Source organism: Mustelus asterias, chromosome 4 (genome assembly GCF_964213995.1).
Source record: "Mustelus asterias chromosome 4, sMusAst1.hap1.1, whole genome shotgun sequence".
NCBI lineage: Eukaryota > Metazoa > Chordata > Chondrichthyes > Carcharhiniformes > Triakidae > Mustelus > Mustelus asterias.
The window spans coordinates 101,633,347-101,701,487 of record NC_135804.1 but is presented as its reverse complement, the minus strand read 5'-3'; the positions used below and the strand labels follow the sequence as shown (position 1 = coordinate 101,701,487).

Sequence of the window (68,141 nt, the reverse complement as noted above, 5' to 3'; positions counted from 1 at the left end):
TAACTATAGTATCGGCATGGGGGGACCAGGACAGGTTGTTGGTGATCTGGACACCTAAAAACTTGGAAGCTTTCAATCCTTTCTACTTCATCCCCGTTGATGTAGACAGGGGCATGTTCTCCATTACGCTTCCTGAAGTCGATGACAATCTCCTTTGTTTTGTTGACATAGAGGGAGAGATTATTGTTGCCGCACCAGTAGGAACTTTTAAAAAGTTTATTAGTCACGAGTAAGGCCTACATAACACTGCAATGAAGTTACTGTGAAATTCCCCTAGTTGCTATTTGAAAAGGTGGTAGAGGCTGAACCACATATCACCTTAAAAAATGGATATACACTTGAGATGCTGTAATATACAGCGATCAAGAGCTGTAAAGTGGGCTTAGATTGGATAGATCTTCACATAGACGTAATGAACTGAATTGCCTCTTATTGCACTGACGAAGGGTCCTCCAGAATTGAAATATTGGCTCCATTCTCTCTCCATAGATGCTGTCAGACCTGCTGAGATTTTCCAGCATTTTCTGCTTTTGTTGCCTCTTATTTTTATGTTTTAATCTAATACCTTGGTCAGTTTTCTAAGACATGGACCTATAAAAATGCAAGAGTGTGGCCCCAAGCAATGTCCGTAATTTCTTTTAGGTACAATTTTGTTTTGTGCAAAAATATACTTTATTCATAAAACATCTGCAAGAACATTACAAACATTCCAAAATGGCCACCACACAAAGTGTGGCAATATTCAGTTTTTTTATGCACATCAAGTAACACAAAGAAAGTTACAGACATTTTAAATGGTCCTTACAAATGCTCCCGCTCTCACCTCCCTTCATTCCCTGCAAGACCAAAATATTTGTCTATCCTACCCTTCAATGTATTCAATGATGTAGCATCTACAACCCTCTGGGGTAGAGAATTCTGAAAATTCATAATCATTTGAGTGAAGAAATTTCTCCTAAATGATTGTCCCCTTACCAGGAGCCTCCCCATCCGGTGGAAATAACCTCTCAGCATCTATTCTATCAAATCCATTCCTTGCTTGCTTGCTCCAAAAAATAAATGCAAATTCCGGTTGAATCCAATTCATGGTCCCCACAAGAGAGACAAACAAGATCCAAGCTGACAAGATAAGGCACTGCACCCCATCTTGGGCTTGATCTTTTGGGTATGATATCCCAAGTAGACAAGAAAACCCGAGAAGATGGTGCTCCGGCGAAGAGAAAGCAATTGAGAAAGTTCTACGTTAAACGCGTTTAAGTTAAGCTGTGTATGTCTGTGCAGTCGTTTCAAAAAGTTCTTCGGGGAAACAAAGATCAACAAGTGAGTTTTCGGGAGGAGCAGTGAAAAAAGAAGTCCTGCAATAATTATTCTAAGAGGGCAATATGAAAGAATACTGCAAGGTGTCTGGACGAATGAACAAAGGTCGGTCAACGCCCAGTCTCTGTATCTCGCGATCTCGCTGTTCAATCCAATCAGAGTTATAGCCGGTCCGTCACTCCACACAAGAGCCCAATCAACATTGGAATGAATGAAGTTCCCTTTCATCAGAATGGCGCTGCTACAATGTGAAGATGGATGTGTGGATTAATATGACTGCTGGGAGAATCGAAAATAATTATTGTGTCAACTTCTGTCAACGATACTAGAAAAACGTCCGCTAAGAGATTTATAAAACTGGTGAAATTCCAGATAAGGTACTGTTCTAAACGTATGTACTGTTCTAAACATGTGTGTAACTGCTCTAAACGTGTGTTTTTATCTTTGAAAAGCTGAGTTTGGGGAAAGCTGTATTCAGTGGGGGTATCATGCTTCATTGCTGTTTGTCGCAAACATTGAAATGATTGCACACGGAATGGAAGAATTCCTTTGTCTCCTTACAGGTTGCATCCGATTGAGATTGCCGGGTACCCGGGCTCAGTCTCGTTGCTCTGATCAAGTGGCCATCGGCTTTCTAAAACACACAGCGGATTATATTTCTCTTTATGCTCTACTATCGATCGTTAGTATTTTCTCGGCAATCGGTGAGGTGTAATGACATAAGAGTACCATTTATGTAAAATACATAAAACACTCAGCATCTATTCTCTTTCTAACGGCTGTGAAAGCATATCGACAAAACTCGAATTGTCCCTTTTCCCTCTCGCTGGCCGCTAACTCAATCTGAAACATACAGTTCTGTAACCATGGTGTTTTATTTGCAGATTTGAGTTTCACATCCTATATCCTCCCCGCCACAGACAGCTACCTCCTACAACATCGCCCATCATTGCTTCATTAAAACCATTACATCATCCACTTTCAAATGTAATGGCTTCCAACCCTGTCTACATTTCCTCACCACGACCCTAATTCACGGAAAATGCATGTGGCAGAACAATTTCTGTCACTCGTTGGCTCCTTTTCCTCAAAATAAATTCCTTTCTTTGAACACCTACAGCGTTCCTGTAGCTTGATGAAGATTGGGTAACATGCTCACTTCTGCTTCTTGTTGTTGATGGTGCAAACTGCCACCTGGTTCCAGCATTGCAGAAGACATTCTGCAATATCTTCCACATGAACATTCCACAAGGTGCATTCATAGAAATATAGAAAATAGGTGCAGGAGTAGGCCATTCAGTCCTTCAAACCATTCAATATGAACATGGTTGATCATGCACTTTCAGTATCCCACTCCTGCTTTCTCTCCATTCCCCTTGATCCCTTTAGCCACAAGGGCCATGCCAGCTCCCTCTTGAACATATCTAACAAACTGGCCCCAACAGCTTTCTGTGGTACAGAATTCCATAGGTTCACAACTCTCTGAGTGAAGAAGTTCTTCCTCATCTCAGCCCTGAATGGCTTACCCCGGTGACCCCTAATTCTGCATTTCCTCCATCGGGAACATTCTTCACGCATCTAGCCTATCGAGTCTCATCAGGGTTTTGTATGTTTCAATGAGATCCCCTCTCATTCTTCTAAATTCCAGTCAGTACAAGCCCGGTCGATCCAGTCTGTCCTCATATGTCAATCCTGTCATTCCAGGAATCAGTCTGGTGAACCTTTGCTGGATTCCCTCAATAGAAAGAATGTCCTTCCTCAGACTAGGAGACCAAAACTGCACACAATACTCAAGGTGTGGCCTCACCAAGGCCCTGTAAAACTGCAGCAAGACATCCTTACTCCTATACTCAAATCCTCTTGCCTATGAAGGCCAGCATGCCATTAGCTTTCCTCATCATCTGCTGTATGCATTCCAATCGTCAGCAATTTCCAACATGACACCCAGGTCACATTGCACTTCCCCTCCTTCCTAAACTGCCTCCATTCAGATAATAATCTTCTTTCCTGTTTTTGCCACCAAAGTGGGATAACTTCACATTTATCCACATTATATTGCATTTGCCAAGCATTTGCCTGCTCAGCCAGCCTGTCCAAGTCACCCTGCAGCCTCTTAGCATCCTCCTCACAGCACACACTGCCACCCAGCTTAGTGTCATCTGCAAATTTAGAGATATTCCTTCGTCCAAATCATTAATATATATTGTGAATAGCTGGGGTCCCAGCACTGAACCCTGCGTTACCCTACTAGTCACTGCCTGCCACTCTGAAAAGGACCCATTTATTCCCACTCTCTGCTTCCTGTCTGCCAACCAGTTGTCTATCCACATCAATACATTACCCCCAATACCATGAGCTTTAATTTTGCTCACTAATCTCTTGTGACCTTATCAAAAGCCTTTTGAAAGTCCAGATACACAACATCCACTGGTTCAACCTTGTCCACTCTTCTGGTCACATCCTCAAAAAATTCCAGAAGATTTGTCAAGCACGACTCTGGCCTTTTGTAAACCCTGCTATTTGTCCATTAACAGCTTTAGACACACAAGTCCACAAAAAATGTGCAATTTTGGCTATACACAACTAAAGGTTAGCCAGCCAACCTCTATCAACCACCAAACCATTCTGCAGTTTGCCAGTTACCACCAGTCATTAGAAGTCAGCTACTAAAGAATCCTGCTCTGGAAACAATGAAATAGGCTATATTAACAACAACTTAACTATATTAACAACTCTTAACTATATACATATTTACAGTAGAGTGTACAGCTATGGAGCTGACTCCAGTCTAGATCTTTACCTATCTCTATCCAGACCCTAGTTCTGGGTCATGTGCCTTCTTACATCACTGTGTGGACCATACAGTCCTCAGTCCCACATTAACCCTGTGTGTACCAGGCCCTTCTACTACACTCCCCACCACCACACCCAAGTTTTTATCCTATGGATATAGAGTTACTTTAGTTTACTTTATATTGTTATAAGTCTTGTGCATTAACCCTATTGTTACAACCTTAATGCTACTTCAACATTATTGCTATTACAGTATTAACATTAACAACATTCTCACTGCCCCATCAATCCCCTTCAAGTCTTTGAAGTTCGAGGTTCAGGCAGTCTAGAAGCCTTTTAACCCCTCCACATCTCGTTCTCCATTCTGTCAAGAGAGTGGTTTGCTCAGGCGTTGCTTGTTCTTATTGGCTTAGAGGTCGGACTGGTGTTTAGGTTTAGGTTCATCACTTTCCTCCATTGCTTGATGTTAAACCGTGCCTGGTTGTTCTGGATGATTTGGTGGTGTACGGCTGTTGTTACTGTTGATAGTTTCTTGCAGGTTGATGAAAATAGGCGATTCATCTGACGAAGGGGCAGCGCTCCGAAAGCTCATGCTACCAAATAAACCTATTGGACTTTAACCTGATGTTGTGAGACTTCTTACGATGAAAATAGTATTCATGTACTTAGTGATGTTTTGTCTTTCTTTTCCACTTAGACCATCTGGGAGCTCTCTGTGACTGAGGGAGAGCATTCCTGTAGCTAGAAGAAGATTAAGTAACATGCTCACTTCTGCTTTTTGTTGTTGATGGTGCAAACTGCCACTTGGTTCCAGCATCCGTTGTGGTTGTGGCACTCAACTGGATCTTGCTGTAAGTACACTGGCTGATGTATCGACTAATTGTACCATCTTTTTAGTTGGAGGTAGCGATTCCTCAGACTGTCGGTCCTTCTCTGGAACCATTTCCACCTGAGGTGCTATGGTAATCTCATGTGTGGTAGGTTGGTCTGACCATTGGGGACTTTCCAGGACCTGGAATGATAATGGACAAACCTGATCCACAAAAGAGAAGAGAGATCACAAGTGAAATCAGAGTTTGAATACTCTTTAGTGTTTGAGAACTCAATAATATTCTGTTCTGGCCTGCTAACAAGTCCAGTAGTTCTTGACTGGAGAAGACTGAGTGCTACATGTGAATCTCTGCTCAGAGGAGAAAAGCTGATCATAGATCACATACATAAGCTCAAAGATTTGTTCTGGCAGTGGTTCAAGGATCATGCTGAGGACCGGAATCAGATTCTTACCTGCTCCTACCTGCCATTCAAATCTAAAGGTCTTGGAGCCAGGTTCCTCATCTGACAGGACTGACATGCTGGAACATGAATCTAATTTCACAGTAACTTCATTGCAGTGTTAATGTAAGCCTTACTTGTGAGTAATAAATAAACTTTAATTTTACTTTAATTTCAAATCTGTTATACGACCACTTGCCAAGATATCAGCTTTCCAAAATGAAGAACTGCACTCTCTGATGTCCCCCAAGAAGAATGGCTATGCGTCTCTGGCTCTTCAGTCTCAACCTCATGGAAGACCTTTGGATATCTGTGCAGTGCTGAGTTTTTGACTTGCACAGTTTACCAAAGTGTCCCTGTCTGTTGCAGTGGAAGCATTGGACAGCACTCACAAGACATTGATCTTTACTGTGAGGGTGTTTCACACTGCAGCGCTGGCAAGGTCACTCTGTTGGGCAGTTCAGGGGTTGCTTTCCTTGATTTAGGTGGCCCCTGCCTTTTTGTGACTTGATATGGTGGATTGAATGCTGATTTCTGCCCCATGAAGTGTTCTCTTCCCTTGGATGGTCCTATGTTGTTCACGTAGCCTAGACAGTCTAGATAGCCTTGTTGAGGGTAGGATCATCTTTAGTTTGTGGAAAGTCAGGTAGTGAATCCTCTGCAACACCCATCATGATTCTGTCTCAAATGAGCTTAGACTTTAAATCACCTGTCACCCTACAGAGGTCATTAGTGAAGGAATCGCCGGGAAGCTGTACTCTTTGCCCAATACTTTATTGGATCCCAAGTTGAAATAGAGATTGAAAGATTTCAAAACATAATCAAATTTGACAGATGATTCATCAAAGCTTGTTGTGTAAAGACATTGTCTGCTATTGGCCCAATTGAGTAAAGAAGTGTACTAACTTGTTCTGCCTCTCAGTTTCTATTTAGATCTGCAGCAATGCTGTATCTTAAAAATACTCTCTTCCAGAAACTGAATTCCCGTGACTGATCTGGGCCATTGGTGAATCCCAGGGGAGCTGAAAGTGTGGAATTGCTGTCCATTTTTGATGAGTTCAGAAAGTATGGACACAGCTTTGAGATTACAGACTTCCAAGATGGTGTCGCCAGTTACTGCTTGAACAAGGGATCTCCCTGGGCTTGACAGTTTGTGGCGGGTATTTCAAAATGGCAACAGAGCACTACTGCCCAAAGAGGAAGAGGCTGCAATGGCGATGTATGTCAGCTAGTTGCTGACTTAATTCATTCAGCGGTATCGCATTACAGGTCAGAACTCTTTGAACCGCGGACTGGCTGTTTCTGACTCAAAGAGTGAGGGGTACCTGGAATGGGCAAAATCAGTTATTATTGATTTTTTTTTTGCTGGACTCAGGAGCAATTTGTTAAGACTTCGAGTCTGGGATCAGGATGATCAACAATTACATTCAAATGGCACTTCTGAATCATTTAAAAAGGGGTTTCCTGGAAGTTAAATGTTTTATTACACTCCTGCATCCTGCATATGGGTGGCACGGTAGCACAGTGGTTAGCACTGCTGCTTCACAGCTCCAGGGACCTGGTTCGATTCCCGGCTTGGGTCACTGTCTGTGTGGAGTTTGCACATTCTCCTCGTGTCTGCGTGGATTTCCTCCGGGTGCTCCGGTTTCCTCCCACAGTCCAAAAAGATGTGCAGGTTAGGTTGATTGGCCATGCTAAAAATTGCCCTTAGTGTCCTGAGATGTGTAGGTTAGAGGGATTAATGGGTGGATATGGGGGTAGGGCCTGGGTGGGGTTGTGGTCAGTGCAGATTCGATGGGCCAAATGGCCTCTTTCTGCACTGTAGGATTTCTATGATTTCTATGCAGGCTCGAGCTCTGCTTGCTAAAGTTGTTCTTCAAAGGAAGTTGCAATGGAGTCTTTTGCTTGAGTAAAGCTTCTGTCTTGTTTGCTTCCAGGCTCTTCTGTCTCCAGAGTTTTTTCTTTATATTTTACTGGTGAGTTTTCTCAGCATCTGTAGCTGCAGTTGGGAATTAGGTTCAGTTCATAATTCATTGAAGGTGTATTTTATCTTCATTTTTCAGTATTCTTGTGAGGATGGGGGTTTTAATCTGGATGCTGCCACCATGAAGAATCCTACTTCAGACACCATGATGTAGGCTTAATAAGTACAAAGAAAATTACAGCACAGGAACAGGCCCTTCAGCCCTCCAAGCCTGCACCAACCATGTTGCCCGACTGAACTAAAGCCCCCTACCCTTCCGGGGACCATATCTTTTTACTCCCATCCAATTCATCTATTTGTCAAGACACCCCTTAGAAGTCACTATCGTATCTGCTTCCACTACCTCCCCCGGCAATGAGTTCCAGGCACCCACCACTCTCTGTGTAAAAAACCTGCCTCAAATGTCTCCTTTAAACTTTGCTGCTCACACTTTAAACTTATGCCCCCTAGTAATTGACTCTTCCACTCTGGGGAAAAAGCTTCTGACTATCCACTCTGCCCATGTCCCTCATAATCTTGTAGACTTCTATCAGGTTGCCCCTCAACCTCCGTCGTTCCAGTGAGAGCAACCCAAGTTTCTCCAACCTTTCCTCATAACTAATGCCCTCCATATCAGGCAACATCCTGGTGAATCTTTTCTGCATCCTCTCCAAAGCCTCCACATCCTTCTGGTAGTGTGGCGACCAGAATTGAACACTATATTCCAAGTGCAACCTAACGAAGATTCTATAAAGCTGCAACATGACTTGCCAATTTTTAAACTCAATGCCCCGGCCGATGAAGGCAAGCATGCATTATGCCTTCTTGACTACCTTCTCCACCTGTGTTGCCACTTTCAGTGACCTGTGTACCTGTACACTCAGATCCCTCTGCCTTTCAATACTCTTAAGGGTTCTGCCATTTACTGTATATTTCTTATCTGTATTACATCTTCCAAAATGCATTACCTCACATTTGTCCAGATTAAACTCTATCTTCCATCTTTCCGCCCAAGTCTCCAACCGATACTAGAGTATGTTAACAGCAAATCTTTATTAACAACTCATGATTATCTACATAGTCACAGTCAAGGTTCCAAGTACAGCACTGACTCCAACCTAGGTCTTTACCCAATTCTATCCACGTCTAGACTGACCCTGGCTGTGGGTCATGTGCCTTCCTACAGCACTGCGTTGGTGGTACTGTAATCAGTCCCACATTGGCTCTTTATGTAGCAGACCCTACTACAACAGTTACCAATGCAACAAGTCACAAAGTGGCAGCCAGCCACAGGATAAGTTACCTATCTAAGAGCAGTGACCACCCAAACCTCAGCCAAGTCACTATCCAACAGCCAGCCGCCAGAATAGAGCTGGAGGTCTGAGAGTGGGAAAAGGGAGCTTGAGATTTGTGGAAGAAACAGCAGTCACTGTGGAAGCCTGGGTGTGTGCATATGGGAAAAAAGCAATAGCCAGAGGTTGGATGTTGAGATTAGAAGTTGAAAAGATTAGATGAAGTTATAACTCTCCTGCCGATCGCAACCCTGACCGGTCATACCCACCAACTGCAGTCCCAGCCGATTGCCCCGTTGGTGATCCTCGCCGATGGGGATCTCGACCGGTGAGGGGGCTAAGGTAAGTGAGCCTGGACAGTTGTATCCCAGGCTCATTAACAACAAGCAAATCTTATTAATATTTAAATCAGCCTCGTGCCCTTCCTGGGAAAGGGAAAGATCGCGAGAGGCAAGAAACTGGGTGTGAACCCGCTTTCTCGCCTCTCACCCTATCTTCTCGGCTCTCCACGCCGATCAACTGGCATGACGAGCTGGTAAGATCCCACCCGTGAATATATTTTACTATTGATCTTTTGGGGATAGGAACCTGAGTCACACTCATTTGTTAAAATTGACCCATTTAAAGTTTATGATGGTGGCTGTGTGCTCAATCTTGGTCAGTTCCAATGGTGGGCTATTGTGCCCTGAGTTGGTGTTTTGGAGAGAGAGAGAGACGTGGGATTTTAATGTTTACAGGTACACTGAAGGTGAAAATGAAGTAGGGACAAGAGTTCAAGAGGGAGCCTCCTCCTGCCACAATGGGAAACTGGGATCTCGGATGCAGGAGGTGAAAAGCCATTAAAGAGCTTAGCTTCTAACAACAAATAGGAAGAGGCAGTGTACTGTACAGGAGGTAGGTTACCGGGGATCGGTGGCCGTTGGACCTCTAAGGCTGCTTTAAGGAACAAGAAAGAAGCAGATGTCATAGCTTTAAAGAAGTTGGAGAATGTGATCAATTAGGATGTTTGTGTAAGAAATAAAAACCAAGGAATGTGGCTCCAGAGGCAGCTTGTTTGTACTATAAACTTACAGATCTTAGTTTACCAAACCTATAAAATTTCATGTTGATTCCTGCTGTGTTCAAAGCAGAAAGAAGATAGAAATTGATTTCATTTGCACATGAATTGCAATAAATTTGGTTATGTCTTGGATAGATTTGGAGAGCACAGGCCTGGAGGGCCGAAAGGCCTGTTCTGTGCTGTACTTTTCTTTGTTCTTTGATTATGTTTGTGACAGTCGGGAAAGAAGCAATTGACCATTATATATTATCATTTTCTTTCCTTGTTGAGTGCAAACTGTATGTGAAGAAGACAGCTATATGGTAAATATTGATGCTCACCAGGAATTGTTTTTATATATTATACAGCAGGATTGAAAATGCAGCAGAACTCTAGAGACTCACTCAACAATCAAGTGGTCGCCTCATTGAAAAACTGCGGAATCGGAGCTGTATCTAGTTGCCTTGCTACATTTCTGACCTTTCCAATCCACAAAACAATTTTCCGACAGCAAATCCATGGTTTCATTATCCGAAAAGCTGTTGCCCAACTCTATCAAGAAGGTCTCATCAAGTTTTACAGAGGAATTCTCCCTCCACTCCTAGCTAAAACCATCCAAGGCACCTTGCTGTTTGGTGTTTATGATGGCCTCATTGGGAATATCTCGACAGAGGGTACACATTTGCACCATCGCTGCATTTCAGGATCCTTATCTGGAATCATTGAAGCACTAGTGTTGACTCCATTTGAACGTGTCCAAAATGTCCTTCAGGACCACAGGAAAGATGTCAAGTTTCCCAATATCCAGAATATCCTGAAGGAATTCAATTCTTATAGATTTATGGATAAGTTACACCTTGGATATTACCGAGGCTTCCTCCCCATTGTAGTGAGGAATGGAATGGGCAGTGCCCTTTATTTTTCTTTCAAAGACCCAATCAAGAATTCACTCTTGGATCAAGGTGTTCCCAGTGGTATTTCTGCTTTTGCCTCTGGGAGCTTCAATGGAATGATGATATGTTTTATCCTATATCCACTTAGTGCAGTGATTGCAAATATGCAATCTCACATCGGAGGAGAGAAAGTGAGTCTTTGGAATTTCATTGCAAAATTCTGGGAATCCCGCGCCCAAAGCCTCTTGTACATTTACAGAGGTGGTTCCCTTGTTATACTGAGGTCCTGCATAACCTGGGGGATAACAACTACTATTTATGAATTTTTAAAAGCTGCACACCTTCCTGAAAGTTAATGTTATTTAAAACAACCTAGCCGTAATTTATTTCTGAAAGGACTGGGTAACCCACATATTTTTCAGTATACATATGAATAAATAAAGAATTATTTATATCAAATTACTTATATCAAAGTTTGCAAATGACAAAGTTAGGAGTTTGGTAAGGTGTGCCAATGAGAGCAAGAGGGGCATATAGGCGGCACGGTAGCGCAGTGATTAGCACTGCTGCTTCACAGCTCCAGGGTCCCAGGTTCAATTCCCGGCTCGGGTCACTGTCTGTGTGGAGTTTGCACATTCTCCTCGTGTCTGCGTGGGTTTCCTCCGGGTGCTCCGGTTTCTTCCCACAGTCCAAAGATGTGCGGGTTAGGTTGATTGGCCAGGTTAAAAATTGCCCCTTAGAATCCTAAAATGCGTAGGTTAGAGGGATTAGCGGGTAAATATGTGGGGGTAGGGCCTGGGTGGGATTGTGGTCGGTGCAGACTCGATGGGCCGAATGGCCTCCTTCTGCACTGTAGGGTTTCTATGATTCTATGATATAGACAAAGGCCGGAATTTTGCCACCTTGCCCGGGGCGAGGTCATAAAATAGCACCAAAAGTGTGTGGACAAAGCTATGGTAAATGGATTTCAAATAGGAAGTCTGATGTCATCCACCTTTGATCTGAGAGCGATAAATTGGACTATTTTCTTAATAGTGAGAGACTAGGAATTGTTGAAGTGCTAAGCGATTTAGATATCCCACTGCACAAATCATTCATTGCATGTTAGGGCACAGGTGCAAAAAGTAATCAAAAATGTTTAGGGAATATCCTCCTTTATTTCAAGGTGCATGGAATTAAAAAGCAAGGAAGTTTCAGTTGTACAGACTTTTGCCAGAACCCGACTTGAGTATTGTTTACAGTTACTTCAAGAAAGCCTTAGAAAGGTGTGCACAGATTCACTAGAATGATACCAGTGTTTAAGTGTTAAATTATGAGGACAAGTTGCAGAAAATTACATTGTTTTCCCTGGAGATTAGAAGGTGGCAAGGGATTTGATACATTAAATACAGAAACCATTTCCTCTGGTGGGGGCAGGATCCAGGAATAAGTTTAAACCTAGGCAAAAAAAAGTGAAATTGGAAAGCTTTTATTCACGTAAAGTGAACAAAGCTTTCCTTGTCAAATTACTCCTTCCAAAATGTATCACCTCACACTTTTCAGGGGTAAATTCCATCTGCCACTTATCTACCCATTTGACCATCTATATCTTCTTGTAGTCTAAGACATTCTACCTCATTGTTTACCACCCGGCCAACCTTTGTGTCACCTGCAAATTTACTAATCCCAACCCCAGCATAGTCATCAATGTCGTTTATGTAAATGATGAATAATAGGGGACCCAGCGCAGATCCCTGTGGTGTGCCACTGGACACTGGCATCCAGTCACTAAAGCAGCCGTCTGTCATCATCTGTCTCTGTTAAGGTAGAACTCAGCATGATCTAATTAAATGGCAGAGCAGGCATGAGGGATGGAAAAACTTCTCCTGTTCCTAAGTTACCCATGCTGTATGGTAGGCTAGCAGGACTAGGTTTGCCTCAATGTATTGCAGCTTTCTCCTGGCAGGGAGCCATACTGGTTGCAAGTTTTTGAAGATTGCGCCTGAGCTGCCTAGTCTAATTTCCCACATTTCGCCTCCATGGTTTACAAAGGAAAGGCTGGAGATTGCTGTCCTGAGAGATAAAGCAGATGTACTCCAGTCATCACCATTACATCGGGTCCTGAACCTGTGGCCTCACTGATCAATGACGTGGCTAGTCCAAAGGCATGCACCAGATCCTGAAAGCCCTGAGACACAGCCGTCAGTTCTTAAAGCCAAGGTTCATGTAGCACTCCATTCCACACCTGATTGCTTCCAGAACTCCAGTCTGCACTTCCTAATCAGTGCTCTGTTACAGGCTCCTCTGAATCTGCCTCTCACCCCATTCAAACCTCCAATGAAAGCAAACATCCTGTGATTTTGCCGTAAAGAACAGTTGTAAATTAGAGTATCCCACCTGTCAATACCCCTCAGAGACTAATCTCTGACCCAGCAGATCACCATAGTTTTACTCAGCTATCCTTTCTTTCAAGTGAGTACTCATCAGTTTTGGATCCCACGACTCTGAATCCAGTGGTAGCCTTCTGCTCAGCTTCTTCTGAGATGGCACATCCTCGTCTGCTACTGAATTATCTGTGCTTTGTAAATCACTGGGTATCAAATCTCACTGCTCAATTTTCTGAGTGAAAATACCTGAGTGCTGGAGTAGCAAGTGTGTCACAGGTGGTGAGTTGGCAGACATTGGGGCAAAGAAAGACAGGGCAAAAATCACGCAGCTTCATAGAAATGATGTCCTGGCTCTCATAGTCCTCTTCCTCATCATACTCAAAAATAATTATCTCCCTAACCTATTCTTCCTCATTGTCATCTTCTCCAATGCCCCTGTAATTGTGGGTTGATCTACCGGAAAGAAGGATGGAAACTAACAATGGTTGAACTTTACATTTTAGGATTTAAGAGACAGGGATAAGCTGTGGTTGTGTGAAACTTCACAATAATGCTAAGGCAACAATGTAGCTGCTCACTCAATAAACCTGGTTGCCAGCCTCACCATCTCCAACAGCAGGTCTGTCCAACAGTTCCATGGCCGCAAAATTTAAAGATGGTGAAAGCCATCTGCTGACTTGTTTTTAGTAGATATTGGGCAGAATTTTATGAGAATGATTCTAAGTGTCCAGCTGGCATGAAAATGGGAGAGTTCCTGATCCATTTTTGGGCGAGTTTTCACTCCCAATCTTACGGAATTTGATATTGAAAATATGGCCTAAATCGTTTCTAGCTGCTGAAGGCAGTGGGCTGGGCTTAATTCACCAGTTAGAGGGAGATATTGCGCATGTGCAGATGTCTGATTCTACACATGCACAATAGCAACTGCAGAGGGAGCTATTGCATATGCGCAGACCTCTGATTCTTCTGCACATGTGCAATTCCAACAGCAGGGGTCTGACAGACAGAGAATGTAAACATGGGGGGGCCACGGCCAATCATGAGCCCCACACCACCTGGAAATGCAGCCCCCCACCTCCCAGACCGATCACACCCCCCGATCCAATCGCCTGCAGAGCGGCAGCAGACCCCCCCCACCCACTGATCTGATCACCTCTAGAGCAGCAGTGACCCCCCCCCCACCCAGTGGGCCACCCCTTCAGGCCCTACCCCTATAAGCCTGTCCCCATATAGACCCCTCCTCCTCTAGGCCACTCCCATAGGCCCTACCTCGTGGCACTGCCCAGTAGTCGTTGGCAAGGTGCCAGGGTGGCATGCCTAAGGGGCACCCCCCTTGCCCTAAGCCTCTCAAGGGGACCTCAATGGCCTCCAATTCTACCAGGAAGGGCAATGCGACCATAAGACCATAAGGCAAGCGAGCTCAGACGATTGAGCGCCGGGCTTGCTAATTACATGGAAATAAAGGTTAGAATACATTCATATAATTTATTCAGCCTCTCGCCCTTTTCCGGACCTTGCCGCAAATCCAGCTCTTGTAAGATAGCAAGAGCCGAGAAATCGGGCGCGATCCTGATGTCTCGGTCTCGCGCGATTTTGCCAGTTCACTCCACCCATCAGTGGGTGGAGCAAACCTTTAAAATTCCGCCCATTGTGTCTGTTTGTCCTTTAAAACAAGTAAACAAGGGTAAGTCTAATAGTTGAAAGCAGAAGGAAGAGATAAGGGGTGGGATTTTATAGCCTCGCTCATCGCGAAGCCATACAATCCCGCCCAAGGTCAATGGACCTTTCCATGCAGCACCTCTTGCCTGCTCAGATTCCCGGGGTGGGCAGAGCGATCAAATTCCAGCCAAGTGGGTTTGACGCCAGTAACACGGAGGATCGAATTTGTGCCTAGTTATTAGTGCTATGGAGTTAAGTAGCTACAGTACAGATGCCAAGCTAGAGTTGGCCTTAGCCATAAGGCATTGTGGTTTATTAGTTGCGCAAGTATTGGTTCAGGATTTTGAAGCGTATGCTAATATCCAAAGAAAAGCAGAGAACACCTTGTGCTACCTTGCCAGCCGTGGTGAACCAATGACATGAGGCTGTAGTTGTGAAGGGTGAAAGTTTCCACTGAATGCAGTACCACCTCCCTGACGGCAGATGGCAGACTAAGTGGCACCCAATTGCAGAAATGTGTGCCTCCAGCCTTCACACTGCTGGAAGAAAGCTTGTATGTCTACGTGAGTGGTTTTGTGTTATTCTCACAAATGGGACCCTGCTTTCCGGAGGACATAGATGGTGCTTGAATAGTAATTATTATATACAAATATAATGAAACAAATTGTTAAAGTATACAGTGGAGTTATTTGAGAATGAAATGAAAGAGTCAAATACTGGCTTTCTCTGACTTGGAATTAAACAGTGAGTGTGACTGCCCTTGACATCAAAGCAGCATTTAAACTGGACTGGTTATATAAATACTGTGGCTACAAGAGCAGGTCAAAGCTTAGGAATCCTTCAGCAATTCCTAGCTTCCTGACTCCCCAATGCCAGTCCACAAGTCAGGAACGTGATGGAATACTCTCCACTTGCCTGCGTGTGTGCAGCTACAACAACACACAAGAACCTTGACGCCATCTAGGACAAAGCAGCCTGTTTGATTCGTACCCCTTCCACAAACATTCAATCCTTCCACCACTGACGAACAGTGGCAGCAGTTTGTACCATCTACAAGATGCACTGCAGGAACTCACCAATGTTCCTTAGGATGTAAAGATTATTTTACTCCACACAGACTGGTCTCGGATGCCACTGATATCTGTGGGTGTCTCTCTCCTGCAGGTGTTGAAACCACAACCCGGAAGTGTCCCGCTAGGACAGCTTCGCAAGAGAGAGAAAGACTCACTGTTTATTCCTGATCAGTGAGCTCACCCTTATGTCACACAAGTTACCCTGGCTGCCACCTACAATCGTGTGTGTCTTGATGCACCTCAATGAGCACCCGGAAACAAGGCTTTAGTACTGAAGGCTTTAATACATTAACAATGAAACTACTAACACAAATTCACCCGTTCAGACTGAAGGGGTCCTGCCGGAGCAGGGGGTCTTATACCCTGCCACCGGAGGCGGGACCCCACTGGAGTGTGCCATGATAACACTTAGGACAGGTAAACACCCTATCCCAACAACCTAGTACAACCCCCATAACAACAACACCCTAGCCCAACAGTAACACAATAACAACCCCAGTGGTGAACCAACGATGGTTCACCACATTCACCCCTCCTTTAGGAACCAAAGGTGGCGGGGTGGATGAAAACAGACAATGACAAAAAAAATAACAGGATTCACAAGTCCAGACGGTCTGGAGGACCACACCGACGCTGCGATCTTCTCAACACCGGTTGCGAAACCGGAGCAGGTGCTTGCGGTGGCTCTCTCAAAGCAACATCTGGCTGTCCCCTCAAAGACTCCCGGGCCGGCCGGCCCTGATGAGGCGATGGTGCAGGGGATCCTGGAACGTTTGGTGGTGGTGGTGGTGGTGATGATGGTGGCGCCGATCTCCGAGTCTCAGGCAAGCTGTACATGGGAGTAAAAGTGTTATGCACTGGTCCCGGTGCTGACCGCGCCACGTCTGGGGAAGTAATGAGGAGTAGTGGATCTGTGACTGGGGGAATAGGAGCGACAGGAGTTGCTACGTCCCCTGCGGGCGCCAGGTCTCTAATGGAGACAGTGTCCTCTCGCCCGTCAGGATATGCCACATAGGCATACTGAGGGTTGGCGTGGAGGAGTTGGACCGGTTCGACCAAGGGGTCGGACTTGCGAGCCCTCACATGGCGCCGCAGAAGGACGGGTCCTGGGTACGTCAACCAGGCTGGCAATGAGGTCCCCGAGGACGACTTCCGAGGGAATGAGAACATCCTCTCGTGGGGAGTAGCATTGGTTGCCGTACACAGGAGGGAGCGGATAGAATGGAGCGCATTTGGAAGGACCTCCTGCCACCAGGAGACTGGAAGGCCCTTGGATTTCAGTGCCAGTAGGACAGCCTTCCAGACTGTAGCATTCTCCCTTTCCACCTGTCCGTTACCCCTAGGGTTGTAGCTCGTGGTTCTACTAGAGGCAATCCCGAATGAGAGCAGGAATTGCCTCAAGTCGTTGCTCATGAACGACGAGCCCCTGTCGCTATGAATATAGCAGGGGTACCCGAACAGGGTAAAAAGCTCACTGAATGCCTTGATGACGGTGGCAGTCGACGTGTCCGCACAGGGGAAAACAAACGGAAACCGGGAAAATTCGTCTATTATGTTAAGAAAATAGACATTCCGATCCGTTGAGGGAAGGGGGCCCTTAAAATCTACACTCAGCCTCTCAAAAGGGCGAGTGGCCTTGACCAAATGTGCCCGGTCTGGTCGATAAAAGTGTGGTTTGCATTCTGCGCAAATCCGACAACTTCTAGTAACTGACCTGACCTCCTCCACCGAGTAGGGTAGGTTGCGGGCTTTTATGAAGTGGTAGAGTCTGGTGACTCCAGGATGACACAGATCATTGTGGAGAGCCTTCAAGCGGTCCTCCTGCATGATGGCGCATGTTCCGCGCGAGAGGGCATCCGAGGGCTCATTGAGCTTCCCTGGACGATACATAATATCGTAATTATAGGTGGAGAGCTCAATTCTCCACCGCAAGATCTTATCGTTCTTGATCTTGCCCCTCTGCGTGTTACTAAACATAAACGCCACGGATCGTTGATCCGTGATCAGGGTGAACCGCTTACCTGCCAGGTAATGGCGCCAGTGTCTGACTGCCTCCACAATGGCCTGAGCCTCCTTCTCCACCGCTGAGTGCCGAATTTCGGGGCCTTGAAGGGTGCGGGAAAAAAAACGCGACGGGCCTGCCTGCCTGGTTTAGTGTGGCGGCTAGGGCGAAATCAGATGCATCACTCTCCACCTGGAAGGGGATGGATTCATCCACCGCGTGCATCGTGGCTTTCGAAATGTCGCTTTTCAAAACCTTGAAGGCCAATTGGGCCTCCGGCGTAAGTGGGAAGGTCGTGGACTTAATGAGCGGACGAGCTTTGTCCGCATAGTTGGGGACCCACTGTGCATAGTACGAAAAGAACCCGAGGCATCTCCTGAGTGCTTTCGTGCTAGCGGGCAAGGGAAGTTCAGTGAGTGGTCGCATACGGTCTGGATCAGGGCCAATGACCCCGTTTTCCACCACGTATCCGAGGATGGCTAACTTACGCGTACGGAATACGCACTTCTCCCTGTTATAGGTCAGATTCAGGCGAGATGCAGTGCGCAGAAAGTGTTGGAGATTCGTGTCATGGTCCTGCTGGTCATGGCCGCAGATGGTGACGTTATCCAGGTACGGGAAGGTAGCCCGCAACCCGTTCTGGTCCACCATTCGGTCCATAGCACGCTGGAAGACCGAGACCCCATTGGTGACACCAAATGGAACCCTGAGGAATTGGTATAGACGACCATCCGCCTCAAAGGCCGTATATTGTCGGTCCTCTGGGCGGATGGGGAGTTGATGGTAGGCGGACTTAAGGTCTATGGTAGAAAACACTCGGTACTGCGCAATCTGATTGACCATATCAGAAATGCGCGGGAGAGGATACGCATCCAGCTGCGTGTATCTATTAATGGTCTGACTATAGTCGATGACCATCCGAGGTTTGTTCCCGCTTTTGACTACCACGACCTGCGCTCTCCACGGACTAGCACTGGCCTGTATGATCCCTTCCTTGAGGAGCCGCTGAACCTCAGATCTAATAAAGATCCGGTCCTCAGCGCTGTAACGCCTACTTTTAGTAGCGATGGGCTTGCAGCCAGGTACCAGATTTTTAAAAAGGGATGGTGTCGTGATCTTCAGGGTGGATAGATTGCACGCGGGGCGTTTTGGGCAATTTGGAGGCTGCGGCTGGTTCCCTACGGCCAGTGAAGGGAGTGGCCCACCGTACTGTAGGATCACACTCTTCATGTGGACCATAAAATTTAGTCCGAGGAGAATTGGCGCGCAAAGGTGAGGTAACACAAGGAGCCTGTATTGCTCGTAGACTGTGCCCTGTACCTCAAGAGTTACCATACATCGTCCTTGGATCGGTACAGACCGGGACTGTGATGCCATAGAAATGGTCTGCTTGGCAGGGAGAACCCGGAGTCCACACCTTTTAGCAGTTTCAGGGTGTATGAAACTTTCGGTGCTCCCACTGTCAAACAGACAATTTACAGTTCTGCCACTAACCTTTACCTCCATCATAGAATGTTCCAGTCTGAAATGCCTGGTCTGATCCAGAGAGATCGACGCCACCGTTGGCCCCTGGGCGTCACTGCATGCTGCCGATGTGGATGCTGAGGACCCCTGCTGGTCGCTCCTAGTCGTCGTGGACCATGATGGCCGCCCCCATGAATCGCACATGGGCGAGGGCGCCAAGCGCAGCGACTCCTGGTGGTCTTCCTCCTCCTCTGTTTGCCACGATGGTGCCGTCCTGAGGTCGCACGTGGTCGGACCTCGTGGGTACTGCAGCGCCGAAGGAGATGGTCTCCGTTCTGGAGGGTTACAAGCTGCACTGCCGTTTTTAGGTTTGGACCTGCAGACTTTGCTGTAGTGGCCTTTTTTACCGCACTGGCTGCAGATTGCCGTTCTTGCCGGACACTGCTGCCGTGGATGCTTAGCCCCACCGCAAAAATAGCATCGCTGGCCCCCTGGAGCTGCCGCCGTCGTCAAATCGATCTGGGAGCGCGGGTTCGCGGGGCGAGGAGGGAGCAGAGCTTGCTCCAACCACGTTGACTGCACGTGGTCCTCGGGGTACAGCGCCAAGCTCTTCGACGCCGCCTCCAACCTCACGGCCATCCCCATTGCCTGGGTCAAGTTGAGTTTCCCCTTTTCTAGTAATTTAAGTCTGATATACGAGGACCCTACCCCTGCTACGAACGCGTCTCGGGCGAGGTCGTGCATGTACTGCTCGGCGGAGACGTCCTTACAGTCACAAGCCCTGGCAAGCTGCAGGAGTTCATTGGCGTAGTCTTCTATGGTCTCGCCCGACTGCCGACGTCGTGTAGCGAGGAGATAACGAGCGTGAATCTCGTTGGGTGGCGTAATGTACCTATTCTTTAGGAGCTCGACGGCACCCTGGTAAGTGGAAGCTGCACGAATGGCTAGGTAAATCGTGTCGCTTACCCTTGCGTGGAGGACCTGGAGTCTATCACTGTCCGTAGTGATAGCTACCGAGGCTGCCAGGTAGTCCTCGAAGCACTTCCACCAATGTTCGAACGTGTTAGCTGCACCGACCGCACGTGGGTCCAGTGTCAGACGATCCGGTTTTAGGATCTGCTCCATATTCTCAGTTAATGTATTAAATTGATGCACCTCAATGAGCACCCGGAAACAAGGCTTTAGTACTGAAGGCTTTAATACATTAACAATGAAACTACTAACACAAATTCACCCGTTCAGACTGAAGGGGTCCTGCCGGAGCAGGGGGTCTTATACCCTGCCACCGGAGGCGGGACCCCACTGGAGTGTGCCATGATAACACTTAGGACAGGTAAACACCCTATCCCAACAACCTAGTACAACCCCCATAACAACAACACCCTAGCCCAACAGTAACACAATAACAACCCCAGTGGTGAACCAACGATGGTTCACCACATGTCTCTCTCTTGTAAGTAGTGAAATACAACCCGGAAGTGCCACACTGGGACATCTTCACAAGAGAGAGAGGGACCACTGTTTATTCCTGATCAATAGACCCCCTTGAGTGAGCAGTTTGAAGTGCTCGGACCCTTTACGGTTCTGTACCCTGGAATTATATTCTGGCTTTTTAGTGACTCACCAGGACAGATAATGAGAGAGAGACTAGTAAAAGTTAATTTAAAAATAATTTATTCAAGAATAACTTCAACTAAACTCAGTCAACAAAACACAGACACTACAATACTATGCTATGGAAAGAAAACTCCAACGGCACAACATAAATTCTTAGCATTACATGATTTACACAAAAAAACAAGAAGAATCCTAGACCCCTCCTCAACCTTTACCTAATTGAGGGATTCCTGAACGCTGAGAGAATATACTCACCACTCCTCGAACATTTTAAAAACAAAAGTCCTAGCTGCTGCTGAGAAAATAGTTGATCTGTCTTGCTTGTTGATCTGTCTTGCTTGTTGCTGTCTCATAGTTTTGCTGCTGGATCTTCCTTGTTCCTTCCTCTGTCCACATAGTAGTTGTCTGGCTGGACTTCATACACCTCTCCTGCACTGTCCTTTTCAGTGGACTGCCGAAAAATCAACCACATCTTTCTGGCCAGAGTTCGATATTTTCCCTTAATCAAATTGGCTGACTCCTCCCATCAGTCAGTTTCAGAACCATGGGTGCAAAGTGCTTACAGGATGAAACTGATATTGATCAGTTTCAATGACAAAGGGCCCAAACCATTTTAGGAAGTATCAGATGAGCTGCAAAGTGTCCCAAAGTGGATTTCTGGGAATACTAAACATTTTCCCATTAGTGGAGGCATTATTCTACATAGTTGGGGTAAAATTCGTTACCATTTCCATTGTTTCTCCTGTATCGACACCCCTCTGCATAATCTTGTCAGGTAGTTTTGCCATGACTCATGGCCCACTTTGTTCACTCCTTGGATGGTCTGGTGGTGGTGTATATTCCGATGTCTGGTTTGCAGACATTTTGCTTGAAAATAGTACTGTCCTTTAGTACTGACCTTTAAAATAGTACTGTCTTTAAAATGTCTGTTTTTCCACTTGAAATTGGCCATGATGTATCAGATTTAATATAATGTCCGTGTATCCTATGGAGTTCATCCAAATGATGGATTTGCTACATCTTACAGGTAGCACCTTGCAAACCTACAACTACTACCATCTAGAAGGACAAAGGTAGCAGATACCTGAGAACATGATCACCTAGAGATTCTCTCCAAGTCACTCACCATCCTGACTTGGAAATACATTGCCATTCCTTCACTGTCACTGGGTCAAAATCCTGGAATTCCTTCCTTAACAGCACTATGGATATATCTACAGCTCAGAAGACAGGTCACCAACACACTCCCAAGAGCAACTAGGGATGGGCAATAAATGCTGTCCCATAAATTAAGTTCTAAAAAGTGCTGTAAAAACACAGCAGTAATCATAATAGAAATTAGAAGCAAGAGAACATGTAGCCACATCCATATCATTTAAACTAATTACAAGCTAAGCACACAATCTTATTAGCTGTGGTGTCATGCCGCAACACATTACCCAGGGCCCATAGATGAAGAATAGTCAACTGGCGAGGTCTTGGAGTAGACCATTGCTGTTCAGCGATCTCGACTGCAAGGACATGTGAATGAGCAGAATTGGTTCAGTTGAAATCCACCAACAGTTATCCCACTGACAGTCACCAAATCTCACATAAGATCAAACACTAGTTGGGTGAGGAAACAGTCTATGGAACCACACCCAGCAAGGAATCAATACATGCAGAAGAGCAGGGTAGGAGTGAAAATTACATTGACATCAATCATTGCATAATGTCCTTGCAGATACATATGACTGAAATTTACATCACCAATACTGGCACTCCCAACGTCAAGCATGAAGTTGGCACCACATCACAATATTACACTGGGTAATATGCCCAAATATCAGCAGCCTGCCTGACATCAATCAAAAAGTCAACTGAAGGGGAAATGCACTGCAGTTTTGAGAGGCTTGTGCAATTTTATGGTCAGCACAGGGAAAATGGAGAGGCAGGTATCTTACATTTTACACTTTCTACATCCAGGGTGAGATAATAGATTCCGGAGGAATGGAGAAGTGAAGAGGCAGGACTACACATGTTATTTGAAAGTCTGGGCAGGCCTGTTTCATTAGTGAAGCATTCTGCTAACTTAACTAAATTAGGGGGCTTAAATCCTTATACAGGCTTTTACAGTTTGGCCAAATAATTTTTGATTTGATTTATTATTGTCGCATTATTGTCATTGGTATACAATGAAAAGTATTGTTTTTTGCATGCTATACAGATAAAGCATACCATTCATAGAGTACATAGAGAAGAAGGAAAGGATAGTGTGCAGAATGTAGTGTTACAGTCATGGCTAGGGTGTAGAGAAAGATCAACTTAATATAAAGTAGGCTCATTCAAAAGTTTGATGGCAGTACGGAAGAAGTTGTTCTTGAGTAGGTTGGTATGCGATCTCAGACTTTTGTATCTTTTTCTAACGGAAGAAGGTGGAAGAGAGTATGTCTGGGGTGCGAGGGGTCCTTGATTATGCTGGCTGCTTTTCCGAGGCAGCAAGAAGTGTAGATTGAGTCAATGGATGGGAGGCTGGTTTGTGTGATGGACTGGGCTACGTTCACAACCCTTTGTAATTTCTTGCGGTCTTGGTCAGAGCAGGAGAAATACCAAGCTGTGATACATCTGGAAAGGAAACTTTCTCTGGTGCATCTGCAAAAATTGGTGACAGTCATAGCGGACATGCCAAATTTTCTTAGCCTCCTGAGAAAATAGAGGCGTAGGTGGTAGAACCTGTGCAAAGCAGAAAGTGAGAGATGGGCGTTGATTTTTTTCCAATTGGATACACTCCCTCAGATGAGGAGAAGGCAAGAAATGAGAGGAGATCAGCCAGCTCCAGATTCCGTCATAGAATCTGCTCTCAAAACCAAGGAGCACAGTTAGGCTTGCCAGGAAAAAAGGGCAGGAGGAGGTGCCGGTACCCTTACATTCTGCCAGAAAACTACAGCAGGCTTGCGCTAACCATTTCACTTGGCTTGGTTCGCTGAGGCCATTTGGATAATTTTCTCACTCAAGGGGCCAATGGGCAGATTTCAGAAAGATAAGGTCTGGCATATAAATAAACAGAATTGAAAAAAAAAGTTGGGATTTAAGGAAACAAACACTTGCTGATCAAAATTACAACAATGCCATAGCAATAAATTGTTAAAAGTAATAAAAATAACCAGAACGTGAGTGGGTGCATGTGATGGTGAGAGTGAGAAACCTGAGACTGGGTGTAAGGCAGATTAATTCCCACACTGACTCTCACTCACTCCCATACAGTGTTGCTCACTCTGGAAAGCAGTGATATAATCAAAGTCAACATGCATTTACAAAGGGGAAATCATGCTTGACAAATCAATTGGATTTCTTTGAGGATGTAGCCAGTAGAGTTGACCAAAGAGAACCACTGGATATGGTTTGTTTAGGCTCTCAGAAGTCTTTTGACAAGATCTCACATATCTAAAGTTAAAGCACTTGGGATTGCAGGTAATGTCTTGAGATGGATAGAAAGCTGGTTAGCAGATAGGAAGCAAAGAGTTGGCATAAATGGGTCTTTTTCCAATTGGCAGGCAGTGACTAGTGGGGTACCACAGGGAACTGTGCTAGGACCCCAACTGTTCACATTATATATTGATTAGGAAGAGGGAACCAATTGTATTATCTCCAAATTTGCAGATGATACAAAATTGGGTTGGAAGGTGAGCTGTGAGAAGGATGCAGAGATGCTTCAGTGTGGTTGGGACATGCTGAGTGAGTGGGCATATGTATAGCAGATGCAGTACAATGTGGATAAATGTGGTTATCCACTTCAGTAGCAGTAATGGGAAGGCAGATTATTATTTCAATGGGTGTAAGAGAGATAAATGCTCAGCGAGACCTTGGTGTCCTCATCCATCAGTCACTGAAAGTAAGTGCACAAGTACAGCAGGCAATAAAGAAAGCAAATGGTATGTTGGGCTTCGTGGCAAGAGGATTTGAGTATAGTAATAGGGATGTTTTACTGAAATTATATAGGTTCGTGGTGAGGCCACAACTGGAGTATTGTGTCCTTATCTGAGGGAGGATGTCTTTGCTTCAAAGGGAGTGCAGCGAAGATTTACCAGGCGGATTCCTGGAATGGCAGGAATGTCATATGAGGAGGGATTAAGCTGATTAGAACTGTATTCATCAGAATTTAAAAGAGTGACGGGGATCTCATAGAAAGTTGCAACATTCTAACAGGATTAGACAGGGTAGATACAGAAATAATGTTTCCAATGGTGGGGGTGTCCAGAACTAGGGGTCATAGTTTGAAGATAAGAAGTAAACCTTTTAGGACTGAAGTGAGGAAAAAGTTTGTCACCCAGGGAGTGGTGAATCTGTGGAATTCACTACCACAGAAAATAGTTGAGATCAAAACATTGTGTGATTTCAAGAAGGAATTGGATATAGCTCTTGGGGCTAAACATAAGAAATAGGAGCAGGAGTAGGCCATCTAGCCCCTCGAGCCTGCCCCGCCATTCAATAAGATCATGGCTGATCTGAATTGGATCAGTTCCACTTACCCGCCTGATCCCTATAACCCCTAATTCCCTTACCGATCAGGAATCCATCTATCTGTGATTTAAACATATTCAACGAGGTAGCCTCCACCACTTCAGTGGGCAGAGAATTCCAGAGATTCACCACCCTCTGAGAGAAGAAGTTCCTCCTCAACTCTGTCCTAAACCGACCCCCCTTTATTTTGATGCTGTGCCCTCTAGTTCTAGTTTCCTTTCTAAGTGGAAAGAATCTCTCCACCTCTACCCTATCCAGCCCCTTCATTATCTTATAGGTCTCTATAAGATCCCCCCTCAGCCTTCTAAATTCCAACGAATACAAACCCAATCTGCTCAGTCTCTCCTCATAATCAACACCCGTCATCTCTGGTATCAACCTGGTGAACCTTCTCTGCACTCCCTCCAAGGCCAATATATCCTTCCGCAAATAAGGGGACCAATACTGCACACAGTATTCCAGCTGCGGCCTCACCAATGCCCTGTACAGATGCAGCAAGACATCTCTGCTTTTATATTCTATCCCCCTTGCGATATAGGCCAACATCCCATTTGCCTTCTTGATCACCTGTTGCACCTGCAGACTGGGTTTTTGCATCTCATGCACAAGGACCCCCAGGTCCCTCTGCACAGCAGCATGTTGTAATTTCTTTCCATTTAGATAATAATCCAATTTGCTATTATTTCTTCCAAAGTGAATAACCTCGCATTTGTTAACATTATACTCCATCTGCCAGATCCTCGCCCACTCACTCAGCCTGTCCAAATCTCTCTGCAGATACGGGGGGGGGGGGGGAAGAGATATGGGATACGGGGGGAAGGCAGGATCAAAGATTGAAGTGCTAGTGCAGGAAGAGCAAATAAGGAAAAGCTGTGTGTGTGGTTTTAAAAGAGGGTTTTTTTTCTGATTTGAGAAGAGAGATTCCAGGCTGTATCTGGTATATTTAAAACAACAGGATGCCTTGCTGTATGGCTGGGGTCACTTGAAAAAAAAATCAAATCTACAGTCTTCAGGGTAAAAAGGGGCGTATTGGGAAGACAGTAAAATAAAAAGAGCAGTCTCGAGTTGCTAGTGCCTGTGTGGTATCAGTTTGGTTGTGTGGCTGACGTTCTAGAAAAGCTTGACCTCGATACAAATATGTTCAGGGGCACATTCCCTGTCAAACAAAATACAGGGTATGGAATTTCTGACTTGTCTGGTTACCTGGCATGATCAGTTGAAAGAAATAACTTGCTTTAGCATTGCAATGCAGATTGTGGACATCTCCCTAGACAAAGCTGGTATATTGATTGACGATCTGAAAACGAGCTTTTCGAGAGGATGGATTCAGGAGATCTGTAAACACTGCTCCCATACTGGCAATGGAACTGGATGCTTATACAGATTTTATAGAGAATTGCAAAAGAAAATGCAAAGTTTTTCATGATGAACTGGACACTGACCACTTGGAAAACCACGACCTCCATCTCAGTTTAAAACACTGAGATCATCGCTGACGGACAGTGGAGGACAGATTTCAAAGAAATTCTGTTTTCTTATTGAAACGGTTGGCAAAAGAGGATTTGCAGGAGTGAATGGCATGGTACGCAGCCGCATTATTGGATGTTTCCGAGGATCGCATACAGGAAATCTACCCTGCAAGTGTCTGCTAAAGGACTGCAGATCTACCCCAAAGGAACTCACTGAAATGGAACCTTGAATCAGTCTTTCCAAACTTGGCAGCTGCCATAAGAGTGTTTCTCACCGTGTCAGTTACAGTGGCATCAACTGAGAGACCATTCAACACCTGAAACTGATAAACAATTGGATTGCGGTCAGCTATGCGCCAGGAAAGACGAATGTATCTGGCTGTCCATTGAGCACCAAGTGACTGGATTAACATCCGTCTCCTTGGATGAAATATTGGACAGCTGGTAGGCATGTAAGAAAGATGTGAGAGACTGTAACAATTTAACTGTTGTTTGTTACTCAACAGTATACTGAAATTTTGTTTCTCAAATGACTCTGTTGTTGTGTGTAGGGTTCTGTAATGTAGGCAGTGATTGCTCGTGTGAGATTTTATTAGCATCAATTGTTGTGTAATGCTTCTTGCAATGCAGACAGTCGTTGCTCTTAAAATTTGAATGCAATTTTATTATTGTCACTGTCTTCCAATCCTGTAAACACAATACACTGTGCAGTTAAAATAATATCCATACAGCAATACATTGCTAATATTGACATTAGTCAAGTTAAAAACCTCAGTGTTACTTCAGTAAGAAATGAGTGAGGGGGCAATATTGTACTGTAGTTAATATTTTCTACTTTAATAAATGTTTTATCCTTTTGTTAAATGTTAATCGATAGTCCTGTCACTCTGTTCATCCATGTTTCTAAAAAAGAGTTAGGATCTGTTGAGCTGGGTTCTACCCTGGGGCCAGAGTGCCCAGCAGAAACATCAGCTGGGATTGTAACAGATGCATCCTACTGGTAGGAGCGACCACTGCACGGTGCTTATTGTAATAAAGTTCCACCTTCACATTGAGGGTATCCTCCATAATGTTGTGTCGCACTATCATTGTGCTAAATGGGATAGATTTTAAAATCTATCTAGCAACTGAAGACGAGGCATCTATGAGGTGCTGTGGGCCATCTACAACAGCAGAATTCTACTCAAACCACAATCTGTGACCTCATGGCCCGGTATACCCCCCACTCTACCATTACCATCAAGCCAAGGAATCAACCCTGGTTCAAAGTGCAGGAGGGCATGCCAGGCTTACTTAAAACCTAGTGAAATAACAACACTGGACTATGTGCATTTCAAACAGCAGAGGCAGCATGTGATAGAGTCAAGTAATCTTGCAACCAAAGATCTAATATGACCTCTACTATCATAGAATCCCTACAGTGCAGAATAGGCCATTCGGCCCATCAAGTCTGCACTGACTCTCTGACAGAGTATCTTACCGAGGCCCTCTGCCCTGCCCTGCCCTCTCCCCGTAACCCCACATATTTCCCATGGCTAATCCATCTATCCTGCACATCTTGGTCCTGCCATCACAGTCCTGCCACATCAAGTCATGAATGGTAGTGGACAATTAAACTAACCAGAGGAAACAGCTCCATATCTTCAATGATGGTGGGGGATGAGCCCAGCACATTAGCGCAAGAGACAAGAATGAACCATTTGCAACAATCTTCAGCTGAATGGGGGTTACCAATAACCAGAAACTGAATGGGAACAGCCCTATAAATCCTGCGGCTACAAGAGCAGGTGATAGTCTGCAAATTCTGTGGTGAGTAACTTACCTGCTAACTCCTCAAAGCCTGCTCATCATCTATAAGGCACAAGTGAAGAGTGTGATGAAATACTCTTCGCTTGCCTGGATGAATGCAACTGTTATACATTCAAGGAACTCAGTACAATCCAGTACAAAGCATGCTTGACTGGCATCCCATCCAGCACCTTCAACATTCACTCCCTCCACCACTGATGACAATGGCAACTGTGTGTACCATCTACAAAATGCTCTGGAGGAACTCACCAAGGCTTCTTTGACAGCATGTTCTAAGCACACAACCTCCACCATCTGAAAGGACAAGGGTGACAGATGCATGGGAACGCCACCAACTTCAAGCTCCCCTCCAAGCCACACACCACCCTGACTCAGAACTATATCATCGTTCTTTTACACTGTGTTTTTCCCAAACAGCAATATAGAGCACCACATGGACTGCAATGGTTTAAGGTTGCTAACCACCACCTTCTCAAGGGGAATTGGAGATGGGCAATACAGGGCTAAAGAAGTTTCCTCTTTAAGGATGAAATGAGTCAATTTTTCTCTCGTTTAACAGGCAAGCAAATAATATTCTTAGTGATACAGGGTCAGCTCAAATGCTGCTGTTGGCAGATGACTGGAACTTCCTTCCAGAAAAGTTGCTTTATGCTTTTTAAAAACATATCGATATAGGTATTTGAGGCTGTTCACTTGTTCTGTCGTTTACTAGTTCTATTGTAAAATATAGTTTAATTTTCAATGTTATATTTGTGAGGATTTTACCCATTACATATTAAAGGTGTCAATTTTCCATTAAGAAATAACGGAGATGGGGATAAAGTATTGCTATCGCCAGTGATTTCAGAGGGAACTTGCGTGACGTACAAAAATACACAACTTTCTAATTTTGCTGCAAGCGCAATTATTGTTTCAACTGCATCCAGAGAGTCAAAAGCTTCTAATGTTAGAAGCCCATTGGAGTGTCAGACTACTCAAAAGGGTTAAATGGCAGTTGGAGAAGAGGTAAAGCCATTTTAATTACCCATGCAGAGAAAGCACGAGTGAGGCATGAAAGCAAAGATAGCAGCACTACTCAAAGCTACTTGTAAAACAAAGGAAAAACATTACTTTAAAACCAAATAGCTCTAATGCAACCAATACTGATAGCTGTAGGAAGGGTGCATGTCCTTGAATGGAAATTAAAATTTCAGAATGACAAAGCTGTCATTCTTGCTAGAAAATTGTTGGACACAGCTCACACTTAAAGGGGGGGGGGGGGGGGGGGAAGAGAAAAGAGACAAAAAGCAAATAGAATTTGAAAAGAATTTGAGAATTTTGTCTGTACAAGCCGGTCTCAGAAACTTGCCTTTTACACAAGTACGGGTGATAATATTTATAGATTCCTGCTGGAAATTGAGTGAGAATGGGACATCCTTTTGAGATCAACTTCATATACATAGCCATGCAAGGTGCTGTCCTTTAGATAAAGTACACATAGGTCAACAGTATTTATTTAATCAGCAGATCACAAGAGTCCATATTAAAGAAAGGAAGATAGGATAGAAAGACGACAAAGAAAAAAAGGGCAATAAATAAAACTATAAACTTCTTTTATCATCACAAATCATGTACATGCAAACTCATCAAATTAAAAAGAACTTTAAGCATTTATGGAAAGTAACAGATACATTCCCTTTAAAGCTGGTTACTGGGCTACCCCGCATAAAATACATATGCACAGAGAAAAACAGGCTTTTGTCTATTCCTGAATAAACAGTCTTTCATTAAATACAAATATTTTTCTGCATGATGTGCATTCAGCCTTGATGTTCCCAAATATCAGGAGGGTCTAGGGTTCTTTTGTTGTTAATGGGTATGTCTGTTGGCTAGAATTTGCTTCGGCTTAATGGAGAACGATTATCCCAAAATAGTTGCAACTCCTTTGCCGGTCAGTCTTCAAAAGAGTAGAGTACAAAACAGCCTTTTTACCTTCTTTTGATGTGTACACTTGGAAAGTAACATCCAGACACTATCCTGGCTTTCAGCAGTAGCATACTTTGATCTCCAGGGTCGTCATGCTGACCTCTTCTGCAGACAATTCATTACTTGTGCTTGGTACAAAATTCACCAGCTTGTTAATCTTCACTACCTCAGGGAGGGGTGATATGCAAAAAAGCAACAAAATCACATGTTTTCACTGTGGCCACCTAATCACCATGCACAGGCTCAATTATGGATCATCAACTGTGGTTTCGAAGTGGGGTTCATTCCAACAGGAGCAACAGAGACAGTCTGCGACATTATGTGTGAAAAGCCACCTACACGGATGGCAGTATTGATAGAAGAGGAGCATGAAGACGATGGCCAGGCTATAGCAAATAATTAGCTGAACCACCAGCAGAGGGGAGCAAATGTACTCATACACTTCTGTTTTGAAAAAATACCACAAAATTAGGAGCACTGCATTTTCAATAAACCGCAATATGTAATAGACAGACAATCTGATCCAGCTCTGTTTCTTGTTGATCAAGTCACGGTTGCTAAGCATAAGCTGGACCGCCGACCAGCAGAACACATTAATTCCAGCGTAGAGAATGGAAACAAGCAACAGTACAATAGCTGTGCCAAACCGCTTGTAGTTCTTTTCAATGTTTTCAGGGAAGGGTGAACGGCTATACCAGAACTCTGCCCATGGGAGGAAGAAGTGCACCAGGAAGTCAATGGAAACCACGGCAAAGATCCACTTCTTCAATGCTGTGCTGAACAGCACCAACACAATGACTCGTGTAGCAATTTCCAAGACGCGCCATAGGATGATGCATATGTAAGCAACTGGTCTCAGTTGAATCTTGAAATCGTCGTACTTGATCTGGATGGAGAGGATGTTACATACCAGGGCTCCATAGGTCACCGACAATAATGAGATCGCCATCAGAGCAACTGAACAAAAAGAGACAAAGTTTATGCAATGAAGTAAAGCCTGTTTGCCCCCTCAACATCCTTCCACAAGATACGTACAATTCACCTTATTATGGAATTTACCGAGCTCAATAATTTGAACTCCTGTGAGCAACCTCTGCATAATTATTCTTTGATCACCTTTCTGTCAAGCAAAGCTCAAAGTATTCACCTATCTTTAGTGAACTACTCCATTTTCCAAAGGACATTTTTCTCCCCCGAAAGCAAAAGCATTCTATATCCCATGAAATATTTGCCTTCCCTGCAGTTTTCTGCAAGTAACACCACAAATGAAGCATATCGTTTGTCCCATCTTGAAACACTATATAATCTCTGTTAAGATCCTAAACAGCAAGACCAAACATATTACCTTGTGCTGGTGGACTGTATTTCCGCATTACACTTATATACATCTGGAGGATGAGCTGCGGGGTGGAGCCCATGAAGGCTTGAATGACAGATGCCCTCTGAAAGGCATTACGGTGGATACCCAACTTTCTTGTTGAATGGCCCACTTCTTTTTCAAATTCATTTGCTTGGCCATGATGGAGTCTTTTTTTCCGGCTGATGCTGACATATGGCTCTTCATGTTTCCCAGACTTGCAAAACACAACAATAGCTTCTAGGCACCTGTCAGAAACAAGGACACAATTAAACTAAAAATAAAATGCACAAGTGCAATGCTTTGCTTCAATGAAAGGTCATTTCATTAAAAATAAAAATATTTGGCAATTGAATGAAAAAAGCCTCTCTTTCCAACAAGTTCTTACTTTCACAAATCATGCATTATCTAATCAACTGTTCAATCTTCTGAATGAAAATTTGTCACAAGTACTTCCCAACTTCTAAAGCTAATGAATCCAAACTCCAGAATATACGTTCATTCCTATGACCCAGCTGCCTATCCTTAGTATAAATTGGGCTTAATGCAGATGGAATGCTATGGGGTGGGAAAAGCAAATGGTCACATTCGACTTTCGTTTGGGGAATCAATTCAATTATTTAAATGGTTTTATCAGTTCCTTTGATCTGACGACAAACTCATCTCACCCAGCCTTAACAACCTTGTGTTCATACAATTGAGTCTTTTTCAGCACCCCCAATTTTAACTGTTCCACCTTTGGCAACATTGCATTCAGCTACCCAGTCAGCAAGTTCTGGAATTCCCTCCCTAGGTTTATGTTAGACACTTTGTAGTGCAGCATTTCAAGATACTAAGCATCTAAAGTCATAATCTGATCTATTGGGAGTAATCACATTTGAGGGAACTCTGGCACAATCAAATTAGAATCATAGAATCTCTACAGTGCAGAAGGAGGCCATTCGGCCCATCGAGTCTGCACCGAACACAATCCCACACAGGCCCTTTAACCCTTCATATTTACCCTACTAATCTCCCTGTAATAGGGTTAATATAGCAAGGCCAATCAACCTAATCTGCACAATCTTTGGACTGTGGAAGGAAACCGGAGCACCCAAAGGAAACCCATGCAGACACGGGGAGAACGCGCAAACTCCACACACACACACACACAGACCCGAGACCGGAATTGAACACAGGTCCTTTCCCCAAAAAATTAAGATATATCAAGAGCCGAATTGCTGGTTGGTTTTTATCTTCATTGTCTAAGGGCATCATGTGTATTTAAGATGCCAAATGACCAACTAACTCAAACAGACCAAACCATAAAACCTGGAGGTTCTAGATCGCTTAATAAATAGTGCATTGTCTGAGTAAGCATTGGGAGAAGGATTTAGAAACAGATTTTTCAGAGGACAGGCACAACAATAAAAAGCAACAAAGGCACGCAAAGTAAATAATGAAGTACGAAAAGGGAATGAGAAAACTTGTAAGGGGTTATCAAAGATAAACTGAAGTTTTAATAAATAAAAAGAAAGAAAATTGTAAATGTGAATGCAAGTCCAATTGAACAAATGCCGACAAGGCCATAATAGCAGGCTTGTTTAAATTAATACTTTGTATTTGCTTTTCACAGTAGAGGAAGAGGGCGAAGTATTAGCAGTTCAATGGAATCTAAAAATAAGCCAAAGTAAATAAGTGGAAGCAAAGAAAATAGTAGGAATTAAAATAATCAAATTTCCAGGACCTGGTGGTTTTCATCCCAGCAGTAAGTTCTCTCACTTCAGGTCTAATGTGATCAATTCAAACAACTATCAAACTATGTGATCAAACAATCCTTTTATCTCAGACTTACATTTGAATCCAGCCTAGGCAAGTAGGATGGAAATTTGAGGACTTTTAAAGTAAAATAGGTTTCAAGCATTCTCGTGCAGTTTGACATATGTCAATGAATTATTTATTTCACTTAAATTATGGTTGATGTGGGAACTGGAAATATCACAAAAAATTAGCGGAGTTTATATTTTGGAGCTTAAAACTGAGCACATTGTTGGAAAGAGCTTTGCATTGTAGTTAATTGGATTGTATCTGACATGAGAATGTTTGCTTCACTGACAGGAGCCTGAAATGGAGAGTTACATTTCTCAACACTACCATCTTTTACCTTGATAAGTACAAAATCTTACCAAAATATATTAATAGTGTTATTAAAACTATAAACGTTATATCTAATCATTGACTGATAATCAAGGTAAATGTTGCCAACCTGATAATTGGTCCCAACTGCAGCAGATGAAGCAACAATATGCATGGCCTGTTCATACCCAGTTCCCGATGGATTAAGATTAATGTAAACTGCACCATCACAGATGGTACCAACATGAAGGCAATAGTTAGTCCCAACCAATACGAGTCACCCCAGCGACTGTACGAGGCACAAAGAAAGCCACCAGCTACAGTTTCTGCTATGAACAGGACTGTAGAGATGATGATGCTGGCTGGCATCTTTGCCCGATGCAGTACAAGAGTTGCTGTGTTGCAATTAGTTTCATCTCCTTTAATTGCTCCTATCTTCTCCATTCCAATCCACAGCTGCAAGCTCACCTAAAACACAAATAAGTTATACTATAAACACATTTATTATGGTCTAGGCATATAGAGAATAATGCGTACTTTGGACTGTAATCTGATACAATAGTGTTTATATATAAATGATGGATAGCCCATGGCATTGCACATGTGAAGTTAAAGAACATAACATTTTATAAGAATAGAAGCATTTAATCTTTAACGTTTAAATTGGCCTGTCCTGTTAAGACTACTGTCAAAGTTTTCAGGTCTGCATTAGAGTCTTTCTCAGGTTCAATCTAATCGGTTTCTCCCAGGAGCAGGCCCCACAGCCTTTATGGTCAAGAGTTTGTCTTTATTACCCAAGATCTAGTCATATGTGCAGGATAAAGTGCCATAACAATAGCTACAGATATCTTAAAACGGTATTTTAAACAATCCTGCTCAATTCTGAAACAATATGCTTTGAACCAATGGTACTTAATATTGTGCAGACAAAAGATGTTTCACAGTTGGCTTAAATTAGTAGCCAGAGGTAGATGTGTCTAGGTTTAACAAGGTTGGAAAGCAGATCCAACTGCTTGTAAGGCAAGTGTCCAGAATGGCATTGAACAAAATCATGTTTAATTTGTAAAAGAGAAGTTCTTCCATGGCCTAATCCTTTTCTAGATTTCTTTCGGAGAAAGAAAGTGCCAGATTTCTACTACACTTTGTGCAAACTGGTATTTTCTTACATCGCCCCTAAACACCCCATTACAACCTGCCCTTATAAATTAAAACACTTTTAGCTCCGGTGAGTCTGTGCTGTAATCCCTCCAAGTAATTGAGATCTAACAAGAAGAAAACAATTAGCTCATACAAGTAGACTTGCCATTTTTCAAGTAATTAATGCGTTAATTTTAAGTGCGTGTTTGTCTTATATCCCATTATCAAGTAAAGGCATCCTTACCTCAAGATATAAAATCTAATTGACCAGTGAATGAACAGATGGGAAAAATAGATTTGCTTTTTGAATCAAATACATGAAAGATAGTAACAGAACACCAGACAGAAGGAAAAGGAGAAAAACACACATGGCAACCACATGTGCTGAAGTTACTACAGAGCTCAAGTGTTGTCACCCCTGTCACAGCTCATCAGCTGCTGAAGCCCAAATTCATCATCCCTAGATTTGACTATTCCAATATACAAAAACAAAATACTATGGCTATGAAATAAAAACAAAAAATGCTGGAAATACTCAATTCTCCCAAAAAATTTTTAAGTTCTGAATTTGCGGGAAAACTGGTATAAATCACGATTTTATTTCAGTGGGAGTTCAGACTCGAATCTCCCACAATCTGAGCAGTGCAGAGGCCACAATCATGAATATCATTAAAAGCTCGGGGGGGCGGGGCCTATTCATGCCAGACGCTGACAGTTCTGGAACTCTGCACATGCACAGTGGCCACGAACTGTTAGCCTGAAGTTTGCTGGCCAGCTTGGGACCCCTGCAGTGCTGCCCCTCCAGCATCCCCTCACGGCCCAATCGCAGCCTCCAATAGCATTCCCGGGCCTACCAAAACTCCCCCCGTCACGGAGTGCCCCAATCTCCAGCCCTCCCCTCCACAGCAGTGATGAACACCACCCCCCCTCCCACCAATGGGAGGCAGACCCACCGCTTCACAGGAGGCAGACGCCCCTCCCATGGGAGGCAGACCCCCCCCACGATCCCAACCGGATCCCAATGCAGATAGCAGCGGGACCCCCAGCCCCATGGATTACCCCCTTGGACCTGCCCCCGATGGACAGTGCCAAGGTGCTGCCTGGGCATGGGCACTTTGCCCCTTGGGCAGTGCCAGGGGTATAGGCTGGCATTGCCCAGGTACCTTTGCCCAGGGGGCACCACCCCCTGCTGCCTGACCTCCCGGGGGCCCCCAATTGCCCCCCCCTTTCATGCCAGCAGGATCTCCCGCTAGTTCCCCGAAAGTGGGGAGCTACTCTAAACCCTGCTTGAGTGAAATTGTACTGGCGGCGTGGGAGATGCTATCGGACTCGGAGAATTCAGTCCCGGGCCTGATAATGACATGTAATTTACCTTCAAATGTTAAAATAACTTACCTGCTGTTCCGGCTGGTTTCCAGCGTGGTACCGACCGCGCTGAATATCCATTGCTGGGAGATGCGCGCGTGTCAGGAACACATGCTCGAATCCTGCGAATCGGCGCATGCGTGATTCTCCCAGCCCAGCACGCTAAAGAATTAGTGCGTTGGGATGGGAGAATCGCCCCCAAGATGCCTAGTGGCATCTGTGGAGAGAAATAATGTTGCAGGTCACTTACCTTTTATCTTGATTTTAAAGTTCTCTTTGGTGCTTTCAGAGCACTCTCCAACCTTGTCCCAGTCTCTCTCTCTAACTCTGTCATCCCAGTAACCTCAGATATCTGCTCTCCTCTAATTCTGGCCTCTTGAACACCCAAATTTAATTTTTAGGCTGTACCTTCAGCTCTCTAAGCCCAAATATCTGGAACACCTTCCCACTATTCCTCACGATTCCACTTTGCTCTTTTAAGACACAGGTTAAAACTGACCTTTTTCACCAAGCTTTTGGTCATCAGATCTAATATCTCTATGTGGCTTGGTGTCACATTTTGTTAGATAATGCTTTTGTGGACCACCTTGGGGCATTTTACATTTACGTGGCACCTTTAACAAAATAAGTTGTTGTTATTACATAATCTATGCTTTCTCCAGCATCAGAAGCTACATTTCCTTACCAGAAAGCAAATATATAGATAAACCTGAAATAGATTTGAGAGTATTGTGTCTTAGATATTTGAAACAAAAACACAGAAGGCGGCACTTCCACCCATTGTACTAGTGCTGTGCACTGGCTCTTTTAGGCAGAGCTGCCCTATTAATCCCACTTCCCCGATTGGTAATTTAAGTGCAAAATAGTTCACTATATAAAGAAAATGGTTCCTCTTGACATCGGCAGCTCCTTTGCCATTCACCTTAAATCTGTGCCCCTAGTTACCTGCATGTCTGGTACTGGAAACAGAGGGTGCCATTCTCCCAAATCAGGACTAAGTGCCCACAACAGTGACAAACCCAGAGTGGTCACAGTTGCAGGCAACTTCAAGAGAGTTACGTGCTTTATAGTTCCTGTTTTGTGTAAACATTGTGTTTAGGAACAATGGGGGTACTTGAGATGCATTCAAGCATGAAGGGAATGATAAACATGGCTGACTGGAGACTGAGGGGAAAACCATTAAGCTGTCAATCAAAGCCTATTTCAAATGACTGCACTTTGCTATTGAATGAGATCAAAGGTTTTCAATGGAATAGAGAGAGTTTCAAAGGATTTCAGTTGTCTAGGAAGCTCAGCAACTTCAAATAAAAGCTGTGCAAATGGAAAGGGGCTGTGTGAACAGCTTTGGAAAAGGGAACCCACCTAGAGAAAGTGACAGCTCCTCTCTGTCAGGATTTCAAAGAGGTATGCTCACACCTGTAGCTTCTGAGCGAGAGAAAGGGAAATCATTGATGTAGAATGGACTGCTACTGTGATTTAAAAGCCTACCAGCTGACCATGATGCATAGAGATTAAAGTGACCTAGCAGGTAGGAATGAAGGTGTTGAGAAGAGAGCTGCCTGAAATCATCATGTCTAGAGTGATCTTCAGGTCTGCCAGAACTAGAAGGGGCAGTCCAGTGACTGGACCCCCATTCCAGGGGACAGTGCCAAGGATCAATACCAGTCTAGGCCCACACAACTCCGAGGATCCTTAGAAGACCCGCCCTCTGCAGTCTAGCAGCAGAGATGTAGATGGCCACTGGACCTACCTCTGATCCCCCTCGGTATCCAACACATCAGTTCCACACTGGTCGTTACCAGCACCAAAGCCGAACCAGTGCATTTCCTGGTGGGGAGGCAGGTGCACGGTGGGAGGCAGCCGAATGGGCTGTCCAGCCTGTTAATTGTATTACAGTTAGCGGGTTTGCATAATTTTCGTGTCCCTGCCTAGCCAGGTGAATCCCAGGCCTTCAAGCTTGGCAGGAATCCTGGATTTTGGCTGATGTCCCATTCAGCAGGGCATCGGGATTCCTATGAGCCATCTGATGGGGCTGGAGAATCCCTCCAGAGTCTCCTTATTTAATCTATCAAAACCGTTCATCTTTTTGAACACTCCTATTAAATCTCACAACCTATTCTGACCAGCTTCTCCAACCTTTAAACATAATTGAAGTTCCTCATTCCTGATCCTATTTTAGTAAATCTCCTCTCACCTTTACAAAACCTTGACACTCTATTTAAAGTATGGAGCCCAAAGCTGAAGAAAATACTCCATCGGAGGTCTGACCTATATTATATAACATAGCAGGATATTTTGGATTTAGTACTGTCCAATGAGTTGGGATTAATTAATGATCTTGGAGTAAAGGATCCTCTAGGGAAGAGTGACCATTGTATGCTTGAATTTCAAATTCATTTTGAGGGCAATAAAGCTGAGTCCCACACAAGTGTTTTAGTGTTAAACCAATGCAATTACATAAGGCACAAGGACAGATTAGGCCCTAGTAGACTGCGCAGAAAGACTAAAAGGGAGGAAAGTTGATGAACAGTTGTAGACATTTAAGGAGATATTCAATTCCCCCAACTAAAATATATTCCAGAAAGGGAAGGAAGAAGGTTTGTAAGATGGCTAAAATACATCTGTGGCTAAGCAGGAGGTTAAAGATAACAAAGACAAAAACTAAGGTGTACCATATTGTAAAGGTCAGTGGCAGGCTGGAGGATTGAGAAACTTTTAAAGACCAACAAAGGATTACTAAAAGAGTAATGCAAAGGTAAGTTATGAAAGGAATCTAGTGCAAAATATAAAAATCCCAATTTTTAAGCACTTGGCCCGTAGCCTTGTATGTCATGGCATTTCAAGTGCTCATCTTTATAATGCTGTGAGGATTGGTGCCTCTGTCACCCTTTCAGGCAGTGAATTCCAGATTCAGAAAATTGAGTGAAAACATTTTCCCTCCATCTCCTATAAACCTTCTGCCACTTAATCTAAATCTCTAATTCTGCTTTTTTACTATTGTTCCATACTCTAACATAATCTGCTGGTGCACTCTATGTTGGTACAATCTGTCCCTTCCCTTCAAAGTCTGGTTATCTAGACATGCATTGTTACCCTGCAAAATAACCTTGTCCTTTCTCTAACTTTCAAAATCTCCCCTCACATGAACTCTCCCCTCAACTAATTAGTTCAGAAGTGTCCAACCTTTTTGTGTGGGGGCCGCATTTCAAATGTTTTCTCATTCAAGGAGCTGATGAGCAAATTTCAGAAAGATAAAGTTTGGCACAACACAAATTTTAATGCAAAATAGATATAAAAAGAAACAACTTGCTGAGCAAAAAAATGAGTAGTAAATAAAATATGTACTAGAATATAATACTCATAAGTCACAAATTGTTCTCTCCCACATTTGCTGCAGATAGGCTTTATGATTGGAAGGTTATTGCAAACAGACTTACTTTATTTGAACAAAGATTTAAGTTCTAACAAATGTCCTCTAGCGCACATATGGTACAGCTACAACAGATCATCTGCCCTTGCATCTTTGTTGTGCTTTATTTAACTACTTACATTAAATTTAGATATGTCACTCAGCAATTATTCATAGTTTGGAAGTTTAACTAGTTACACCATAAATTTAATATATCTCCTATGTACCAGTTTAAACCACTGCTCCATTTTTAAAAAAAGATCTGAAATGGGCTATTAGCAAGTCACTCAGTTCAAGGGAAATTAAGAATGGGCAACAATTACTGGCCTTACAATTTAAAAAGTCAAGCATGAAAATACTTAACTAGTGGGGGGTTAACTGCACTGGAGTTGGAAAGGGATCTGGGTGAACTGGAATCAAGTCACCTAATTTATTTATCTGGGCTTCAGCTCTTTGGTCTCTGACTCACTTTATTGGACCACTCCTTTCTGACTCACTCTACTGGGCCACTCTTTTGTGTAAAAGAGCAGAGCAGCACCTCCTCCTCACTGCATCCAATTTCCCAGATTTATACACTCAGGCTCAAGGTGCCACCCATCTCTTCCCCTATTCTTGCCTTGCCCATTGTTTTCCCTTTTTAAAAAAAAGTCTCCTCAGAATTGCTATGTTCAGCTCGGTTGTATTTTATATTATGAACCTTTCAATTGTCATAAGCCTCCTTTTTCTATCCTTAATTATTCAGGAATCTCTGGCTTTGGAAATTCTTCTTATACCCCTCATAGGAATATGTTAACTCTGCACAGGAACATCTCCTCTTTGAAGGGCTATTATTGTTCAATTACCGTTTGCCAAATTATTTGATTCCAGTTCACTCAGTTCCCTTTCCAACTCAGTACAGTTAACCCACCCCACCCCCCACTAGCTAGATATTTTTATGTTTGATTTTGTCAACTTGTAAGGCCAGCAATTGTTGCCCATCCTTAATTTCCCTTGAATTGAGTGACTTGTTAATTGCCCATTTGAGATTAGAGCAGTTAAGAGTCAACAACATTGCTGTGGGTCTTGAGTCACATGTAGGTCAGGCTTGTTAAGGATGGCAGCCTTCCTTCCCTGAAGGACATTAGTGAACCAAATGGGTTTTAACGATCATCCAGGGTAGTTTCATGTCATTACTATAGAGTGGCTTTCAATTGCAGTTTTTTATTAATTGAATTTAAATTCCACCATCTTTCATAACGGGATCTGCACCCACGTCCTTGGGGAATTAACCTGAGTATTTGGATTACTAATCCAATGATTTAACCACTTTGCCACTATCTCTCCCTACTGTACCTTGCTTGTTTCTATAACTAACCTAAATATGATATTATGACCACTTCCTCAAAAGCTCCTCACTGAAATATATTCCACTTGTCCTACTTCATTGACCCAAATTAGATTCAGAAATGCTTCCTGACTCATTTCGTATTACCAGGTCCAAAATAACTTGTTCCCTGGTAGATTCCAGAATGCATTATTTTAAGAAACTGTCTTGAATAAACTCTGAACTAATCTTCCAGGCTACCTTTGCCAATCTGATTCAGCCAATAAGCACTGCTTTCTTCCTCGCTGGTCTGAAAACACTCTTAAATCCCTCCCCCTTTTCCCTTTACATTGTTAATGTTGCCATCTCCTTTTATTCCCTCCCTTTCTTTCGGAGTCCTGTGTAACCAGGTAAATTGAACTGCCAATCCTCCCCTCCTTTAGGCTAATTCTCTGTTATTAACTAAATAATAGTCCTGTGTAGTAGTGGGCCTCGTTTCCCTGACGTTCATTGTGGTGTAGGTTACATCCTGGAATAGATTAGAATATATTGGTATGCAACCCAATAAAGCTTTATAATGCTTTTCCAAAACTAGTTCCAGTTCCCAAAAACATATACCAGTGTTATGTAGGTATTTTTATTAATTAACATTTAAGAGAACATTGCGAGCACCCAATTAGTCATTGCCCATTCCCAATTACCCAGGAGAAGATGGAGATGAACCTTGGGAGCAGGGTAGTGTAATTATTACTGTTCTGGAAATGCAGAGGCCTGATTTGTAACCCAGAGACATTGATTCAAATTTCAAAATTGCAACGGGGGAATTTAAATTTAGTCAATGAAACAAATTGGGAATCACGAGGTGTCTGGACAGAGTAAACTGAGGACAAACTTTCCCCACTGGTGGGAGGAACAAGGAGAAGAGGACACCAATTTAACTTAAAATGCCAGAGAATCGAAGGTGACATAAGGAAAAAGTCTGCAAGGCAACAGCGAAAAGGAAGCAAGTGGAATTAGCTGAGGCATACTTGCAGAGGGCTGGCATAGGAATGGCTGAATGCCCACTTTCTTTACTATAACCATACCACGGCCAGCATTTTCTGATCCTGTTTGCATCGAGCGAGTTCACTGATGGAAACGAAAAATATCACAAGAATGCTAAAGTCAGTGGTGGGCTTTGTTTCCCTGACGTTCACCGTTGGGAACCTCATAATAAATTAGCATATAACTATTAGGCCCATACACTGTAATCATAGCCCCATATCAAAAAATCCATCTCTGGCAGTGTGCTGTCAGAACAGCGTGAAGCACAACTGCCCTCAGGAGGCATACAACCTGCAAGCTGTACTCCCAGGGGAGCTTGAAGATTAGTGCAGTGCTCACTGGTGGAAAGAGGGTCATGCTGGGGTGTGTGTGTGAAGATTGTTTGTCTTTGCTGATATCGCAGAAAATCTAAGCCACATATCCTTCTAGTTTCCCTGAGGAACATAGACATAGACATAGAACAGTACAGCACAGAATAGGCCCTTCGGCCCACGATGTTGTGCCGAGCTTTATCTGAAACCAAGATCAAGCTATCCCACTCCCTATCATCCTGGTGTGCTCCATGTGCCTATCCAATAACCGCTTAAATGTTCCTTAAATGTTCTGACTCCACTATCACTGAAGGCAGTCCATTCCACACCCCAACCACTCTCTGCGTAAAGAACCTACCTCTGATATCCTTCCTGTATCTCCCACCACGAACCCTATAGTTATGCCCTCTTGTAATAGCTCCATCCACCCGAGGAAATAGTCTTTGGACGTTCACTCTATCTATCCCCTTCATCATTTTATAAACCTCTACAAAGTCTCCCCTCAGCCTCCTCCGCTCCAGAGAGAACAGCCCTAGCTCCCTCAACCTTTCCTCATAAGACCTACCAGGTCTTATGCCTTAAGATTTACCAGGCAGCATCCTGGTAAATCTCCTCTGCACTCTTTCCAGCGCTTCCACATCCTTCTTATAGTGAGGTGACCAGAACTGCACACAATATTCCAAATGTGGTCTCACCAAGGTCCTGTACAGTTGCAGCATAACCCCACGGCTCTTAAACTCCAACCCCCTGTTAATAAAAGCTAACACACTATAGGCCTTCTTCACAGCTCTATCCACTTGAGTGGCAACCTTTAGAGATCTGTGGATATGGACCCCAAGATCTCTCTGTTCCTCCACAGTCTTCAGAACCCTACCTTTGACCCTGTAATCCACATTTAAATTAGTCCTACCAAAATGAATCACCTCACATTTATCAGGGTTAAACTCCATTTGCCATTTTTCAGCCCAGCTTTGCATCCTATCTATGTCTCTTTGCAGCCTACAACAGCCCTCCACCTCATCCACTACTCCATCAATCTTGGTGTCATCAGCAAATTTACTGATCCACCCTTCAGCCCCCTCCTCTAAGTCATTAATAAAAATCACAAAGAGCAGAGGACCAAGCACTGATCCCTGTGGCACTCCGCTAGCAACCTGCCTCCAGTCCGAAAATTTTCCATCCACCACCACCCCCTGTCTTCCATCAGATAGCCAGTTACCTATCCAATCGGCCAACTTTCCCTCTATCCCACACCTCCTTACTTTCATCATAAGCCGACCATGGGGGACCTTATCAAACGCCTTACTAAAATCCATGTATATGACATCAACTGCTCTACCTTCATCAACACACTTAGTTACCTCCTCAAAAAATTCTATCAAATTTGTGAGGCACGACTTGCCCTTCACGAATCTGTGCTGACTATCCCGGATTAATCCGCATCTTTCTAAATGGTCGTAAATCCCATCCCTAAGGACCTTTTCCATCAATTTACCAACCACCGAAGTAAGACTAACCGGTCTATAATTACCAGGGTCATTTCTATTCCCTTTCTTAAACAGAGGAACAACATTCGCCACTCTCCAGTCCTCTGGCACAATCCCCGTGGACAGTGAGGACCCAAAGATCAAAGCCAAAGGCTCTGCAATCTCATCCCTTGCCTCCCAAAGAATCCTAGGATATATTTCATCAGGCCCAGGGGACTTATCGACCTTCAGTTTATTCAAAACTGCCAGGACATCCTCCCTCCGAACATCTATTTCCTCCAGCCTATTAGCCTGTAACACCTTCTCTTCCTCAAAAACATGGCCCCTCTCCTTGGTGAACACTGAAGAAAAGTATTCATCCATCACCTCGCCTATCTCTACTGACTCCATACACAAGTTCCCACTACTGTCCTTGACCGGCCCTAACCTCACCCTGGTCATTCTTTTATTCCTCACATAAGAGTAAAAAGCCTTGGGGTTTTCCTTGATCCGACCCGCCAAGGACTTCTCATGTCCCCTCCTCGCTCTCCGAAGCCCCTTTTTCAGCTCATTCCTTGCTAACTTGTAACCCTCAATCGAGCCATCTGAACCTTGCTTCCTCATCCCTACATAAGCTTCCCTCTTCCTTTTCACAAGACATTCCACCTCTTTCGTGAACCATGGTTCCCTCACTCGGCCATTTCCTCCCTGCCTGACAGAGACATACCTATCAAGGACACACAGTATTTGTTCCTTGAAAAAGTTCCACTTTTCATTAGTGCCTTTCCCTGACAGTTTCTGTTCCCAACTTATGCCCCCTAATTCTTGCCGAATCGCATCATAATTACCTCTCCCCCAATTGTAAACCTTGTCCTGCCGTACGGCCCTATCCCTCTCCATTGCAATAACAAAAGACACCGAATTGTGGTCACTATCTCCAAAGTGCTCTCCCACAACCAAATCTAACACTTGGCCCGGTTCATTTCCCAGTACCAAATCCAATGTGGCCCCACCTCTTGTCGGCCTAGCCACATATTGTGTCAGGAAACCCTCCTGCACACACTGCACAAAAACTGCCCCATCCGAACTATTCGACCTACAAAAGTTCCAATCAATATTTGGAAAGTTAAAGTCCCCCATGACAACTACCCTGTGACCCCCACACATATCCATAATCTGCTTAGCAATTTCTTCCTCCACATCTCTATTACTATTTGGGGGCCTATAGTAAACTCCTAACAATGTGACCGCTCCTTTCCTATTTCTAACTTCAGCCCATATTACCTCAGTGTGCAGATCCCCCTCGAAGTGCCTTTCCGCAGCCGTGAAACTATCCTTGATTAACAATGCTACTCCTCCACCTCTTTTACCAGCTTCCCTACACTTACTGAAACATCTATACCCCGGAACGTCCAACAACCATTCCTGTCCTTGTTCTACCCACGTCTCCGTAATGGCCACAACATCGTAGTCCCAAGTACCAATCCACGCCCCAAGTTCATCTACCTTGTTCCGGATGCTCCTTGCATTGAAGTAGACACACTTCAACCCACCTTCCTGTCTACCGGTACCCACCCTTGACCTTGATACCTTCCCCAATACCTCACCACCTTCAACACTGACTTCTGGACTACAACTCCTTTTCCCACTCCCCTGACAAATTAGTTTAAACCCCCATGAAGAGCCGTATCAAATTTCCCTCCCAGGATATTGGTGCCCCTCTGGTTCAGGTGCACCCCGTCCTGTTTGTACAGGTCCCACCTTCCCCAGAATGTGACAATCTGGGATAACCAGCCCATCAAAAAGTCATGACTGCCAAACCGGTGGTGGGAGAATCCAGAACTTGGGATCATAGTTTGAGGATAAGGGATAAGCCTTTTAGGATGGAGGTGAGGAGAAATTTCTTCAGCCAGAGAATTGTGAATCCAGAATTCACTACCACAGAAAGTGATTGCGACCAAAACATTGTGATTTCAAGAAGAAATTAAATATGGCTCTTGGGGCTAAAGGGATATGAGGGGGAAGGCAGGATTAGGATATTGAATTTGATGATCAGTTATGATCAAAATGAATGGCAGAGCAGGCTCAAAGGGGTGAATGACCTACTGCTGCTTCTACTTTCTACGTAAACATAATCAGAAAGTCAAAATTGCAACAATTTCAAATTAATAAAATCTCAAAACTATCATAGATCATAGAGAGAGGAGAAAAGGCAGGTATTACATTTTAGGGTTGCTTTTACACTGCATTATATGGTTTTCATTATTAAGCTTACTCTCATTGTTCATTTGCCTATGACTTTGAGGATATCTTCACCAGGTAAGGTAATATCTAGGTAAGCTTTAGGTAACATGTCCAAGATAACAAACAGAAAACCTTTCAAATAACTAATTTAACCACTAGAACCACTTGAGTCACCATTGGAATCCTCTCTCATTTTCAGTAACCAAAATGGTACTGCAACTTCAGAGGTTTTTGTAAAGGTTTAAACTATTGAGTAAATTTACTGCAGAAGAATTTAATAACTAATACAACACATATATTAGAATTTATACCATCTAACTGCTCAAAAATAATTGTTCACTATATACAATTCTTGAATTAACATTTTCTTTTCATATTTCTCAATATTGTTGGAATTGAACCAAAACCCCTGAAGGTTTCAAACAAATTCTCTCAACTTGGCTTCACTTAATTAAATTCAGGTACACACCTTGCATATTTAAATAAATGGGAGCCAGATTCCAAAGCAAACAATTATAATAAGTGAACAAGTATGTGCTTGCTTGAACACGGCTGACATCGCCCTTGAAACTTATAAAACAATTCAAAAATTCCTTACAATATTTGTATCAATCTAATCTGGATATGGAATTTGACTACAGGTGGTTTTTTACCTATTTGTGTATTAAAATTTAAAGAGAGCAGCTAAGTCAAAACAAAATTGTTTTATTTTTTGTTACATTTTCTGTTACTGCCCCATCTGGATGAGGATTTTCCCAATGTTGCACTTAAAGATTGAAAATACAATACATTTTTTGGTGCTCCTGGGTTGGAAAACACAACAATGTTGGATGACCATAGTAAATGGTAGACGGCACAGTGGCACACAGTGGTTAGCATTGCTGCCTCACAGCGCCAGGGACCTGGGTTCAATTCCAACCTCGGGTCACTGTCTGTGTGGAGTGTGCACATTCTCCCCATGTCTGCATGGGTTTCCTCTGGGTGCTCCGGTTTCCTCCCACTGTCCAAAGATGTGCGGGTTATGTCGATTGGCCATGGTAAAATGTCCATTAGTGTCAGGGGGATTAACAGGATAACTACGTGGGATTGTGAGGATAGGGTCTGGGTGGGATTGTTTTGCGCTGTAATGTTCTATGCAGTAGTGGACTCGTCAACGTTAAGAGCATTCAAATGGTTATTGGATAAACATATGGATGATATTGGAATAGTGTAGATTAGAGAGGCTTTAGATTGGTTCCACTGGTCGGCGCAACATCGAGGGCCGAAGGGCCTGTACTGCGCTGTAATGTTCTATGTTCTAAATCCTTGTACGTAAATACTCTATCATTTTTTAAATTGAGTTGACTCTAATCGAACTGAAGTATTGTGGTCAGAATACATAGTAAATTAAGTTGTATAACATGACTATAACTAATTTAGTACAAGATAATGTTTTTAAAATATTTTTTTAATTGGGGAATGAACTATCATTTATGGCAGCTACTTGAAACTTAGGTAAACCACAGGGTGCTCTCCTAGGGTCAATTATTTTTCTCCGTTGAGTACTGATGACTTGGAATGTGAATGCTTCAAATATGGGTAGTTAGAAGTTGTATCCTGCCAAAAAACCTTCCTGAGAATTTCTATTTAGTGGCGATGTTACCTATCTGTAACATCACCACTCAAAATTATGTTGGACAGATAAGCTGAAATATTCCTCTGGTTAATTGATCAGTTTGATGGGAAAACCTGGTTCATAAATCACAAGTTCAGAAATATAACTTCTACGTCGGAGATGAAAGTGATAAATGTAAGACAGATGGAAAATCCTGATTGAGAAACTGGTAATAACTCTGATGTAAATACATTTCAAACAAGCTTGGAATTTAAAGGATAAGTTACCTTCATGGTCAAAGTTGATAGTGGGAAAAAAACGTAAACAATGAGTGACCGATTTCTGGACCTCTTGGTAGAGTTAAGGTGCCTATTATTATCTCCATTAAAGAAGCTAAGCCATGAGCTACCAATTTCAGGAAAAAAGGTTGTAAAACTCCATTAGAAATAGAAATTGTTCATATTTTAAAAAATTCATTCAAGGGATGTGAGCACAGCTGGATGGACCAGCATTTGTTGTCCATCGCTAATTGCCCTGAATGGTTTGCTGGCCATTTCAAAGGGCAGTAAGAGTCAACCACATTGTTGTGAGGCTGGAGTCACATGTAGGCCAGACCAGGTAAGGATGGCAGATTTCCTTCCATAAAAAGGACATTAGTGAACCAGATGGGTTTTTACAACAATTGACAATGGTTTTATGGTCATCATTAGACTTCAATTCCAGATTTTTATTTAATTCACACTTCACCATCTGCTGAGGTGGGATTTGAACTTGGGTCCCCAGAGCAGCACCCTGGGTCTTTGGATTGCTAGTCCAATAACAATACTACTATCCCATCACCTCCCTTAACACCACTGCCTCTCTGAGTCGCAGAATCAAAGAATTGTGTTGAAAGTAAAATAATCTGTTTGCATTTCAGTTTAAACCATCTCTCAAAGTATGGCAAGTTACCACATAATGATTCAGGTTGAGCCTTGATTAGAGGGTACTTTTGTTTACATAGTTTGCATGTGTTTGCTGACAGAAATAAATAGTTCAAAGAACAAACAAAGAACAAAGAACAATACAGCACAGGAACAGGCCCTTCGGCCCTCCAAGCCCGCGCCGCTCCCCGGTCCAGGATTGAATCCTGAATCCAGGATCCCCGTCCAATTTTCCAGTCTATCTACATACCAATATCCTATCCACCGAGCTGTCCCTCACAGCTACGATGCTTTGTTCATTACAACCTATTAACTTACCCCCACCCCCCCATTCCAGACCATGTGATCTCCAGGGAGAGGCGAAAACCCAGAGTGAAAAACCCCAGGGCCAATATGGGGAAAAAAAAAAATCTGGGAAATTCCTCTCCGACCCCCTGAGGCGATCGAAACGAGTCCAGGAGATCACAATGGCCCCGATCGGAAAATGCTTCCCAACCCTAGTCATTTCCACTTCCACGAACACCATATGAATTCCCTGCCCCCGAGACAGGTTCCCAACTATCCGCAGTCTCACTCTGTACTGGCACCAGCAAGATCATCGTAGAATGAAGCCTTGAAACGAGAAACCAGGAACAATTAGCCCGCGCCGCTCCCTGGTCCAAACTAGACCACTCTTTTGTATCCCTCCATTCCCACTCCGTTCATATAGCTGTCTAGATAAGTCTTAAACGTTCCCAGTGTGTCCGCCTCCACCACCTTGCCCGGCAACACATTCCAGGCCCCCACGACCCTCTGTGTGAAATATGTCCTTCTGATATCTGTGTTAAACCTCCCCCGCTTCACCTTGAACCTATGACCCCTCGTGAACGTCACCACCGACCCGGGGAAAAGCTTCCCACCGTTCACCCTATCTATGCCTTTCATAATTTTATACACCTCTATTAAGTCTCCCCTCATCCTCCGTCTTTCCAAGGAGAACAACCCCAGTTTCCCCAATCTCTCCTCATAACCAAGCCCCTCCATACCAGGCAACATCCTGGTAAACCTCCTCTGTACTCTCTCCAAAGCCTCCACGTCCTTCTGGTAGTGTGGCGACCAGAACTGGACGCAGTATTCCAAATGCGGCCGAACCAACGTTCTATACATCTGCAACATCAGACCCCAACTCTTATACTCTATGCCCCGTCCTATAAAGGCAAGCATGCCATATGCCTTCTTCACCACCTTCTCCACCTGTGACGTCACCTTCAAAGATCTGTGGACTTGCACACCCAGGTCCCTCTGCGTCTCTACACCCTTTATGGTTCTTCCATTTATCGTGTAGCTCCTCCCTACATTATTCCCACCAAAATGCATCACTTCGCATTTATCAGGATTGAACTCCATCTGCCATTTCCTTGCCCAAATTTCCAGCCTATCTATATCCTTCTGTAGCCTCTGACAATGTTCAGTTTGAGAACAGATAGAAACAGTTGCAGGTTTGTCCTTGGGTAGGCTGCAACTATGAGTGAGGAGAGCCAAAGTAAATGATTGTCAGTCAGGTCTTCATTTAAGCAGCAAAAATACTAAATTTATCCGTCACTGTATGGAATGGGGGGGGGGGGGGGGTGGAAGCGGGGGCTCAATTTCAGTTGGATTTGGAGGGGAAAAGCAGCTGGAAGATTTGCTCTAGCTTGGAAGGAATTTACAGTGGACCTCACAGAACCTCATGGCAGAAAGCAGTTAGCAGAGTTAATTTGGAAAGCTGTGGGAAGATAATTGGATATCTGTCAGCAACCCTAAGCAGCTGGTGCATTCAAAGTCAGGAGTTCTATAAAGAAAAAAGTGGAGGAGTGTATAACCAAAAAAGGAGCCTACTTGGAGGATAGCTGGAACACCAGGAATTCCAGAGGACTGTGGCATAACTCTGAGTTGGCTCCAAGAAAAGTGAATGAACCTTCAGGATTGCATAAGGCAAGAGAACGATTGGTTGGATGGGTGGTGGAAAGAGTAAACCTTAGAATAGAGTTTAAAGCGCAAGTCTTTAAAAGCTATAGTGTTAGTGATGCTTGCTTTGTTTAATTTCTCTTTGCATAAAATATTGTTTTTGTTTAACGAAGTAAAATCTTGAGGCATAGTTCAAACAGTTAATTGCTGGGTGTTTGAATTTCTTTCAATAGTCCCCAAGAGGATAATTCCACTTGTAACATAATCAACATGAAAAAAAACACAATTAATCAACATTTTTGTAATCCTCAATAATTATAATATCAATGGGACTAACCAAATATGCTTCTATGATCTACGCTTCTGTCACTAGAACAGCAATTTAACTAGATAAATATAGTCAATGTAGATTAAGTTTTACTTAATCTGCTTGTTTTTGCTCTTGCTTTCTTGATATGATACGCCTCTTAGCGAGCCTACGATTTCCCCAATGTCAAGAGCTCTGTAGTTAGAAATCACTTCCTTTCAGCTCTGTAAACTGACAATCCAATGCTGCAAAGGAAGTGAGGCATTTCATGCATGCAACATCTGTATAAACATGTTTCTGGTGAGCAATACATACAGCTATCAAGGTTTTCAGTTTTTGATTCAATCCTCAGTGAACATTTGTAGCCACTCCTTCATCCCAACTTCCCATACATATCCAAACTGCAATATATCAGTTAGTTAATGGAGGCGCATAATTCTGAGGTCCCCATCATCATAGAAGGCAGTCTTCAGCCAATTTGATAATATACCATCAAGTTATGGTTGAATGTGCAAGACACATCAATGGATCTGGGTCTCTATATCATCCTGGTTGTAGTGTAGTGTAGTCAATCTATTCTCCAGAACTAGCCATGCCTCTAGCTAATGTAAAGACAAAATAGTGTAGAGGCTGGAATCTGAAACAAAAACAGAAAATGCTGGAAAATCTCAGCAGGTCTGACAGCATCTGTGCAGAGAGAATAGGGCCAACGTTGAGTCAGGATGACCCTTCAGAGCCACATGGATGAGGCTACACCCATAACGCGACGCTTGTACAGCTCCAGTGTCCTGTCCCTGTCGCCCTTCTCGTCAGATGTCTGCAAACCGAGCAAGGCCCTGAAGGCACATCCTGACTTTTGAACGCCACCACTGGCCCAGATGTGTTCTCGACTGGCATGTTTCTCTGCTGGCGCCATGGAGAAACGGGCCTGGTTGTGGTTTGGATTGGGGGGGGGGGGGGGGGGGTCAGACCTTCATCTGCATTGCTTTAGCAGGATGCAAATTGCTTTCACGTCAGTCTGCAGCAGGATTTCTGATCCACCACAACAAATTGCATTGGAAGATCCCGCTATCATTTCACACCAACATGGATGCTATTTTTTTGACCCCCCCCACCCCCCCCCGTGAATTCTCCTCCCCACCTGTCATTGATCCTGCGAGTGGGGGAATGGGAGAATTCCACCCAACTGTTTTCAGAGGTCTTTAATAAGTTCATGCTTCAATACAAGTACTCACATACATCACAATCTAGCAGGAATACAGCACACATGGCTCACAACTCTCTATATTTCACCTTTGATCTCTACATTCTATGCATACGACTGCTAAATTAGAGCACGAAAGATACATAAAGTGACATTGGAATATGTGTCTAACAACATACATCTCAATCTCTTGCAAGGATTCTGTGACTATGATTATGGACCCACTTTATTTTATTACTATAAACACCAGTGACCAACCAAACATCTCCCAGATCATTAAATGAGTTTCCCACATTTCATCAGCTCCTTATCCTTACCTTATGCCAATTTACAGAATATATCCCATGTTCAGTAGAAAGCTGCTTTATCTCATTCTGTTCTGCTTCAATGGCTGCTATTAAATGTCAAGGGGAGATAGTTAGATTCTCTCCTGTTGGAGATGGTCATTGCCTGACACAAATGTTACTTGCTACTTAACAGCCCAATCCGGAATGTTGTTCAGGTCTTTCTGAATATGGACACTTATGTATCTAAGGCATTGCAAATAGTACTGAACACTGAGTGAAGATTCCCCACTTCTGACTGCATGATGCAGAGATGGTGATTGATGAATCAGCTGAAGATGGATAGGCCTAGGACATGACTCAGAGATGATTTTCCTCCAACACCCACAAAAATCTTGTGTGTTAGATATGAATTCAGCCAGTGGAGAGTGTCTCCTTCTGCCCCCAATTAATATTGCTACAGTTCCTTGATGAAACACTCAGTCAAATGCTGCGTTGGTGTCAAGGGCATTCACTCTCACCTCCCCTCGTGATTCAACTCTTTTGACCATGTTTGGACTAAGGCTGAAATGATATCATGAGCTGGGTGGAACCCAAGCTGAGAATCAGTAAGCAGGTTATTGCTGTGGAAGTGCTGCTTAACAGCACTGTTAACAACACCTCCCGTCACTGCGTTGATAATTAGAAGTTTTCCAATGGAGGGGTAATTGGCTGGATAGTATTTGTCTAGCCTTTTGTGGACAGGGCATACCTGGGCAATTTTCCACATTATTGGATGGATGCCAATGCTGTAGCTTTACTGGAACAGGGGGGATGTAGCTTGTTTTGGAGCACAAGTCTGGAGTACTATAAACAAGATGTTGTCAGAGTTCATAGTCTTTGCAGCATCTAGTGTCCTCAGCAATTTCTTGATATCATCTGGAGTGAATCGAATTGGCTGATGATTGACATTTGTGGTGCTGGTGACCCAAGGAGACTGAGATGGATCATCCTCTCAGCAATACTGAAGATTGTTGCAAATGCTTCATCTCATCTTTTACAATGATGTGTCGGCTCCCTCATCAATAAGCCTCCCCATCCGGTTAGTTGTTTATTGTTCATTACCACTACAACTGGATGTGGGAGGAAAACAGAGCTTTAATCTGACCCATTGGTTCTGGGAATGCTCTATCATGCTGCTTCCACTGTTTGAGTAGTCCTGTTTTCTAGCATTATCAGGTTGACACCTAATTTTTGATATGCCTGGTGCTGCTCCTGGCATATCTTCCTGCATTCTTCATTGAACCAGGGTTGATTCCTTGGCTTGATAGCAATGGTAGATTGAGGGATAAGCCGGGCCATGAGATCGCAGATTGTGGTTGATTATAATTCTGCTTCTGCTGTTGGCCCACAATGCCTCATAGATGTCCAAATATGAGCTACTAGACCTGTTCCGAATCTATCCCACGAAGCAGAGTGGGAATGCCACACAACATGCTGATGAGAATCCTCAGTGAAGAGAGGGCTTTTATCTTCACAAGGACTGTGTGGTGGTCCTCCAATCAGCACTGTCATGGACAGACCCGTCTGCAACAGGTCGATTGGTGAAAACTTTCCTCATGTTGGTTCTCTCACTATTGCCACTGGCATTTCTGGCAAAATACCCTTTACAACTCAGCTAGCTCAGTCAGTAGCAGGACTACTGAGTCACTCTTGGTGATGAACATTGAAGCCCTCAACCCAGATTATAGTCTCTGCCTTCCCCACCCTCAGCTTCCTCCAAGTGATTTTCAACATAGAAGAGTATGAATTCATCAACTAAGAGAGAAAAGTAGGTAGTAATCATGGGGGGAGGGTCCCTTTCTGATATTTAACCTGATGCCATGAGACTTTGGGGTCCAGAGTCAATGTTGAGGCATTCCATGACAACTCCCTCCCAACTGTATGCCACTGTGGTGCCATCTCTGCTGGGCAGGGCATATCCAGAGATGGTGATACCTGGAACATTGGTTGTAAGGTATGGTTCAGCAAGTATATTGCTTGAATAGCCTGTGGGACTGGTCAACTGGTCCCTTGCAATAATGGCCCAAGTCCCCAAATGTTATTAAGGAGGACTTTGCAAGGCCTAAAGGGCAGAATGTTATTGTTTCTGGTGCCTAGATCAATTCCAGGTGGTCCGTCCAGTTTTATTTCTTTGACTTTCTGTAGAGCTTGCTAGGCCATTTAAGAGGACAGTCAAGAGTCAACTACATTACTGTGGGTCAGGAGACGCATGAAAAAAAACAGATTTGCTTTCCTAAAGAAAGAACAGTTTTGGTCCCCTTATCTGAGGAATGATATACTGGCATAGGAGACAGTCCAGTGAAGATTCACTAGATTGATCCTGGGTATGGAAGAATTTTCTTATGAGCAAAGGTTGAGTAGGTTGGGACTGTACTCACTGGAGTTTAGAAGAATGAGAGGTGACCTTATTTAGACATGAGGATTCTCAAGGGGTTGAGAGGGTAGATGTGAGAGATTGCTTCCCCTTGTGGGAGAGTCTAGGACCAGAGGGCATAACTCAGAGTATGGGGTCACCCGTTTAAAACAGGGATGAGGGAGCATTTGTCCTCTCAGAGGGTGGTGAATCTGTGGAATTTTATACCGCAGAGTGCTGTGAAGGCTGGGTTGTTAAATATGTTCAAGGCTGAGATAGACAGGTTTTTAATCAGTAAAGAAATCTAGGGCTGTGGGATATAGAGTTGAGGATTATCATTTCAGATCAATCATCAGGTCTCATTGAATGCTGCAGCAGACTCAATGGCCTCCTTCTGCTTCTGCATCTTATGGACCAGGTCGGAGACTAGATTTCAATTCCAGATTTTGATTAATTGAATTTGAATGGAATTGAATCCCAGAGCATTAGGTCAGGCCTTTAGATTACAAGTCTAGTAGCATTACCACTACACCACTGTCTCTCTTTGATCATCTGATGTTCCTTTGCTACTTTAACAGCAATAGCGATTAAAAAATGTTAAACATTCATCCATTATCATCAACAACAGTAATTTCTGGCCAAAATTGCTCTTAACTCTGTCGAAAGATTTATTTTCTTACTCTGAAAACAGAAACCATTCCACAGAAAACATGACAAGAAACTCAACAAGGCCAGCAGCTCTCAGCTTGCAACTCCCAGAAATATTTTAATGACTGACTCCAAGATTAACCATTCCAACTGTAGCATGACTTGCTGTCTGGAAGTCCTGTCTGTGAAGGAAAAAGGGTGACCGTACTAAACCCGAAACCCATTATCGGGATGTTTATACAAGAAATGTTTAGGTCATTTATGTTTGTCAAACAACCAGTGTTCACTATTCCAGACACCGTCACTTAAAATTATAGAATCCCAACAGTGCAGAAGGAGACCATTCAGCCCATCGAGACTGCACCAACAACAATCCCACCCAGGCCCTCTCCCTGTAATCCCAGGTGTTTACCCTGTCAGTCATTCTTCTCACCCCTCCAAGGAATATTTAGTCTGCATCTTCTTTAAACCATTGGTAATGGAACTATCACTTTGCTTCCATCCTTTCCACTAGAAACATAGAAAAACTACAGCACAATACAGGACCTTCAGCCCACAACGTTGTGCCGAACATGTCCCTACCTTAGCGATTAATAGGCTTACCTATAACTCTCTAACTTACTAAATGGAAGGATTCTTACAGACAGTATATTGTTTTCATTTACAGAATTTTAAAAATATATTAAAACCTAGTAAGGTTGCAAATGATCACGTGAATGGCACAGGCAGATGTACCACAAGTGCAAAGACAAGTAGGAGATAGAGAGTGATGCAGACAAAAAGACGAGGCAGAAAAAACGTGTCCACTCCAAGGATAATCTAGGGAAATGAAAGTATTTAAGATGATGTTCCGCAACCATCCAACCCCACTCACACAGACGATACTTAGAGGGCGGCGCAGTGGCAGAGTGGTTAGTGCTGCTGCCTCACAGCGCCAGGGCCCCAGGTTCAATTCCGACCTCGGGTCACTGTGTGGAGTTTGCACTTTCTCCCTGTGGCTGCGTGGGTTTCCTCTGGGGGCTCCGGTTTCCTCCCCAGTCCAAAGATATGGAGGTTAGGTTGATCGGCCATGCTAAATTGACCCTAGTGTCAGGGGGATTAGCAGGGTAAATGAGAGTTACTGAGATAGAGCCTGCGTGGGGTTGTGGTCGGTGCAGACTTGATGGGGTGAATGGCCTCCTTCTGTACTGTAGGAATTCCATGATCTTTGTCCTCTATATATCATTATGAGAATTGCAGAAGTAGTAAACTATCAGTTGAAGTAGGTCATAAAGTAGGGGATGAATAGAGACAACTATGGAACCATTGCAATGCATAATTACAAAAATCATGTGATTTCTTTTCCGTGTATGATTGCTACCTCATGCAACAGGCCAACTCATTTTGGAAGAAAGCCCTGATCAGCACCAGCTCTACACAGCCAGAAGTACTTAACACCAGTTCTGGTCAAAGGTCCATTTTCAACCTGAATCCAAGCAAGTTTTCATAATTACTGTAATTTAAAAGTCTGAAATGTTACTGCCTGAAGCAAAAGGGGTGCAACTTGCAGCAAGAGACACTTTAAGAAGCACGTTGGTTTAAACACTGTCTGTAAGCATTATCATCTCAATGGGTATTATATTTATCTGAACTTATTTTCATACAAATCAAGATAACAATTCCATAAAGTGATGAACCAAGAGACCATTATTAAAAGTAGCAAAGTGAAAACAGCTTGTACAATAGTCACAATGTGTAAATGATTGATTAGATTTTGCCAGTGAACGATGAGAGTTTCTATTCTATATAAATTTCACAATTCATGAGTGCTTATAGACCAAACCTTACAATAAGGTGTTTTTCAAGAGCTAGGAAGCATTATTTTGGAGGCCAATATATTAGATAATTAATTTAAGAGACTGATGATAACGTTGAGAGCATATTTAAGCTACTACATATTGCACACATTTATTGTTCAAATTAGGAATAAACTCCGTCCTGACTGTCTCAATCAAATTAATTTAGTCACCAGTTGCTTAAAATCTGCCAACTGTAAAAAGTGTAAAGGTAACCAAAATGTGCATTTTTTTCTGCTCAATTTCAACTGGTGGCAGTAGGTGGAGAATGCGATTCACGAGTCACCAACAACCTTTGGAGTTCGCAGTAAACACCAGCAATGAGTATATTTTCATATTTGGACATTCACACAACTGGTTGGTTCACTGAGTCTGTTGACAGTATTTTGCATATTGACATAATGAACACGTCTCCAAGGTTTCAATAAGAGTGGCCAGAACTTTTCCTCAAGACACCGGAGCGCTCTAACATGATACCTCACCCAACTTGGCAAAGAGGCTGCATTTGCCAAGCATAATTCAAGATTAAGCAGCTTCACAGACAATTGAGCCAGCCTTCTTCCCTGTTTAGAAAATAAATAAATACTTTGCGACGCTCTCAGACTCTTTCCTGGACCGGACAGGCGAAAGGCAATGCTATATGAAAGTGTTGTAGCAGACACACTTACAGAAACAGTTCTAGCGCGCACACTTACTCAGTGCCAGCGGGTACTCTGTTACAGGATCCACCTCAGCCCACACAGCGTCACTTCAGCGCAGGCTCCAGTGACACCGCTCCCAGTCAGCCAGAGGACAGAGATACTCCAGCCGGAGCGGGGGAGGGGACTCAGATAAATATTCTTCAATAAATAAACTCCAGCCAGTCCGCACGGTATTGTTGTGGCATTTTTTTTCTTGCTTCTGGTTTCGAAACTTTTTTTTTGGCAAGTTACAAACTTTGGAAAAACTCCGCCTTACCGGATTAGGAAAGTTCAAGCTTGCAAAAGAGAGGTTCCGGCTGCCTGGATGCGGCCCAGTAAGAGTTAATAGCTCACACTGTGTTACCTCACCTGATTGGAGAGATATCAAGTTGTGTTTGCTTGGTACATGTAGCCTTTGCATTAAATTGCTGCCACTTCACCATATTGTTATCAGTATCTGCGGGCCAGCAACTTTAGTGTATCACTGACATTCTGAGCTGAAAGATGAATTCTTTTTCTCTCTCTCTCCACATGGTGCCAGACCTGTTAGGTGTTCCTGTTTGCTTCAGTGACGTAGGACAAGGTTTGCATTTTCTGCAAAGGTGTTTCCTTTCGAGAAAGCCTTACAAGTTTGAAAATAAAAAACAGTTCAAAAGTGACGATGAGGAAGCCACTTGAACTTTGGCCAACTGTAGGACATTATATAAAAATGGGTATTGGTTGCCCACTCTTCATGCTAATTGGAAAGGAAAAATCAGGAAAGGCTGATCATGTTAATTCAATAGAATAAATTTACAACATAATGCTCTCACAAAGTTTATACATTGATTTTGTTACTGCTTGGAATGGTGGATGCTGTATTTGCAAAGGTCAGGTTAGTAACTAAGGCAGTTAGTAACAGAGAGAACTAAAGCACAGTGGTTAGCCCTACTGCCTCACAATGCCAGGGACCCAGGTTCAATTCCAGCCTTAAGTGGCTGTCTGTGTGGAGTGTCCCCGTGTCGGTGTGAGTTTTCTCCGGGTGCGCCAGTTTCCTCCCACAGTCCATAAATGTTCAGATTAGGTAGATTGGTCATGTTAAATTGCCCCTTAGGTTACAGGGATTAGCAGGGTAAATGCGTGGGGTTACGGGGATAGGATAGGAGTGTGGGCCTGGGTAAAATGCTCTGTTGGAGAGTTGGTGTAGACTTGATGGCTGAATGGCCTCCTTCTGCAGTGTAGAAATTCTAGGATGATAGCAAGCTTGGCACCAGAAGCATGGTAGTATTCAGTTGAGTGTCCATTGGTATTGTGTCTGATGAACAAGCCCAAATTGGACCTCAGCATTCTACAATTGAATAAATAATAGAGTCCAAGAGCAGGAAATGGAAAAGTGGAGGCTTTTGTTACTGAGGCAAGGTCAGCAGATTTGGCAGTTAGTTTTGTTTTTCTCAACAATTATCAGGGAAGTGCATTTGTTGCTCAGTGGTGAACAACCCGAGGCCTGGGGGCCACATGTGACCCATCTGAGTGCAGCCCACAAAACATTTTGTTGCCCACGTGCAGGGTTGCCACATTCCACGCTGATTCCCCTCAGTGTAGTTTTTTTTCCTACTGGTATGACGAAAGTGATACACATGTAAAACAAGGGCAAGTAAAGTGAGGTGCATGCTGATTGTGCACAACATTGATTGTGAGAGCCGTGTGCTCCCATTGTGCCCAAGTGTCATTATTTATTTTGTTTTAGATAGTTCTATTCATACATAAATGATTAAGCATTTCTATAATTTATGAAATATTCACTGTGTATTAAATGTATTTAATCTTATTAATGGGGTCATGGTTAGTGAACAAGCCTGATTTCAATCTTGCGGCCCACTGAGATGAAGGAGGGTCACTCGTGCAGCCCAAACACTAGCCTAGGTTGCCTCTCACTGCTGTAGATTATTGGCAATTCGAAGGTGACACCAAATTAATCAGGATGGGCATCAAGTTTAGAAGCTAAACATTTAGGATGATGTATATGTGAAAAGCATTGTGGAAGTGAAAAGAAAAGGACACACTGTTTGTGGTTGAAGATGTCATTTCAGGCAATACTGTACCATAAGATTTATGCCATTAGTGAATGTGGTTTTCATGGTGAAATAGTAACTCAGCACCCGTCATCAGTTTGGAGGTATTTCTGAGATCTGGTCATGTGCAGATCATTTATGTACAAATTATAAACTGCAATGTAAGAACTGGTGCATAAGGGAAGCCATTGTTTTAGTATCTGCACTCGTTGTTGCCCATATGGTCAAGATGAAAAGACATCTTGGAGGAATTGTACTTTTTGAAAATCTGTGCAGGGATGGAGGTTATGGTTAATGTTTCTGATATGAAGACAGTTCATAATGAAGGGGCAGAAGACTTAAAATGTTAACCCAACTTTATCCACAAATACTACCTATCCTGCTGAGTGCCTTCAACATTTTCAGTTTTTATTTGATTCCACAAATGTTAACTTTCCTTCGAAAAGACAGAGTGCTGGAGTAAACACAGGCCAGTGTTTATGAACCACTCAAAACTCTACATCTGTTGGGATGATTTGGATGTGTAAAGGCAACTATGCTGTAGAACTTATTTGCATTCCCAATGAATCCTGCCAATCTGCAGCCTGCAACTCCAGCTGGTCCTTGGGTCTTGTAGCCTATTAATTCTTTATTATGAAATCTGCATGTGACTCCCTCACTTCCAGCAGAACACAGAAATAAAATTGGGAATATGCAGCAGCAGGTCTATCATTGTTTGAAAGCTTTAATGGAAGGGCACGCTTTTAATGTAGAGCTGTTTTTCTCCCTTGCATCTGGACTGAGCTGGGTATATGTTCAGAATTTGATGGTTTTCGATTCAAATTTCTTGCATTGTGAATTTATTTGATTTGTCCATCTTCTTTAAGGGTGTTAGCATTTAACTGCATTGACATAGCACCTTTAACATAATAGAAAAAATAGCTTCATAGGAGTATTAGCAACAAAATTTGACACCAAGCCAAACAGGTTAGAATGAGAGGAATGCAGAGATCACAGAGGATAGTACAGCTGGAGTAGGTGACAGAGATGGGGAGGGGCAAGGCCAGGGAAGAATTTTAAAATCAGGGCATTGGTCGGTCAGGCCAGAGCAAGTCCATAAACACAGGAGTGATTTGTGAATGGGACTTTTTATGAGTTAGGATATGGGCAGCAGAGTTTTGGATGAGCTCAAATGTACATTGAGTAAAAAAAGCGAGGCTGACCAGGTGTGCATTGAACTGTTCAGGTCTAGAGGTAATAAAGGCATAAATAAGGGTTACAGCAGCAGGTGAGTGGAGGCGGGGGTGGAAATCAGGCAATGCCAGTGGAACCTTGGAAAAGCAGAAATCTCCTCCATGTAAATGTTGGGAAGACCAGAGCCATTCCCAGCTTCAGCCCCTGCCACAAATGTGCCCCCCTCGTCACGGACTCCATCATGTTCTCAGGCAAATGTTTAGTTTAGTTTATTTATTAGTGTCACAAGTAGGCTCACATTAACACTGCAATGCAGTTACTGTGAAAATCCCCTAGTCGCCACACTCCGCACCTGTTTGGATACGCTGAGGGAGAATTTAGCGTGGCCAATGCACCTAACCAGCACGTCTGGTGGAAACGACTACATACAGTGGAAACTGGAACACCCGAAGGAAACCCACACAGACACAGGGAGAACGTGCAAACTCCACACAGACAGTGACCCAAACCGGAAATCGAACCCGGGTCCCTGGTGCTGTGAGGCAGCAGTGCTTAACCACTGTGTGACCATGCCGCCTGTCTGAGACAGAACTAGATGTTTGGCAGCTTTGGTGTCATATTTGACTCTGAGATAAGTTTTCAACCATACCATCACTAAAATCCCTATTTCTCCCTCCATAACATAGTCTGATTCTTTCTCTGACCCCAGTTTGTCTGCTGCTGAAATGCTCATCTATGTCTTTGCTACCTTTAGACCAGATAATTCTAATCCACCCACGTTCCACTTTCCATAACTTTGAAGTTATCCAAAACGTTGTTACCTGTAAACTAGTTTGCACATTTTACACATCACTCCTGTGTTTGTTGACCTGCATTGCTCCTAGTTAATTTTAACATTTTCGTGCTTGTTTTCAAATTATGGCCTGGACCCTCTCTATTTCTATACATAATTTGCTCCAACCCAACACACCTCTAAGATAAATGCTGCTCTGCTTTATAGTCACATTTCTGCTGTGAGTAAAGCTAAACCACATCTCAGAAAAACTAATCATGTTCCCAGGATGACTGACTAACCTCTACCCTCAATCACCAATTCCTAGATTTATAATAGACCAGGGAAAAGTGCAGAGGCTAGCACCAATAATCACATAACAAAAAATCTACTGAATTTTCTATCACAGCTATTGAGCTATACATAGCTCAATATTGTGCATGAGACGCAAAAACCCAGTCTGCAGGTGCAACAGGTGATCAAGAAGGCAAATGGGATGTTGGCCTATATCGCAAGGGGGATAGAATATAAAAGCAGAGATGTCTTGCTGCGTCTGTACAGGGCATTGGTGAGGCCGCAGCTGGAATACTGTGTGCAGTATTCATAGAATCATAGAAACCCTACAGTACAGAAAGAGGCCATTCGGCCCATCGAGTCTGCACCGACCACAATCCCACCCAGGCCCTACCCCCATATCCCTATTGGTCCCCTTATTTGCGGAAGGATATATTGGCCTTGGAGGGAGTGCAGAGAAGGTTCACCAGGTTGATACCAGAGATGAGGGGTGTTGATTATGAGGAGAGACTGAGCAGATTGGGTTTGTACTCGTTGGAATTTAGAAGGCTGAGGGGGGATCTTATAGAGACCTATAAGATAATGAAGGGGCTGGATAGGGTAGAGGTGGAGAGATTCTTTCCACTTAGAAAGGAAGCTAGAACTAGAGGGCACAGCCTCAAAATAAAGGGGGGTCAGTTTAGGACAGAGTTGAGGAGGAACTTCTTCTCTCAGAGGGAGGTGAATCTCTGGAATTCTCTGCCCACTGAAGTGGTGGAGGCTACCTCGTTGAATATGTTTAAATCACGGATAGATGGATCCCTGATCGGTAAGGGAATTAGGGGTTATGGGGATCAGGCGGGTAAGTGGAACTGATCCACTTCAGATCAGCCATGATCTTATTGAATGGCGGGGCAGGCCCAAGGGGCTAGATGGCCTACTCCTGCTCCTATTTCTTATGTTCTTATGTTCTTATAGTTTGCCTTTTTCCCCAGTTTGTTTTCATTGACTTTTCCAAAAAAAACATTTAAAAAAAAATAGTGGCAATCCATAGCTCATCTGTCAGTAACCATAAAGAGAAAAGACAAATTACAATGTTTTGTCTGTGACCCCAACTCTTTAATATAAGGAACTTAAGAACTTATTTCCCCATCTCTCCTGGCATTAAGCCTTGCTGGGGTACAGATTCCAATCCTGAAACCTCTACCATCTAGAAGGACAAGGGCAGCGGATGCATGGGAACACCATCACCTGTAAGTTCCCCGCCAAGCAACACAACATCTTGACTTGGAACTATATCACCATTCCTTCACTATTATTGGGCCAAAATCCTGGAACTCCCTTCCCATCAGCGCTGTGGGTGTACCTTTACCACATGGACTACAGTGGTTCAAGAAGGCGACTCACTACCACCTAGTCAAGGGCAATTAATAATGGCCAATAAAAATGCTGGTCTAGCCAGCAATGCCCATGAAGGAATTTTTAAAAATCACAGCCACGAGCAGTATCTGTATAGCCTGTTTTCATCTGACATCCAGCAGAGGTTATTGGAGTGCAGTTAAGAAAGGGAAGATAACCTTTCCCCTTGAAGTGAGGATAATTGCATACTGAAATTGGTGTCCTGACACAGCTATTTTTAGCACAGACTAGAAATTGAATCTGCGCAGTCTTGTCTTTATAGGTCACTGCAATTTTATGAAAGCATTTGATTTTTGTATATGAAATCTTGCAGCAAAAATAAAACACGGTTTATTTTGTTGAAAACATATCTGCGATTGTACTTGAATGCAGTGGCATCAGTAGCAGAGAGCCATTAGTTCCTCAATAATATCTTAATAACGCTGCTTGCTTAAACAAACAGTCATTTAACTATGACAATTAACCTCACTCACTCCCTCAGGTTGAAGCCTTTTCCCAGAAACTTGGCAAAATGGCCCATGTTTTGTGTAAGCCGTACCTTACACTTAAACTTGCCCATAGACTTTCTATGAGGTTTTGCACTGGAACATGTGTTGATTAGAAATTCATTTTGGTGCTGCACACCAAATCCAGGTGTGTATAAACAAGGCAAACAGCAGAATTATACCAGAAATGTGGAGACTGGTCCCAGTGAATGCAGAGTAGGAAAGTCTCAAAAAATGACATTGGATTAGGATCCAATGCCATCCTACATTCTTCCAGCTCTTGCTGTGCAAGTGTCGGGTCCTTTGGGGTACCATTATTGGTTTGGCAGGAAAGATTTTGAAGTGATTAAAAAGATAATTAAGAGTCTATCTCACAAAGTTTCCTTCTTTCCCATATATAGCTTCCACACTGTGTCTGCACCTTGCCAAGGTCACTGATGCAAGTCCACAATGGGGAAAGATTCTTCAGTGAAACTCACAAGCTGGGAAGGCTTTGATCAGTTACACTTAAGGGCTCCAGCCATGGCCATTGAAATTGCTGTTCAACATATTTCTTCTCTCAGTACTTTCATTGCTTAGCAGGTTTTACCAATTTCTTGGATGACACTTCATCGGTCCAGGACTCCACTTATCTTCAGTGGGATCTGGGCTGGAAATGTAGAAAATAGAAGCAGGAATAGGCCATTTGGCCCCTCGAGCCTGCTGTGCCATTCATTATGATCATGGCTGATCATCCAAATCAGTAACCTGTTCCCACTTTTCCCCACTTTCCTTTGATCCCTTTAGCCCCAAAAGCTATATCTAACTCCTTGAAAACATACAATGTTTTGGCCTCAAGTGCTTTCTATGGTAGAGAACCTTAAAGCCTACCTCTCTGATCAAATATTAGGTCACCTTCCCTGCTATCAATGATGTGATTTGTGTCAAATTTTGCTATTAGAACAAACATCTCTCAATTTTCAATTGCCTATTTCTATTAGTGTTAAGAGTTCCTGATGACTTGTCATCTGACTTTAAAATGGAAATTGTTTTCAATGGTTCTGGATAAGATTTCAGACAAACAACAAATTTTATCATGATGTGGTTCAAAACTACATACTTGTTCTTGCACCAAGAAAGCCTAAAGATAGGGAGCGAGGACCTGAAGGGAGTCCAGGGACAAAGCAACAGAGTGGTCAGTGCCTGGAGATAGTGCAAGCATCAAGGATAAAGGTAAAAAAGCATCAGGGATAAAGGTACCTTGTAAAGGTAAAAGAAAATCTTTAGTTTATGTGTATTAAATTCAGCTAGAAATAACATAGAGGTATGGTTGGCACCTCAGTCCCATTAAATGCACATCTTGTGCTATGTGGGAACCCAGAATGCTTCTGAAGTCTTGCACTATAATGGTTTCGGAAGTACCATCATTTGGGGAGCTTAAGTTACAGATTTTGGAGCTTGAGCGGCAGCTGAGGAAACTGCAGTGCATCCGTGAGTCTGAATGCCACATGGATGGTATATTTGAGAAGGTGGTTCACTGTTTATGAGTGCGGACAGAGAGGGGAGCAGGCAGGTAGTACGGTGATCTCCTGGAAGTATCTTGCATTCTAACCAGCATTCAGTAGTGAATACTTTTGTGGGCGATTGTCTGAGATTATAGGTAGAACGAAGCTCACAGCCACACAGGTGGCTTAGCTGTGAAGAAGGGAAAAGGAGAAAGATCAGGAATAGGTGATTCAATAGTTTAGAGAACAGACTGGCATTTCTACAGTCAGAGTGTGATTCCAGGATTGTATGTTGCCTCCTTGGTACCAGCATCCCATGAAGTCAGTCAGCAACTCCAAAACATTCTGAGGGTACTGTTTAATCATTAAACAGCACGTAACAGAGGCAAAAATATATTTCCATCTGCATAGCTTCACGCCATTTACACATTAATGGAGAGACAATAACATTAACCTTTTATCAGATTTTAATGTTTCTGTTTTCTGATCGTTTGTGGTGCAGTAACCAGTGTTCCCTCTACATCTTTGCTGTTGAGTATGGCCTGTTCATTTGAATGTGCAGTGCCTTTAGATTTTTTGGTGCGGTGTCATAAGGGGGGAGCACCCAATATATTACCTGCTGGATTGTTGTGCGGCTTGTGTATACAGCTTAAAGCGAACAGCTTATCAGCCTGTAATTTTCCATCCAATCTAATGAGCTTAAGCTCCAGATTTTGGAACTTGAGCAGCAGTTGAGGAAACTGCAGTGCATCCGCGAGTCTGAATGCCACATGGATAATAAGTTTGCGGAGGTGGCTTGCCATTTAAGAGTGCAGATAGAGAGGAACCCATTGTCAAAGGCACTCATTGTACTCCCATTGTAGGCCTGGGAGCAAATAAGTGGAAGTCCTCAGTCCATATCCCTAATGATGGTATTCCAGTTTTCTTGCACATTAGATTGTGAAGCCTACTTCATAAGAATTTTGGACGTAATTTGCTTGTTGGTTGACTTGTTGTGATGTTGTAACTCCTCCCAGACTGTGCCTGTGTTAATAATTGTATCTCTACTGATAGCAATCACATTTCCTCATGTGTTGCAAAGCTTCCTGTATTTGAGTTTATGATAAATTTCATGCTTTGCTGATAATACAAAGCTAGCTAGTAATGTAAGCTGTTAAGAGCTGCAGAAAGTCTGCAAAGGGATATAAATAGGTTAAGTGAATGGGTAAGCAGGTTGCAGATAGACTATAATGAGAAGAAATGTGAGGCTCTTTATTTTGATTGAGGGAAAATGGAAAAGCAATTCTTTTTGAATGTTAAATGTGGGTGTTCAGAGGTTTTACATGTCTTTTTACAAGAAACACAAAGTTAACATGCAAGTACAGCGAGTAATTAGCAAACCAAATTGTTTAGGGGCCTTTTTTCCAATGGGGTTGGAGTACAATAATAACGAAGTTATTCTGCAATTGTATAGGGCTTTTGATGAACTCTAGGTAATATAGTTTTCGTCTCTGTACCAAAGGAAGGATATATTTTCCTTAAAAGGGTGCAACAAAGGTTCACTAAATTGATTTCTGGGATATGAAATTGTCCTAAAAGGAGAGATTGAATGGAATGGGCCTATACTCTGAGTTTAGACAAATAAGGGATCATCTCATTGAAAGATATATGATTCTGAGGGGGCTTGACATGTTAGATGCTGAGAGAATGTTCCCTCTAGCTGGATTGTCCAGAACTAGGGTGCATATTTGCAAGATGGCCATTTCGGATTGAGGAGATGAGAAATGTCTTCATTCAAAGTGCTGTGAATCTTTGAAACTCTCTTCCTGAGAGGGGTGTAGTTGCTTAATCATTGAGTGTATTCAAGTTGAGGTGAATCGATTTTTGGACTCCTAGGGAATTGAGGAGAAAATCAGGCAGGAAAGTGGAGTTGAGCTCGAAGATCAGTCGAGCAGGTTGAGGGTTGTATCAGCTATTCCTGTTTGTTATGTTTTCTGAGTTGTTGTGGTTTTAATAAGATTGTGTTAGCCAATGCCTCTGACCAGAAAATGGAAGAAGCGTCATTTAAGTTACACAATCTATGAGAAACAGAATTGAAGTTTTTCTTTATTCAATCTGCATTTCCATCGAGCCTTTAACATCGTAAAGATGCTATGATGCTTCAGAGGCATAACCAGGCCAAAAAAATTACTTGGAACCAAAGGAGGAGAAAATAGGAGCTGGTTTCAGAAGCTTGGCCAAAGAGATGGATTATAAGTGGGATTGTAAAAGGAAAGAGGGTTTAGGGATGGAATTCTGGGGCATAGGACCTAGCAGGATCATCAGTGAAGTAAAAGGAGGAAGGGATGAATAGGGACGGAAAGTGAGTTACTACACCTGGAAAATATTACATAGAAAAGGAGGAGTGAGGCCTGGAAGGGATTTAGAGCCAATGATGATTTTAAATTCAACGTTTTGGAGGAATG

The 68,141-nt window shown here is 43.4% G+C and overlaps 2 protein-coding genes across 6 annotated transcripts; one reads left to right on the top strand and one right to left on the bottom strand.

The window, feature by feature from the left end:
- The first annotated feature begins 10,055 nt into the window (after positions 1-10,055).
- LOC144492429 (solute carrier family 25 member 53-like) lies at positions 10,056-10,925 on the top strand. Its single transcript, XM_078210437.1, has one exon. The coding sequence runs from the start codon at positions 10,056-10,058 to the stop codon at positions 10,923-10,925; it is 870 nt and encodes a 289-aa protein (XP_078066563.1).
- A 19,066-nt stretch (positions 10,926-29,991) lies between these two features.
- Positions 29,992-58,615, bottom strand: xkrx (XK related X-linked). 5 transcript variants are annotated; one of them, XM_078211482.1, is made up of 5 exons: positions 58,056-58,091; positions 52,516-52,592; positions 34,096-34,433; positions 31,839-32,098; positions 30,002-31,450 (listed from the first exon to the last, which is right to left on the bottom strand). In XM_078211482.1, the coding sequence occupies exons 3-5, from the start codon at positions 34,407-34,409 to the stop codon at positions 30,741-30,743; spliced, it is 1,284 nt and encodes a 427-aa protein (XP_078067608.1). In that variant the 5' UTR covers positions 34,410-34,433; positions 52,516-52,592; positions 58,056-58,091; the 3' UTR covers positions 30,002-30,740. The 5 variants fall into 5 exon arrangements, with proteins under 5 accessions (XP_078067606.1, XP_078067608.1, XP_078067609.1 ...); XM_078211480.1 differs by lacking the exon at positions 52,516-52,592 and having other exon boundaries at positions 29,992-31,450; positions 58,056-58,615; XM_078211483.1 differs by lacking the exons at positions 52,516-52,592; positions 58,056-58,091 and adding an exon at positions 58,410-58,613.
- Positions 58,616-68,141: the final 9,526 nt, after the last annotated feature.

Excerpts from the sequence above, each read along its gene's own strand:
- LOC144492429 (XM_078210437.1), top strand. The coding sequence starts at position 10,056 with ATGCAGCAGAACTCTAGAGACTCACTCAACAATCAAGTGGTCGCCTCA.
- xkrx (XM_078211479.1), bottom strand. The coding sequence starts at position 36,605 with ATGCGCCGATTCGCAGGATTCGAGCATGTGTTCCTGACACGCGCGCAT. Across the intron at positions 34,434-36,497 it reads GAAACCAGCCGGAACAGCAG|GTGAGCTTGCAGCTGTGGAT; the intron begins GTAAGTTATTTT and ends TTTGTGTTTTAG. Across the intron at positions 32,099-34,095 it reads CAGTTGGGACCAATTATCAG|GTGCCTAGAAGCTATTGTTG; the intron begins GTTGGCAACATT and ends TGTTTCTGACAG.